This window comes from Nicotiana tabacum, chromosome 19 (assembly GCF_000715075.1).
Source record: "Nicotiana tabacum cultivar K326 chromosome 19, ASM71507v2, whole genome shotgun sequence".
Taxonomy (NCBI): domain Eukaryota; kingdom Viridiplantae; phylum Streptophyta; class Magnoliopsida; order Solanales; family Solanaceae; genus Nicotiana; species Nicotiana tabacum.
The window spans coordinates 58,090,227-58,162,157 of NC_134098.1; the positions used below are offsets into that span (position 1 = coordinate 58,090,227).

The window sequence follows — 71,931 nt, forward strand, 5'->3', positions numbered from 1 at the left end:
ACCTTTGCACTCAATTGAGCCTCCAAGTCGCGAATAAAACTGCCAAATTGGTCGATCTCTTGTCCCGATTCAACTCTTCCTTCAATAAAGTATTGTATCCCATTTGTAATTTTCTCATGGAAACCTCCATATTCCTCTAATAATTTCATGTGCATATCAAGAATACGAACATCATATTCTACATCATCCAATCTATTACTCCTGTCAAACTCACAAGAATTATTAGAATCAACATAAGAAGGGATTGGAGTAGGATAACAATACTTAGGACAATTATTCCAATTACCACCACAAATAGCACAGGATTGAGATGGTGCACACAACTCGGTCCTGGAAATATTCTTACAATATTTCCAAAAGTGGGTTCCTTTACAATATGGATAAGGATCACAAAAATAAGAATACTTACTATCCCACCGCTTTTCGTTCAAAGATGACATATAAAAAACATATATAATAGTAACTACACTAAACTAAAATTAAAACTTAAATAGATAAAAAAGTAAAAATTTAATCTTAGTAAAATAGGTAATTTCTAAGTCCCCGGCAACGGCGCCAAAAATTTATTGCTCTCAAACGCACACGCAAATATACATGGTCGACAAGTAATATAGGATTGTAAGTCCAGATACCGTACTCACAGGGACTTGTGATTAACTATCAATTAAATTAAATCAAATAATTAATCTATTCAAGCGAATCGTAAAGTATGAATATTTAACTAAAATTTAATCTAGAGTAACAAATTAAGAGATTAAAGAAAATAACGACAAGCTTAAAGACGAATTCAATGTGAGTGAATATTCTAGAGCTATGGGTTAGCTAACAATCCCGTTGAGTTTTTTACTTAAATCGTCTAATTAATTTATCTGGTTGATCGGTTGACAGGGTTAATATTACTCGTAACCTTCTCCCGAAGTACTACTCGCATATTCAAGCTAATCTAACTCCTATATTCTTATGGAATTAGAATTAACAAGAACGCATTAATAATTCCTGTATAGTAACCAAGCAAGGTGATTAGGTATATTCCTATCCTAACCGCAACCCCCCCCAGAGTTAAGATCTTGCTCTACTCAATCTTATATGCAATCTAGAATTCCCTCTCCCGAGTTCAATCCTAGATTCGTAGATAGTATTCAATTGGTGATCAAGCAATAAAATAATTAAGCGCAAGATTGAATAAATAAACCAATATGATAAACTAATAAGAACAATTCAAGTTTCAAACTACAATGTTCATGCAACACCCAAAACTCTAGAACTAATAAACTATGAGATTAAAAGAAAAGAAGAGAAGAAAAACTAGTTAGAAGCCTCCTCAAAGCGTGATGTTCTTGCCTTCGGTCGCAAAACTTCCTCTAAAATGGTGTTTAATGACTATTTATATGTGTAGGGAAAAGACCTAAACGAAATAACCAAGTCCAAAATCAAATAGGAGACAAAATAGGCTTTAAAAACCTAGAACACTCTCGCTACAGGCCTCGCCTCACGAGGCAAAATGCACGCCTCTTCTCACTTCAGGCCTCGCAGCGCAAGCTCAATCTCGAGCTAAATCTCTCGCGTCGCATGCACTAACGCGAGCAACAAGGCTCGCGTCACCCAACTTCTCCCCAAGCTTGATTCACTTTGTGCTTAGCTACTGAACTTTGCATTCATTACTTTCTCGTTCTTTTCCTTTCTATTTCAATTTCCCTTTGTCTTTCTTTTGCTTTGTTTCTTTTTATATTCTTTTGAATTGGTCTTCAATCCTTGTCTCAATTATTCTTTCTTCATCAATAATTTCCTTATTATTATATAATCCATTATTTTAGTGTATGAATTACACTTTAAATATTTACTTTGCTCCAATTTCATCTCCAATGTACCTACACATAAAATAAACTCAATTAAGCACAAATATAGTATAGTTTAGCATTAAAGCCCCAAAATATAAGGTAAGTAATGCGCTAAAAATATGGAATTATAGACAAACATCAATAATCACATTCTTGAACTCGAATTTGGCTTGACTGAATAACAATCTTGGTGAATTTAGTGGGTAATTGATACAAGTCTATGTGGGTTCGATACTCGACATATCATTTTATTACTTGTACGACCATGAATACTTGCGTGTGCGTTTGGGAGTAACAAGTTTTTGGCTCCGTTGCCGGGGACTTGAATATTGACTACTTTCTAGTTTTGGCTTTCTTTGTTTATTTCATCGAGTCTAACATTACTTGATTGTTGCTCTGATCTCAGGAACTTTAATTGAATGCGCAGGGTCAGAAGTTAGGACAGACTTAAAGGCTTTGACCCCGAACCTGAGAGAACATTTCATATGAGGTTGAGGGAAGAAAAGGATACAAATAATCTTCAGGCGCTTGTTCAATTTCCTGTGAACATGGCAGAGGAGCAACATATGGTTGTTCAGGAGGTGGCAATGCCCAGCATTGCTAATATCACTTCCAGCATTGTGAAGCCCAGGATCACTGGGCACTTTGAGCTAAAACAGAGCATGATCCAGCTACTTTATGCGAATGGGCAGTTTATGGGTCTTCCACACGAGGTTCCACAATAGCATATCCTGAATTTCTTGGAGATTAGTAATACTTATATCACTAACGGAGTCACTCCAAACTATGTGAGGCTCACATTTTTCCCATTCTCTCTGTTGGGCAAAGCAAAGCGATCGATGAAGGCAGAACCGGCTAATTCTATTACATCATGGAACGATCTGGCAAGGAAATATTTGGCAAGGTTTTTCCCTTCAGGTAAAACTGCAAAGATCAGAAGTGAGATAGTCTCCTTCAAACAGAAAATGGGGGAGTATTTATACTCAGCTTGGGAGAGGTTCAAGGGGCTGCTTAGAGACTGTCCTCATCACAATCAGACCAACAAAGTGTTAGCTCACACTTTCATAGTAGGGCTACATCCTGAGACAAAAATTGTGGTAGATGCTACAGCTGGAGGTCAAGTATTAGAGAAAAGCTTTGACGAGATATATGCATTATTGAACAAATTCTCCAAAAGAAATCCGGATTGGCAAGGAGAAATGGGCAGACACACGGTGCAAAAATCTACAGGGTTTCTCGAGTTAGATGTCATCTTGGCATTATCAGTGCAGATTTCTACACTGACCAATCAAGTCAATCGGATGACCTTGGTTATTAACAAGCAACAAGCTCAATCAGTTCAACAAGTTCAATTATTTTGTGAAGTATGTGGAGAGGGTCATACGAGAGACTTATGCCAAGTTAGTCCAAAGTCTGTCTGGGGTAATGCAAATAGGGGCCAGACAAACCAGTATGGGAACACTTACAATCCCAACTGGAGGAACCACCCAAACTTCTCTTGGGGTGAAAATCAAGGTGCTCAAAATCAATACCGACCACAAGCACCTCAATAACAATATAGACCACCTAACAACATGCAAACTCAACAAGTCACATTGAGGAAATGATGAAGAAATTGATGGCTGGCCAGCAAGCCCACACAGCAGAGATGATAAAAAAAGTGATGGATGACCAGCAGGCCCAAGCCGCAGCAATGAGAAATTTGGAGCGCCAAATGGAACAACTTGCCAGTGCCCAAAATACTCGACCAGATGGAGCTCTTCAAAGTGACACTGAAGCTAATCATATGGCATTCATTAATGTCGTGTCATTGAGGAATGGGAGACAATTAGAAGAATTCCAGTAGAAAAAGAGAAAACATGTGACTTTTAATGCGAGGCCAGCCACAATAGAATCAAAATCAGAAAAATCAAAGGAGTCAGAGAAGCCAGCTGAGGAGGCAGTAGCTGAGCAGCCCCCACCATTAGTTGCGAGGCCACCACCTCCGTTCCCTCAAAGATTGCAGAAAGTGAAGGATAATGTCGCGTACAAAACATTTCTTGATATTTTGAAGCATGTATAAATAAATATTCCATTGGTAGACATCTTGCAAAAAGTGCCCAAATATGCAAAATACATCAAGGACATAGTGGCAAATAAAAGGAGGCTGACTGAATTTGAGACTGTGGCACTCACTGAGGAATGTAGCTCGAAAATCCAAAGCAAGCTACCTCAGAAATTGAAGGATCCATGTAGTTTCACTATCCAAATATCGATTGGTAAGCATGCAGTCGGGCGAGCTTTGTGTGATCTGGGAGAGATCATCAATCTGATGTCGCTATCTATGTTCAGACAGTTGGGTTTGGTGATCCGCGCCCAACAACGGTAATCTTACAGTTGGCTGATCGCTCCCTTGCTCATCCGAAAGGAATGATTGAAGATGTGTTAGTTCAAGTGGGTTCTTTCATATTCCCTGGTGATTTCATTATCTTAGACTACGAGCCTGACCAGGAAGTCCCATTTATTTTGGGGAGTCCATTCTTAGCCACGGGCCGAGCTATTATTGATGTATGTGAAGGAAAGATGATGATGAGAGTAGGTGATCAAATGGAGGTATTTAATGTGTACAAAGCACTCAGATTGCCAGCCTACTATGAAGAGTTATCCATGATTTATGTCATGGAAAGTAATGCTACGTCATTGGTGCAGACATGTTACTCTGACCTTTCCTATGTCATCTATTGAGGAAGCTCCAAAGCTAGAATTAAAGCCTCTTCCAGCATATTTGCGTTATGATTATTTGGGGAACTCGGAAACATTTCCAGTAATTATCTCGTCCAGCCTGACTAATGTACAAGAAGAAAAATTGCTCAGAGTACTTCGCGAGCATAAAAAGGCTATAGGGTGGACAATTGTTGACATCAAAGGAATCAGTCCATCATTTTGCATGCATAAAATTTTTTTGGAAGATGGACACCGCCCCAGTGTTGAGAAGCAAAGGAGATTGAATCATATCATGAAAGAAGTTGTGAAGAAGGAAGTAATTAAGTGGCTCGATGCAGGTATCATCTTTCCGATCTCTGACATCAACTGGGTAAGCCCAGTGCAATGTGTGCCTAAAAGGGGAGGGATGATTGTGGTTGAGAATTAAAAACATGAGCTAATACCTACTCGCAATGTGACGGGGTGGAGAGTTTGCATTGATTACAGAAAGCTCAACAAAGCAACCTGCAAGGACTATTTCCCACTTCCATTCATTGACCAAATGTTGGCAGATTAGCGGAGTATGAATATTACTACTTCCTTGATGGTTATTCGGGGTATAACCAGATCATCATATGCCCCAAGGATTAGGAGAATACCATTTTTACTTGTCCTTATGGCACTTTCGCCTTCAAGCGAATGTCGTTTGGTCTTTGTAATGCACCAGCCACTTTCCAGAGATGCATGATGGCTATTTTTACTGATATGGTCGAAATATTTGTGGAAGTTTTTATGGATGATTTTTTAGTCTTTGGGTCTTCTTATGATGATTGCTTGAAGAATTTGAGCAATGTGTTGGCATGTTATGAAGAAACAAATCTGGTATTGAATTGGGAAAAGTGCCATTTTATGGTGCAGGAAGGCATCGTGTTGGGTCACAGAGTGTCTAGGAGTGGCATTGAAGTTGATAAAGCAAAGGTGGAGGAGATTGAAAAATTACCTCCACCCATTTCTGTGAAGGGTGTCCGAAGTTTCTTCGGACACGCGGGATTCTATCGGTGCTTTATTAAAGATTTTTCTAAAATTGCTACTCCTTTGTGCAGGTTGCTTGAAAAAGATGTAACTTTCAATTTTGATGACGCCTACCTGAAAGCATTTGAAGAGCTCAGAAAGAAGTTGGTGGTTGCCCCCATTATTGCGGCACCTGATTGGTCCTTACCATTTGAGCTTATGTGTGATGCAAGTGACCTTGCTATTGGGGCAGTGCTGAGCCAGAGGAAGGACAAAATATTTTATTACAACTACTATGCGAGTAAGACTCTTGATGATGCGCAACTAAATTACACCACCACTGAAAAGGAGTTGTTAGCTGTGATGTGGGCCTTTGAGAAATTTCGGGCATATTTGGTGGGAATAAAAGTCATAGTCCATACCGATCATGCAGCAATCAGGTATCTATGTACAAAAAAAAGAATCTAAGGCTATATTGATGCGCTAGGTTTTGTTGTTGCGGGAATTTGATGTGGAAATACGAGATCGAAAGGGCACAAAGAACCAAGTAGTTGACCATCTATCAAGGCTGAAAAATCACGATCACGTGGAGGAGGGTGACCAAATTAAAGAAGTATTTCCTGATGAGCAATGTTTTTCTATCACCTAAGACCCTCTCCCATGGTATGCAGACTATGTGAATTAATTGGTGAGTAGGGTATTTCCTCCTGAAATTGAATCTGAGGCTAGAAAGAGGTTTCTACATGATGTGAACTTCTACTATTGGGATGAGCCATATTTGTACAAGCAGTGTGATGATCAAATAATGAGGAGATGCATACCAAAAAAGGAGGTCGAACTAGTGTTGTACGATTGTCACGCATCACCCTATGGGGGCCATCATGGAAGCGATAAAACAGCTGCAAAGGTATTATAATCTGGGTTATTTTGGCCAACATTATTCAAGGATGCCCATGCATTTGCTAAGAAGTGTGACCAGTGTCAGAGAACAGGAACAATCACAAAGAGGTATGAGATGCCTTTGAATAACATCCTGGAGGTCGAGATTTTTGATGTATGGGGGATAGATTTTATGGGACCATTCCCATTATCCAGAGGAAACAAATACATTTTGCTTGTAGTTGACTACGTGTCAAAATGGGTAGAGGTGATCGCATTGCCAACAAATGATGCCATGGTGGTAGCTGCGTTTGTAAAAAAGAACATATTTTCAAGGTTTGGGACTCCACGTGCTTTGATAAGTGATGAAGGGACACACTTTTGCAATCGATTGTTGAATAACCTTCTAGCTAAATATGGAGTCCGCCATAGAGTTGCGATGGCATATCATCCTCAAACAAGTATACAAGCGGAGGTGTCAAACAGAGAAATAAAGCAAATCTTAGAGAAAACGGTAAGTGTGAATAGGAAGGATTGGGCTGTAAAGTTAGATGATGCCTTGTGGGCATATAGAACTGCATACAAAATGCCAATTGGGGCATCGCCTTATAAGCTTGTTTATAGGAAGGCATGTCACTTGCCTGTTGAACTTGAACACAAAGCATATTGGGCCATTAAAAAGTTGAATATGGACTTTGAAGTCGTGGGCGAGAAAAGACTCTTGTAGGTTAATGAATTAGATGAGTCCAGGCTGCACTCTTATGAAAATGCTACGTTTTACAAAGTAAAGACAAAGAGATAGCATGACAAACATATCAAGTCGCGTCAATTCGAGCCAGGCCAACAGGTATTATTGTTCAGTTCTAGGCTAAGGCTATTTCCTGGGAAGTTAAAATCGAGATGGTCAGGCCCAATTGAGGTGGTGAGAGTCACTCCTTATGGTGCAATTGAGCTGCACGTGTTAAATGGTGAGAGAAAATTTTTAGTGAATGGACACAGAGTAAAGCACTATTGGGAAGTAATAATTGATCGTGAGAAGACCAAAGTTGTACTCGCTAATGAGTAAGCGAGGCCATGCGTCGTGCCGCGACGTTAAATCAGGCGCTTGTTTGGAGGGAACCCAATTTTTATTGCTTTCATAGTTTAGCTTCTTAACTTTTTAGTTAGAGTAGAATAGAGTTTGTATTTCCTTTGTAGGCATAGAAATTATAGGTAGAATGGTGTGGGACATGTAAATTGGGTATATAAAAGGCTCGGGGGATCGGGATGTTATATTCAAAAAAACAAATAATGCCCAGGTCAGTGCCCCACGCTGCCTGCGGTGCTTAAGACAGTATGTTCGAAACCCCCAGCGACAGGCATAGCGTGGAGAGCTGAGCTGGGGGTGGTTAGGTTGCTAATGAAAGCAAGGGCAAGGGAATAGGAAAGTCCTCCACCACTGCCCCTGCGCCCAAAAAGCGCAAGCAAGGAGAAGGATCCTCGAGGCATGCTAAAGGAAAACAAGTTGCCGAGGGATCACAGCAGGCACCATTGCGACTATGGCCTCGCTTGAATTTAAGTACTGATGAGGCTATTGCATGGAATAGGGATTCCGTGCCCTCTGGGCGGTACGTTTCAAAAATGGGGATTAATGTAAAAATGTTAGAGAGAAACTTCCCGCATGTACTTGGCCGGTTGCGTGCACTGAACATGGACAAACTCATAGAATGCCACGGGCATGCAAATTTGAGCATGGTTCGGGAACTGTACGCCAACTGGGATACAAACTTGTTCAGGTCACATGTACGTGGCAAAGACGTGCCACTGGATAGGCGGTCCTTATGTGCATTTTTGGGGCTTGAGAATGCTGACCCGAGGAGGATCCAGAAGTTTGTCTGAAGCCCAAACTACACAAGGATACGTCACACTCTTTATGGTGTCGATTCAAATGCCAAGTGGACCAGAAAGCAAGGCCATATTCACCTTCATATGGTTCGTTATGATTTCAACAAGACTGCCAAAGTGTGGTAGAATTTTGTGCAAGCCAGACTCATGCCCGTGGAGAACAACAATGACTGCACTCGAGCTCGAGTGTGTGTCATATTCTTTTTGATGACTGGCATACCCATTAATGTGGGTGAGATCATGCTCGGTGAGATGGCCCGCACGCGATTTGGGCTGCAGATTAGGAGGTTCTTCTTCGGCAACTCGCTCACGCAATATATGTTTTCCCGAGGGGTGCCGGAGTACCCAGGGTATGATGAGGTGTTGGAGGCGCCTACAGGACTGTTGGACATCACATCCTTGTTGGAGATGTCGTCTAAGCTCACTCAGGCAGCACGGAATGAACGAGACGAGAACTTCTACAGTACCTCTATAACTTTTTAAATTTACTCATGAGAAGGGTTGGTATTTCAGACGAGGAGCGTATGCATTTACGCAATGACTTGTCGAGCTCATCCAAGGAGATGTTGGGGATTGCACCTGGCAACCCAGTTCACTCGTCGGAGGATGCAAACACTATCAAGGGCTCAGACACAGAGGACGAGGTGGGTGATGATGTTATGGGGCCCCTGGCTTTGGTGCCTCTAGGACCTGATGATGATGTACCCGGAGCTACGGATGGAGGGCATGCTGAGGAGGAGGACTCCGATTGACAGGGAGTTTTCTTTTCACCCTACTCTATTTTATATTTTTATATGCATTGGGGACTATGCATAATATAAGTGTAGGGTGGGAGGAATACTACTTGTGATGTACTTGTATAAATGATATCTAGTTTTAGTCTAGTTTGTTTTAGAATATATATATATATATTAGAAAAGGCTCGAACTTTTCCCGACGATGGATCTTTTGGACAATTTTCTTGAGGTATAGAGTCTGATTATAAACACCAAAAAGATTATTTTTTTTTTTTGGATAGTTAGGTAGTATCCCTTGGTTTTTCTTTGGGTGCCGGTTCTTTTCCAAGGGTGTAGCTCGAACCGGGTACTTAATTATTTTTAGAGTAGGTTAGGAAGACTACTGAGTTGCTCTGAGCTACTTAGTGACATGTTTGGTGCTGGCACATTAGGCTATGACATACATTCTATCTTTCCGTGTATTTGGTTTGAATTGTGACACCTAAGTAAAGTAAATAGCCTATTTTGTGATTTTTTTTCTCAATTATTTGACTTGTATGCCATATAGTGCATATTGATTGAATTTTCTCAATTATGTGTGCTTGCTTGACTTGAGAGTTGAACAGAACCATCTTGATTGAGTCATGTGCAATGTGTGTGGGAGGAGTTGTGATCTTCTGTGCTATCCTGTGTAGTCTAAAACTTGCCCCGTGTGTTAATAGAAGCGAAATTGTTAAGTTGTACTAATCTAGGAGATGATGTAGGTGTTTCTTTCTTGATCATAGATGTGCTTGTCACATAAAAATAAAATTTTCCATTGCTAGCCCCCTCGGGCCTATAGACCTTTCTTTTGGCACCCACATTATAAGCCTTACCCCTATTTTGTTCTTAATTTGAGATTGTTGAACCTTTACCTCCTAAGGAACTTAGTCGCTAAAAGAAGTAAAGTGAGAGATTTGGGGAGTAGCTTTCGAGTGGAACCATGGAAGGGCTCTTTGGTGCACTAAAGTTGACATCAAAAGTCACTAGCTGATGAACTTTAATGTATGGAGTGTGTGAAGAAAAAAAAAAGAGAGAGAGAAAGAAAAAGAAAAATTGCAAGAAAGGAGGGGAAAAAAAAGGATAGTCAAAGTATGTAGAAAAATATACACCTTCAAATCTTATTAATTTGTGCTAGTGGGAGTATAGAAGTGCTTAATGAAAGTAAGGGTTATGTTGTGTATGGGTTGTGGAAAGTGAATTGGTTGAGAAGAATATGTGCTCGAATTGTGAGTGTAGTGTATTAAAGTGCTTAGAAGGGTTAGTCACTATTTCTAAATGTATCATACTCGTCCCTTGGCCTACATTACAATCTTAAAGTACTAATTGATCCTAGATTTGGCTATCTTAGATTAGTAGAGATGTACACTACGGGAAAGCTTATGGTACGACCACGGGATGCATATAAATTTTTTGTGAGAATGAGCAAATTTTGTTCAATTGTGTGATGTCCTTAATTTATATTCAAAAGCATATTTGAATGAGTGGACTAGTTTATATTCACTCTTTTGTTTGTTGGTGAGGGCACATGATCTTATGAATGATTGGTAATGTTGTAAACTTTTCTTGTTGGGTGAGTGCGCGCGTTGAGGGTGCTTATTGGTAACAAGTCGATTTTTGAGGTTGGGTGGTTACAAATAGGTTGTTGGAATTGATTGAATTGACATGTTATACTTGAGTAGGATTAAAACGGGAAGAATGTGTATTTGGTATGTTCATACTTGATTGTCGGTATTGATCATAGTCAAGGGTAGAGTGTATGGTTAAAAGATGAAGTGCTCCTCTATAGTTGAGATTTGTACGTAGTTGGGGGTATATTTGATAGTCCCATTGCTCGAGGACGAGCAAGAGTTTAAGTGTGAGGTGTTGATGTTTAGCTTAAAATATACTCCCTCCGTTTCAATTTATGTGAACTTATTTCCTTTTTAGTTCGTGCTAAAAAGAATGACCTCTTTCCTTATTTGGAAATAATTTATCTTTTTGCAATGATTTATAGCCACACAAAATATATGTGCCTCGTTTTATACCACAAGTTCAAAAGTCTTCTCTTTTTTCTTAAACTCCGTGCCCAGTCAAATGGGTTCACATAAATTGAAACGGAGGGAGTATATATTTATATGTATATCGCCTCATATTTTACTCTTATTTCGTGGATTAAGGATGTAAAGTGTGTTGATTTATATTAATTCGATGTGTTTTTATGTGTAGGAATCATCTGAAAGCAATTGGGGGCAAAAGGTGCGAGATTAGAGCCAAAACGGATGAAAAAGGGGAAGGGGGCATTTCCAGCGCCCCACGCTACCTGTGGCGTCCCAGACAGAATGAGCAATTTACCAGCACCAGGGACGGCGCCTAGCGCTGGGCTGGACGCTGGTGATAGGATTTCTGTCCAACTTTTTTCGGGACAAGGTTATTTCGGCCCTAAACCTATCCAACATGTATAAAAGCAAGACTAAGCTTATTTTTAGAGAGGGGACGCCACTTTGAAGGGGGAATACACACGAGAAACATTCGGTAGCGAAGAGATTTCAGTTTTCTTCATCTTTTCTTAGTATTTTCAATTATCCAATACTTATGAAATTGTTTGCTATTATCATGAGTGGCTAAAACCCATAGTTCTGGGGTTGTGATTTAGCCATGAATATTGTTGTTTAACGTTGACTTAACCTTGATTACAATTCACTAATATATGATTGTTTTTTCAATTCTGTGATTAATTGCTTAATTGTCTGGGCAGCAGTTAGGTTCTATTTACTATCTATGCTATACTTGGGAAAGCCATGTTTAGATTAGATAAGAATTGAAGAGAGCATGATCTTAACTCTTATGAAATTATTTGCTATTATCATGAGTGGCTAAAACCCATAGTTCTGGGGTTGTGATTTAGCCATGAATATTGTTGTTTAATATTGACTTAACCTTGATTACAATTCACTAATATATGATTGTTTCTTAAATTCTGTGATTAATTGCTTAATTGTCTGGGCAGCAGTTAGATTCTATTTACTATCTATGTTATGCTTGGGAAAGCCATGTTTAGATTAGATAAGAATTGAAGAGAGCATGATCTTAACTCTTAGGGGGCGGATTTGTGGTTAGGATAGGAGTATACCTAGTCACCGTGCTTAATTAAATATTGTAATCTTAATGCGTTCTTAATAGATTGATTTCATAGGAATATAGGCATTAATCTATTTTGAATAGGCGAGTAGTACTTCGGGAGAAGGCTATGAGAGCAATTATCGATTAATTAGCAACCATGAATGAATTGTATGGAAGGGAGAGTTAACTAGAACACAATAGGATTGGTGAATCGATCACGACCCTAGAATATTTGTCTCTATTGAATACATAACAATCATTTTACTACTTGATAATTTAGTATTACTCAGAATTATAGTTTAGTATAATCACATTCTTGAACTCGAATTTGGCTTGACTGAATAACAATCTTGGTGAATTTAGTGGGTAGTTGATACAAGTCTCTGTGGGTTCGACACTCGACTTATCATTTTATTACTTGTACGACCACGTATACTTGCGTGTGCGTTTGGGAACAACAATAGTACTAGATCTCAATAATTTTGTTGAATGATAAATTTGTTCCAAATGGCAGTAGCTACCAACAAGTGATCAGTAATCTTTGAATTTTTAAGAAATGTATGGCACGGAAATTGGCCGTTAGGGTTGGCACCTTGATGGTTATGTGAAAGAGCAAGATTGATATATATATTTCCTTTATAAGATTTTGTTACAAGATGTGACTTCCTTTACAAGATTTACCTTTTCTTATTTGATCCTGCTTTTCCATCTTTGGCTCTAGTCTTACCAAAATCTAACTTGCTTTATTAATTATTAATTAGTTAAAAAAAAAACTACCCTGCTCATGAGAAAGGGGTTTTTATTTACTTACCGCCCCTTTTGCTCGCTCTTCAATCTCCATGAAATGAAAGCTAGGATAAGGAAGATGTGTTTAATTCAATAGTAATGTTTATGTATTTCTTTGTCTTAACGTGCTCTTCTTGGATCTATTACAATTTTATTCTCAAGTACTAGCAATATCATCTTTAAAATTATTGAAAGTATCAATATTAGTTTCAAATGCTATGTTGTTAATTACGTCGAGTTAGTATTAATAATCAATTCAGGATTAGTTCGAATGAGTTATTTAAGGTCCTACAGAATTAGAATCATTCCTAAAAAATTAATCAGAAAAAAAAAAGTGGTGGAGGAGAGGTTGTTATGAGACAATCATGCGCGATTGATATTTCACTTTCCTATCTTTTGCAACTGTGGTGGACCGACAATGACCACTCACATCCCTCCTTTTTCCTCGTAACCAAAAATAAATTACTTATTTCTTCTCTTGGACATAAAACAAAGGTCTATCACTTGGTGGTTCACATGTCATAAGATATTCTTTTCACTACCAAAGAATGTAGTCGAATATTGTCCGGATTGAATTATTCTTAATCAAAAGTTTCGAGTTAGATTGAAGAATTTTGAAACAGAGAATTCTTTGCTTTAGGTAACTATCTGATATGATTCTGAATTAGTTAAATTAATATGTTTTCCATTACTGAATAGCTAAACCAAAAAAGAAAAAGTTTAACAAAGAAATTAAATAATAGCATAAAGTTGGTAGACTGGATCATGAGAGGGTGGCCTACTTGCCTGGTATGAGGATAGGAACACGGCTTAGCAAACATGTGCACCTTGCTTGCAACTTAAACAATGTGAAGGCCCAATGTTACGTACTTTCTTTCACCATATGTTTCCTTATTAATTGGAAAAAAAAACGTTTGGTTCAAAATACGACTTAATTCATTTTAATTCCTTTGTTCACAGACAGATTGACACCGGGGACGGATGCACACTTAACAAAGCGGTGTCACGCGACACCGCTTCGTGAATTTTTTTTACTAAATATATATATTAATACTGTAAGGAAACAAATAAGTAGAAAATAATAACATCACTTAGACATAGATTGTGTCTTGATGTGATAGTTATGTGCTTAATTTTGCTTTAAGATGCAACAAAACCAACCCCTGATTGCCAGTGCCCTCCACTCTCCTCCTCCTTCATTCCTTTGAAAATTGATAATTGAATGTAATTTCTCTTATTTTCCAATGTAATAGGAGTAATAGAAATGAGACTCAATAACATATTTGGAAAAACAAAAGAAGACGTTGTAGTCCTATTACATATACATGAACAACAGTATCACGAGTTCATATCATTATTAATTAGCTGGTAAAAAGTTATCCGCACTTGGTATATATACCAATCTAATTAGCTTTTTTAAGCACTTCCTAGTGTAACTTTTTTACCTTTTATTTATGTGAGACAGGCATCTCTTTAATGGATTGTTACTGAAATCTCTATAAAGGTTCCAATAGATAAGGAGTTTATGAATAATCTTGGCTTTTGTTTCTTAATACAGTAAAGTTATTCATCTTCTTTTAATTACTCTTAAGGTGATCAACTTTATTTAACTATGACCTTTGCAAGATCATGTTTTCTCATTTAACTAGATGAGGACTCTATTATGCTTTCAATTTTATAAAGTAGCATGGACTAATACAGAGTGCTATACTGGTGACTTTAATCACATGGTGTAACTGCAGCAATTAATTTAGTAGAGTGCTATACTGGTGACTTTAATAGGAAAACTGTAAATAATTTTCTTTGACCTTATTTGGACTTAGCTAGTAGCTACGATCTATCAAAATTAAAAAATTCCCCAGCCTAAATTAATTGCTGCAGTTACACCATGTGATTGATTTTCGGTTAGGTACATCATATGTTTGTTAGGTAGTTTGGAGTATTACATACTAGCAAAGATCCTGTTCCGACCAAACGCACACGCAAGTATACGCGATCGTCAAGTAATAAAGTGATAAGATAGAGTGCCGAACACACGAGGACTTGTTATCAACTATTAATTAAATTAGACTATCCTAATTATCTAAACAAGAATTGAACCCAAAAGTAGTGATGCTAAAGTAATTAAACTAAAAAGAAAATAAATATAAACTCTGAACAAAGGAAGATTTTTATGTTATCAATGTAATGAAAACGATCCAGGGTTATGGGCTATCTAACATTCCTATTGTATTTTTTAATTGAATTGACTAACTAATTCATCTAGCTTATTGGTTGACAGGGTTAATATTGCTCATAATAATCTGTCGAGTTCCTACTCGCCAATTCAAGCTAACCTAACGCCTATATGTCTATGGAGTTAGAACTAGCAAGAACGCATCATGTACATCAACCAAACAAGGCAATTAGGTATATGTCTATCCTAACCGTGAATCTGTTCCCCGATGTCCAGGTTCAAGAACTTTCTCTACTCAATCCTATGTGCAACTTTCAAGTAAAATTCTAGATTCGTAGATAGTATTTAATTGGTGATCAAGCAATTAAATAATTAAGCGCAAGATTGAATAAACAAACCAATATGATAAATCAAGAAAGCAAAATCAACGTCCGAATAACAATAGTCATGAAAGAACCACAACCCTAGCACGTGAAGTTTAGCTCCACATAGACATGGTAGCCAAACAATAAATCATACAAAGAAACATAAAAATTACTAAGTTTAGTATAAGAAAGATGAATTTCGGCCTCCACGGCAGCTCTGTGTTGTCCCCTTGTCAAAAGTTACTCTCAAAAACGCTCTTCTCCCTCCAAAATAGGTTTAGGACCCCTTTTATACGAATTGGGGGTGTATAGGACCGAAATAACCAAGTCCCAGACGAAATAGGACAGGTCCCGCCTTCAGCGTCTAGGGCAGTGCGAGGTGCTGGCCCTGGCGCAGAAACCAATGCCCGTTTGGACATAAAAAAATTACTTTTTTCGAAATTTTTTTACTTTTTTTCGAAATCAGTGTTTGGCCATAAAATTTTCAATTTTCACTTAAAAATGAATTTTGGAATTTTTTGAAAATTTGAAAAACTCCAAAAAAATTGTTTTTTAAAATTTTCACTCATATCACTCACAAAACTTCAAAAACAACCCAAATATTCATGTCCAAACACAACTGTAATTTTCACATACCATTTTCACTTAGAAAATTATTTTCCCTTTTTTTTGGAAATTTTACATTTCTTATGTCCAAACGCCCTCTAAATCTTTGCCTTCAAATTCCTTTGTGTTTCGCTGCTTGAATTCATTCCTTGCCCAACTTTTCCATTCTTTGTGTACTTGTAACCAAACTTTGACGCCTTCCATTATTAAAATTTCAATTTGTCTTTTCCAATCACATTTTTAGTTTGCTTAATTTAACTCTTGTAGTGATTCTCCAATTTGAGAACAAAGGGTTCCACATTCAATTCTTCAACTAAAGTCTCCAATGCCTCAAATTTTAATTACGTTGCCATGCATAACTAACTTTTACTTCTTCATTTTTCTCCAAATTTTATCTTCAAAGTACCTACATTATCCATTAAAACTCAAATAAATATAAAACTCCATAATCAAGCTAAGTTGGGCATATTCAATATCAAATATAACCAAAAAAGGTAAAATGAGAGTAAATTAATATCGAAACATATGAAAATATGCCTAACATCAGATCCCAAGCACGATTTTCCGTTTTGTTTTCCCAAAAAGTGTCAAATGAAGGCAAAGTGAAAATAATTGTGAAAATATGAAACTCTCCTAAATTCGAAGACATTCACATGTTTATTTGATCTTATATATAACACGTACATTTATTTGTTAGTCTTATATTTTACAAGTAAAAATAATGTATAACTTGCATCGTTTCTTAATGAAGACTTTGAATGTCCAAATTTTAACTGTGCTATTCTGGTATAAAGTTAATGAACTTGTAATCAAAAGAATTCGAGTTGTCTAAGGCCGGTAGAAACTCATAACAAAACCAATTCGAGATGAGAAGAATGTTGCTCAAATTTTAGTAAAGCATAAAGAATTTTTGGACTTTGGGTATGTTTGGTACGAACGAAAATGTTTTTCATGTTAAAATACTTTCCTAAAAAATGTTATTCATGGGAAATCAGTGGTTTTATTACTTATTTTTCCTTGTTTGGTTAGTGAATGAAAAAAAAATTTCGAAAAATATTTTCTAGTGCTTGGTTAGAGAGTAGAAAATATTTTTTAGGAAAATAATTTTTTGTGCTACTCTCCTCATCTCCCATCCCCCAAGTCCTTATGTTTCATGTGCTCCCCCCCAAATACCCAATATTTTCATGACTCTATTTTCTTCAAGAATTTAATTATTATTCAAAAAATTCATACAAACTCAAAGGAACTAGCGTGTTGTTTTACTTTTTTTATGCAAAACCAACATTGAAATTTATGCTCCATGAAAATAAAGTACTCATTTTGTTGAAATGAAAGAAAATACTTTTTTCTACATCATGAAAAGAAAATACTCTTTTTGTTGCAATAAAAGAAAATACTCATTTTGTTGAATGAAAGAAAATACCTTTTTTGTTGCAATAAAAAAAAATACTTTTTACTATATCATTTTGTTGAAATGAAAGAAAATACTTTTTACTACATCATTTTATTGAAGTGAAAGAAAATATTTTTTTCTACATCATGAAAAGAAAATATTTTTTTTGTTAATACGAAAAAAATATATATACATATATCACGAAAAGAAAATACTCATTTGTTGAAATAAAAAAAAAACTCTATCTATAACATGAAAAGAAAGTACTATTAATAATATTTCTATTTAGGGTGGGGTGGGGTGTGGGGGTGGGTTCGTGGGGATGGGAAATGGGGGAAGGTTGGAAAAGAGGTTTGGAAAATATTTTTCAAATTTGAGGAAAATATTTTTCAAAATATTTAAGCCAACCAAATATGGAAAAATTAAAAAATATTTTTGAAAAAATATTTTCCACATACCAAACACACCCTTTATCTTCATTATTTGAATTAGTAAAATATTGTATATACTATTAGATCTAGTTCAATTATTTCTATACATGGATAGTGTAAATATTTCATTATTTGGAAAACTGAAACAAAAAGTTGAAAAGATAGTTGTGACTTGTGAAAAAAAAAGAAAAAAACAATGCAAAAGACTATCTGAGGAAGTCCTAGTAAACACAAAACACAAGTAAAACCTCATTTAATTATGAGCACCAAAGTGATCCATACCCTTAACTTTTACGACATCTTAAAATATATATATATTGGCTCAACTTCCCCACTCTTCTCACTCTACTCTTTAGTTTTCTTCCTTAGCCTTTCCCATTTGACCATTTCCTTCACCTCTCTCATCAACCATTCAATATGCCAAGAAATACACTTGGAACAAACCTTAATCTTTGTTTCACTAAACTCAAACGTCCATTGTCACTACAATCCCCCGACCTTAATAATGAACATCAACAAGATCATAGTACGCATTTTTGCAACTCTATCAAAAACTTTAACTCCCTTTACGACTTATCATTAGACTGCAATTCCAATCCCACATCGTCGTCTACCTATTCCACCGCTATCTCCGATGAATACGATTGTATTTCGGAATTAGCCACTGTTCCCGATTTAGCCACTGTTTATGCTTCCCAACGTTTCTTTTTTGCATCACCTGGCCATTCCAACTCTATCATTGACTCATCATCATCATCGTCCATGTCATCTTCTTTGGCATCAACTTCATCGTCGGTAGAACCGCCGGAATCCGACACCGTTATCGACGGCAGCATTGCAATTCCGACGTACTCGCCGGACCCGTATTTGGATTTCCGACGATCAATGCAAGAAATGGTGGAGGCGCGTGAGTTGAGTGATATAAGAGACAATTGGGATTCGTTACATGAGCTTCTCATGTGTTACCTTACATTAAATCCGAAGAGTACACACAAGTACATAATTGGTGCATTTGCCGACCTTATTGTCTGCCTCATGTCATCAAAATGTAATTGCCCAAAATCACATTTAGATCCATTGGCCGGCAGCACAAGTAAGTCGTCCTGTTCACAAAAATGCATTCTTGATTACAAGATTAATCCTAGTGAATAATTTATTTGAGTAATTCGATATTGTACAATGTACTCAGTAAAATAATCGAGATGTACTCTTTATAAAAAATTATTAGCAGTAAGCATTTTGCATAATTTTGGGCAGCGCAGTTGATGAACATGTACATTATGGTGGAGATATTAATTTGGTACCCTCCTAAACAGCTGTTGTCTTGAATAGTATGAATCCAAGCTTCTTTTATCATCCTTTTTCAGTATCTTGTCTCTGTTGGAGTATTTGTTTTTTCCACCTTTTCCAGATCCTAATGCAGAAGTCACTTGCAACGAAAGTACTTCCTCGAATATCCCTTACTATTTTTTTGACTATTTTGAATTTAAGTTTCATCACCTTCCATATAAAAAAAATTTGTATTATCAGATTACATTTACTTGTCGTAGCAAATAATCTACCTTGGTTTCAAGATTATCTATATTTTGTATAACTTGATAATTTCTTTACGCTAAGGGGTCGTTTTGAATGATGTATTTTTTCAACTTGTGTATTACTAATGCAAGTATTAGTTATATAACCTATTTGGTATTATCCTATGTATAACTAATACATAGAAAATTATGGTATTAGCAATACCCAAGGCTATTAATGCATGCATTAGCATGGTTAAAGATAAAATTATCCTTAAATTCCCTTAAAGTTAAAGAATATGGAGAGCATTTTTGTAAACAACTAATTTTCTTACAAACTATGCAATGCATTTTAATTTTTAATACACCATATCAAATAGTGGATAAGTAATAATTATTGCATTACTAATTTTTACATTACTAATACACTTTATTCGGTACTATTTTTATATACCCCACAAACTGTTGGATTTTGCATCTGTTTTCTAGAATAATTAGTTATTTAGTTTTAGAAGGAGTCTGCTAGAAGATTTAAAATTTTAATTATAGTAAGAATTTAGTAATTTAGTTGTAGGAGGAGTCTATTACTTTATTTATTTGGCTATTTAAAGCCATATGATTAATAAAATTTGAGAGACAGTTTTTCAATCTTATTTTCAACCTTTTTGCTGCTTGCATATTTTTTCTAAAATCTATAACAGTGGTATCAGAGTCTCCATTGATCTTGACGGATCTCTGAATTCGCTGAAAAATAATCAATTTCAACCACTTTTAAACCATACGCATTTTTACCCATACCGATTTTTAATCAAATTTTTAACAATGGCAAGCAGCGGTCTCTCTTTGAATACCCCACAAACTTTTACTGGTGAAAACTATCAGATTTGGTCAGTGAAAATGAAATCTTATCTTGAAGCTTATGATCTATGGGAAGTTGTAATGGAAGACAAACTTATACAACCACTTCCTGCAAATCCTACCCTTGCCCAAATCAAAGCTCATTCAGATGAAAAAATCAAAAAATACAAAGCCAAAACTATAATTCAAAATTCAGTTGCAGATTCAATCTTCTCTAAAATCATTGCATGTGAGACAATAAAAGAAACTTGGGAAACACTTAAACAGGAGTATCAAGGAAGTGAATGAGGTAGACAAAATCAGATTTTAAATTTGAAAAGAGATTTTGAATCTCTTAGAATGCAAGATGATGAGACCATCGCTAAGTATTCTGACCGAATTTCTTTAATTGTCAATAAAATCAAGTTACTTGACGAGGATTTCAAAGATGACAGGGTAATTGAAAAAATTCTTGTGATAATTTTCGAGAGATTTGAATCTAAAATTTCCTCTCTGGAAGAGTCTAAAGATCTCTCTATCATCTATGTTGCAGAATTAATAAGTGCTCATCAAGCACAAGAGCAAAGAAGGGCCTTCAGATAAGACAAAGTTACTGAGGATATTTTTTATGCGAAACACCAAAAAGAAAAAGTCGATTATCCTTATTGCAAATATTGTAAAAAAAAAAATACTTAGAAAAATTTTGTTGGTAGAGACCTGATGCATTATGTGGAAATTGCAAACAAAAAGATCATATTACAAAAGTGTGCAAGTTCAAAAATGTTCATGCACAAGCACTAATAGCAGAAGAAAGAATTGAGGATGACCTTCTTTAGACTGCAGCAACAGAAGCAAGGAGAAGTGTTGGATTTTGTATCTGTTACTGCTACTGTTTTCTAGAATAATTAGTTGTTTAGTTTTAGGAGGAGTCTGCTAAAAGATTCAGAATTTTAATTATAGTAAGAGTTTAGTAATTTAGTTGTAGGAGGAGTCTACTACTTTATTTATTTGGCTATTTAAAGCCTATGATTAATAAAATTTTAAAGATAATTTTTCAATCATATTTTCAACCTTGCTGCTGGCATATTTTTTCTAAAATCCATAACATAAACGACCCCTAATAATGCATATAACTTATAGTATTCTTTTTAATTTTTGAACTAGTCTTTTGGAAATGGCAGAAGCTTAGGTTCAGTAGGCTCTAGTAGGGTGGAGCTTCCTCTGCAGTGCTATATGCTTTCCTTTTAACTAGGCTTCTTTATGGCAGAGGACAGAGTCCCAAAAGCTTTCTGCTTTTCTTTTTCGGGTATTGTAATTTTGCAGTTGTAGCCCAACATGCAAAACCAAGAATTACCGACTAGTTAACCCTTAGTAATGAAGAAATTTTTCTTTCGACCTACTTTTATATTAAATGAGTCTCAGTAAGTCATACTATTAACTACAAAATGGAGTAACTAAAATTAAATATAAGATGGATTAGAAGGAGTATCTCATACTTGTGTTAGTTGCTACACCAATAAATGAAAGATGTGTTCTTCCTACAGATTTATCACTTAATCACAGTTAAAACTATGTATTTTTACCTTTAATTTACAATTATAAAGGTACAATATATTAATCTAACAAGGTAGAATGCATTATCGCTTTTAATTACTCCCTCCATTCACTTTTACTTGGCACGTTTTGATTTTTCACGCCCTTCAAGAAATAATAAATGAAGTGTAAATTTTATCATGATACTCATATTAATTTATGTATATTTTATTGAATTTGAGAAAATAATTTGAAATGAGTAATAAATTAAAAAAATTGCATTCTCTTGATATGCGTAAAGTAATAAATAAAAATAAAATTTTATTTTTAATATACATGTCAATTAAAAGTGAACGGATAGAGTATATAAGGTTAGTAACATGTAACCCCCTACAGAACTTGAAACTAGGAGCTATCTAGCTGGTTACACCTTAAACGGTCAATTAGTCTGTTGTGCTTCTTGAGATGTGTCACTTTTACAAAGAACTTAATTTCGAGATTCTAATATTTCTTCCTTTTCTTTTACGTTTCTTCTTCTTCTTTTCTTTTGTCGTGGAGTAAAGTGTTACTCCTATAAAAAGTCACATTTCTATTAAGGGATCATTTGGTTATACATGCTAGTTATGAATAATATTGCATAAGATTATTTATGCCGTAACTAATAATACAGAAATGGTTACGCGATGACTAAGAATAATGTAAGGATTGTTATGTGAAAATATTATTCTTATTCATGTAATGTTAATACATACATTCTTATCTCATAGTGTAATTAAATAACAAATTCTCGCACAACTTAGATTATTAGCAACGTGAAATTTAATGAGGTCAACAATGCTATATTAAGTTTTGCAGCATTATTTGGCGTGACCAATTAAATATTGTATATATTATGAATTATATTCTGAAATCATTTTTGTTAATAAAGGAAAACAAACGATAAAGAAACCACATCGTCTAGTCTAGGGATAATAAACCAGTACAGCACATCAGGATGGCAACAAAACCTGTGGGCACACAATTTCTTTTAGAGTTCAAAATTATCTTTATCCGTTGAAGTTTCAAAAGAAAAGAAAATCATTGAAGTTTGTCTCTGGTGCAGTGATATATAATACTTAATTTGCTATCTACAACCGTACTATATATAAATACAGTGATTATTCTGACACCATGTTATATTAACCAGATGATTGCTTCATCAGTAATTTTTATATATGCCAAAACGGTGATAAATATATGGCATGCTTTGTTTCACAGAAACTTCATGCAAGCAAATATATATATGATTACAGATGAAGCCAAACTACCTTTGAATAAACTACTTGCAGCTTTAAGACAAAAGCAGTAAATCTTTGTTTCGTTTTTCACTTTGATTTTTGCTGTTTGGGTGAAAACATTAAATAACACTGTTGCTCAGGATTCTGTCATGAGAATATATATGAGATACATCAGTAAAATGCATGTGGTATTTTAATAGTTTATTTCAGAGATGCCAATTTTGCCAGTGAAACATGACTTGGTTTCTGAACACAAGTTGGGTTATAATTGGTTTATAATTCCAATTATTAAATTGGCTTGGTGTTAGAACAGCAAGTCTCATGTGCTTCTTTTCTTTTTTTTACATTTCTTATTTTCTTCCCTCTTCTGTCTGTTATTTTATTTTCTCCTTTGTATCTTTCGAAAGAGACTACCAGAAAAATTAAAAAATGAAGCTTAGTCTTATTTGACGAAATAAATCTAATTTAATACTATAAACAAGAAATTGGTTACAAAAAAGGGGGGGAAAGACTCAAGCATGCTAAATACTTTCTTTTTAGATTCCCACTTTTTGTTCAATGATAGACCAAATAAAGTACACATCACGGCCATAATCCTTCTGGCAAGTTTCAGCGATTCATCAAATCACCTTTTAGGATTTTATTATGAAACAAACATAGAAAAGGATGATTTTGTTCCATTGCTATGGCAAAGAGGTAAAAAGGACTGATGATCTCGTCATAAGAAATTACGTTTAGAAACAAAAATGATAACTTCACTATTTATGTACGACTATATGTATGATTTCATGCAAAATAGTAGGATTAAGTGAAATAAAAAATAGGTGTATCAGTATTAACACTACTTAAATAAGAATTGCGTAAAATCAAAGTCACTTTGCATTATAGATTTTTTTTTCAAACTAAAAACTTGACCAATGTGTACTGATCAGTAATGCTAATTCTGGAATCTAATATTAGAATATCGCATCAAATCCATGTATAAATTGCCGCATGTTTGATTCATCAACAGAACCCCTTAATGTATATGTGCAACAAAATAGAATCTGTTTGAATGTAAAATTGGTCTTTCTTTTTAACCTGCCATGAATATATATATATATCTACAATTAAGCCGGAATTTATAGGACAAAATGTAGTAAAAAACTACATTAAGATTCAAAGTTTTTTTTTTCAAAAGAAGATCATAGGGCACTAGAACAGATATGTCCACCCCCTAGTGTTTTCAGTGGAAACTCTCCGCTCATGGACCAAAAGTGTAAATTTAGTTTCAAATCAAGTATATATAAACATTCGCATTATTATTGTAGAGAGTGAGAAAATTCTTTCCGAGATTGAACATTGTATGGGCCAAAAATTATCTTTGATATGATTAAAGCGAATCAGCATTAAGAGGGCATTCATGAGCTGCCATGTGTCACCGGTATGACTTTGACAAAGGCATGCCCAAGGTCGAAGTGGTCCCTTAAGATATGAAGGAGGAGCCGATGAGTTATTCAAGGTCGAGAAGTCATCGAAGATCAAGGTCCAGATCGAGCACTCACTGTAGACAGAGTAAATAACGGTTACTATTAGGGTGTTTATGTATATGTTCCCAGTAAATAGAAAAAAACATAACGATATGGAACATAAGATATTCACTTGTAAAAAAACACATTGACTCTCTATAGAATCAGGCATTATTGCAGACCTACAATATATACTTTTTTCTTAAGATTCTTGTTTAACTTCTTCACTCGATCCAAGAACAATCTAAACATTTGAAGGCTCATCAATCATTCATCATTGTCAGAAAAAACATCCACATATCTCACCCTTTTTAGGATGATTCACATGTTCTTATTTACTTAAATGCTATTTATTGTTATTTAATATTATCCCGTCATTGAATACTGCTAGTGTTGTCAACATTTATTGCTACTTGGATAATATACATATTATCTTACTACAATATTAATATTGGCTAAGATTGACTCTATTTTATTAAATCAAATTGTCTAAGCCCAGATTTAAATTTTGGGTCAAACAAACATAACAGAAGAGTTCTACATATCACAAGAATTTAGTACAGCAACCATGAGAACACCAGATATCTCGAAATAAAATGCCAATTAAGAAAAAACAACTCACTTTCAATGAAAAGCGCGTCATTTCAACTGACATCAAAACACCAAATCCTCCTACGGACGATACTGGTAACAAACTAAAATTAAGCCTTGTTGCACCAAAAGTTACTAGAAGAAACAATCTACAAAATATACACAGACGAAAGAAGATAAAAGAAACACTACATCGTCAATTCCTAATGCAGCTTCAGCGGGTCCTCTACAGTTGAGCTGATGAAAATTTGAGAATAGGATAAGAGTTAGATGATTAACCTTGATGCCATTAATAAGACCATAGTAATATTGAAGGAGGTTAAAGACAGAAAAATAAGTATGTATCAATAAAAAAAAAAAGAGAAGACGATCCAGCATTAAATAATCTAACTACATACAGCAGACGAAAAGTGAAACCTATAAACAGGGTAACAATGAGAACAAAACTCAAACATCAAATACATAGATGTTACTTAATGTAAAGCAGAAGCTTCACTGAATTATAGTTAAACTTACTAGAGACTAATTTTTAGAAACAAATATCACTTTCAATCTTCTTTTGCATCTTTCTCAACAAACATATTCTTTGGGTACTTCATTGACACCAAACTTAGAATCATCTGAGTAGGGATGCACACTAGCCAAATAGGTGCACAAGCTAGTAAATTTTGACTTGAGTTTGAGTTAAGCCCAATGATTTAGATGGCGCAGCAAGATTACAACACCATCTAGTTAATCCTTGCATTGGTACTTGTTCCAATCCTAACCAGCTGTATTGACAGTCTCAAGTAACCATGAAAAAAGGAAGCAAATCACATTTGAAGTCATCGATTTTTTACTTGTGTTCCTTCCTTCTCCAAACTTCCCAGTTCTCGCTTGTTCTCCTACCCTACTACTACTGCAGCACCACAAATATTCATTTAAACCAACCTTATCACTATCTCATGCATGAATTTTGTCAAAATGACCAATGGCAAATCTAAAACTTCTGAACTCTTCTACTCTGACACTGTTCCACTATTTCCCCGGTATGAAATTTCAAATGGAAGGACGATCCTAAAATTACTTTGGACAAATATAAATTCTATACAAGTTGTGAGTGACAGCAGAGAAAAAGGACAAAGAGATAACTTATCAAAACCAAAAAGAATAAAGGGAAAAGGTGTAATGCAATTGAAAATTATTACCATGCAAATGACATAATATACACAGCAAGAAGCCAAGGGAATGCTCTTATCGTGCAATACATTGTGCAAAAAGGTGGTTACCTAATAAATGCAACCAAAAGAGTTAAAACGACGCAAAATACATACCTCAAAACAGCTACGCCTAGATATAAACATCCCAATCCAGTCTGTCGGTCAGATTATCTTAATCAATACTCATTCTTTCGCTGCCATGTAGGAAATATCTACAACTTTCAACCAAAAAAGAGCTACTAAAAAATATAGCACCGAATATGTTTACGTCCGTAATTACGTGGAGGAATATACACTTGGCTGTGTCAGTTGCTCAATTAAAGATCAAAATTAGCATGTTACATCTTCAAAAATCTACACAACGTACCTGCAATAGAAATTGAAATTCAGAGCTCAAGTTAAAACTTCAGGAATCAACAATCTGTTGGAACAACAGACTAGGCAACCCGAAACAGAATAACCATAACACTTAAAGACTAAAAGAGCAAGTACCACAATGACATGCCACGGTCAGAAAAGCACATATTGACAATAGCCTAAATGCTAGCAGTAATATTGACGACAAGTAAAATACATCTCTCAAAATCAACTTTGGTTTTGTTTGGTCACATCATAAAAGATGATGTCTTTTATCAAACTAACTTTTCAACATTGACATAGTATTTTCTTTCACTATCACTAATATAGTAGATAAGAAATGAATATAATAAACTAAGTATCTAATCAAACACCATGATATTAACTGAGACGGTTACAGCAAAACAAGAATTCTACCAGAAAACATCCAGCTCATTATTAAAAAGAAGAAATTATTTGATAGTGTCTATCAAATTGCTTCATTCTTAAATGTTTGGGAGTTGCTTCAAGCCGATTAGTACAAAGCAACTACTACTTTTTTTGAAGAAAGTACTAAGCAACTACTTCAATGCTAGGAAACAAGAGAAGGGGCTAAAAAGAGAGATCTGAACATTGTGACCCAAGCCATCATGTGGACCACTTGGAGGGAGAGAAACTAAAGAGCCTTTCATGTCGTAAAGAGATCCTTCTAACATATTCCAGTAAATATGCCATTTGAAGTATACAGATATTCCGACAACAACAGCAACAACATACCCAGTGAAATCCCACAAGTGGGTCTAGGGAGGGTAGTATGTACACAGACCGTACCCCTACCTTGTGAAGGTAGAGAGATTGTTTTCGACAAACCCTCAGCTCAAGGAAAGCATAAACCCAGGGTTCATGAGCATGTCGGGAAGGTAGATAATTGGATCACTGCAGAAAGGAACTCATCTTTGCAGAGCTCTATGTGGTATAAACTTTGTATATGGGTCGCTAACTTGTTAAATAGCTTAAAAATCAGGAAGCACAGATTCACCGGTTAAAAAATGGCCACGAAGATCCCCTAAAACAGGAAAAGGAGAAATAGAAAAAACTAAATCAACCATACATCATTGGCTTCTTAACAAATCCAAGTGTGACTTTTTAGGGAAGGGAACAGTGCGAAGCCAATAGAAAATGAACTTACATATGGAGCACCCTTCTATTAGCACCACAGGGACATCGCAAGAACTCATACTACCTCAGGGCTCAAAATCAGACAACCCACTAGTATCAACAAGACTCCAGTTCCTCGGTGGATTTTGGGGGCAACCGAGCTACATCTTGGAGAGATTTTGAATCAAGGGACAATATATGAGCACCCACAGAAACTTCTTTATGGTCATTAAGGTTACTTCTCATGATTTCATTGGAAGTTTCTTGACTTGCCAAAGGAGAGTTCAAGGAGGACAAATCTGAGGTAGATGTTTTATCACAAATATAGCCATTAGGAACGGGTAGATCTAAACAACCCATAACATTTTCTATCTGATGAGAGTCCTTGGAAGTAGCTTTTAACGAACCAGTGGAATCACATATCAAATCAGACGTATCATTCAAGAAGCCATCAGCTACATCAAGACTTGGTTCTACACGTAAAATAGCACCTTTATCATCCTGGTTGAGTTTGACTTCAGAGAAAGCATCAGCATTGGACCCTGAAACACAATTTTTACTTTACTAATTCCAGCTCTAGAGCAAATATCGAAGCTGATTTGTTAGTTCAATGTAATAAAGCATCATGAGAAGCAAAGAACTTGAAAAGATAGATAGCATAGATAAGAAAGTGTGTGTGTGTGTGTATATATATATCAGATACCTGTTGAAGTAACTTGGCCTTCACTAAACTGATCCTTCAATAGAGGCTTCTGTAACATATCCGTACCAGGGAACACCATCATACTCATATACTTCATCTCCTGTCTCTCTGATTTTTCAAGGGGTGTAAAACCAAAAACCTTTGTCCATGTCTCAATAAGTTCTGGTATAGCAGGTATAACCAGCTTCTCAACATCAAGAGAACAAAGAGCCTGACAAGAGTAAACAAGAAAGACTTCAGAGAGGTGCTGAAGAGCAATTACAACACTTACGACTCCAGAGGACTACAAAACACGTAGATTAATCAACTCCACATTTCCATACAAACAACATAGGATTCCATGCATGTAAGTTGATAACATTTGTAACATCTTGTGGTGTCACAAATGTAGCTGCTTCACCATTGTTCCTCTACCTAATGACACCAAATCTGTATTCTGTACTCCCGATTATATTTTTGGCCTTGTTGACTAAAAGGGAAACTTGAAATCTAGTTAGAAAGAGAAGACCAAGGGAGGAAGGAGACAGATAATGTTGGTATCATGTGCATGGTACCTTCACTAAGTTCTGGAGGATCTTACAGAATGACTCAACTTTCTAGGAATCGGTTCAAATGTAGAACTCAGACTCGTACACCGGTTAAACAAGCACTGCCAATGTTCAGAAGTTCAAATTTGTAAAATCAATCAGCTTGATAGAAAAAGGTTTTGCTGCAAAGACTCATCGAAAGCTCTTAAACAGTAAAATTAATATACTCCCTCCATCACAGAAAATAAAGGTGTGTTCAAAATGCAAGGGTCGAACATATCAAATTTTCAGAGTAAAGTTGATTTCTTGGGGTGGTATTAGGTTCAAACACGATTGAGGAGGTGAAGGGGTTACCCACAATGCTTAGGTGTGTAAGAGAGTTTAGGGACAAGGTTAGTGGTCAAATATGTTTTTTTCCTTAAGATTAATATATCTATGAATCTTGAAATCACAAACAACAAAATTCAAACATAAAATGAAATAAACCCAAATCTCACATTTTCTAAGAGACTCAGGGACAAAACATCTTAGCTTCCAAAGGTATGAGCCAATACTCGTAAACGTTATACAAGAACAAGGCCCTTCTTAAAATTCTTTTACCTTTCATCTATAGATATATTTACCACCAGTAACTCAATTATGTCAGTCTATTGAAAGAATGGTAGAAGATTATACTTGTAGAGTATATAAAACCATCAAAAAATACTTCGAGTAGAGAGCACTAGAATGCAACTTGTCCTTCCTTTTTCTTTTTCTTTATTGTGATAAGGAGAACTAGAATGCAACTTTAAAAACAAGAGCATCAAACTAGCTAATACATAATCATACCGTTTCAATTGCAGTGAGAAGCCGACGGCACATTCCTTGACGACGATGCATATATCGTGTTCCAATAAATGGCATCTCAACAACCTGGTTCCCATGAATCCTATTTATAGAGTAGAATCATTTTGAGTTGGTATTATCACAATCCTTGAATACAAAAGAGAAGCAAACTCAAATAATACTAGATACCACATCTGCAAATTTTTCTATCATCAATTAAGCACATGAAGAGATGGCCACATCATCAAATGCCAAATTGGAACATGTCAAAAGCATTAGGGCCGATAATCAAAAGTTAATCACCCTTATGGATGCAGCAGAGATATACAGAATCATGATCAGCACGAGTAACAAACAATCCAACAAAGACTAAGAAACTCAACTAATATTCACCTTATGGATGCAGCAGAGATAAGTTCATCACCCTTCTCCAGAATAACAGTATAGAACCCATGGTAGTTCATTCGCCTAAAGTTTGACCTGGTATCACAAGAGAAATCAAAGATAAGTTTCTTAATCACCAGTGTACACCAAAACTGGAATCATTTAGTGTACAGTAAGAAGCTGTAACATTAAAACAAAGACAACTTTTCAGAAGAACTACAGTACAAAAAGATGATATCAAAATTTGGAATTCATTGAAAAGGAAAAAGTAGCATTTTGAGTGAATGAAACTAAAAATAATCTCTGGTATTGATGTGTTTGGATGATTTGAGAAAACAAGAAAAATATAGAAGCTTTTAGCTTAAGCAGGACGACGACTAGTTGTTTTAAAGCCATCTGGACAAGAGGACTCAGTCATCTTTTTTTTTCTTTTGATAAGGTAAAAGTTTAAGAGGCTTCTGTAATCCAATAATCGGCAAACACTTCATATCTGGAACTAAATGAAAATAACAAACTCTATACGGAATTCTTTAAATGACATTACTCCAACATACAAAGCATGCATAGACAGCAATTATGCCTTCGCTTATAAAAAATCATCAGAACATTATGTCATCACAGCTTCAAAGATTCTCACCCACAGCTATAAACAACGCTCTGAATTATATTGATTTTACTTCGCTGGTCAACAATGGGCACAAAACACTCATCCATAATGGAGAAAGCAACAGCTAACTTGCAATTGCACTCAATTTCAACTGGATCATCACTCAAATTTATATCCCTGCCAAAATCATGATTTCGAAGAAGTGTCCAACAAAATCCTTCATCCATGTCATGCCTTACACCAAGAAGCATCTGCAGGCCCTCAAAAATCTGTTGAAGAACGTGTGAGATTATTTCACTGCATAGAAACTCATGTGTATGTGTATGAATAAATTGTACAGATATAGTTTAATATTAGGTCGGAGGAAGAAAGTTCTAGATAACATTCCAGCTTATGGCATGGTCTTGGATCAAGTGAGACCTCACCACTAGCTGTGAGATAAACATTATCTTAGTTGTAATGTACTCCACATAATAATTATACACCAGAGAATGGAGTTGATTTGGCAACTTCTCTCTTCTGTTTTCACCAGATTACATTATAGCATGTGACAGATAAATGGAACTGAAAAACCTCTTCACGGCTAATTAATAATAATGTGATCTTGAAGTTGCAGAAACTGCAATGTATTTAAGTGGACAAGTGCAATACCTTCTGGCATCCCTTTCCGCAAAATGTTAGATCTTTAGAATCAAAATCCAGAGCATCGTCACCAGGGACACAAGGCAAATGGACTGCAAAAGTCAAAGCCAATATGTTCATATATTTCATCCAATACATTCTACAAATTTAGGGCAAAATATAACTAGAAAAAAGGGATTTGGAAACATACATTTTCCCTCACACAAATGGCATGTCAACAACTCAGAGACCAGCATGTCGTCCTGAACATCATTCTCTGAGGATTTTCTGACAAATGTCCCACAGAATTTGCATGAACAATAAACACATCGCCAATCTCCAGAAGGCAACTTCTGCAACACATTCAAAGATAGTAAGACATACTTCTGCTCAACGATTTTAGGAGTTAGTCGGGAGAGTTTATGAAAGCACCAGAGTTGCAACGTGTCTAGACTGACTATTGCTTTACCCAGTTGTCAAATAGGTGGTCCAGAAACTTCTGTAACCTCATTCTGACAAACATCATCCACTACTTAATTATACCGCCTAATTGAGGCAATACTATTTTTTTTATAGACCCAGATTGTGGCTGCGGAACAAAAAGTAAAGCCATATATCGGCTATCAAAGTTACAACTATCTTCTAGAACAAACAAAAGAATATGCAATATATTCCCATGGGCAGACCTCAACCTCTCTACCTATCCAAGAGCCAAACAGTGGTCATGACTCATTTCCCACCTTGCTCCATTGGTGAATCAAACCTCCAACCTCATGGAGGAAGGTGTAGGGTCCTTGTCACCAAGCTATCTCTCTGTGACTTCTAACTGCTTACACTTTGACAGAAGTGTACAACAAGTAGCAAAAAGACAGATTTGCAATAACTTCTTGATGCCACAGGCTTTTGGCAGCTGGGATAATAAAGTCAAACTCTGAACCAACTTACTGGCTGCCAGATTTGTAGCTACTGTATCTGCCAGAATGGTGAATATTCTACCATAGGAAAGGTAACTTTTTTTATCGTTTGGTGTGGTGTGAAATGATTCCATTAAATGCCCATTACCAAATGGTTTTGACGAATAAACATACTTTTTGCTTTGGCATGTGTAAGGAATACATGATAAAGAATAATTTTGAAAAGAAAAAGATATCATGGATATATGATGTATTATATTCTAAAGAACTCGACAAGAGCACCTTTTTCCTCCAACCTTGAGGTTGTGGGATCGAGTCACCAGGGGAGCAAGATAGGGGAGTTCCTAGGAGGGGTAAAAAAAATGAAAAATAAAATACAAATTCCAAAGCACTCCAAAATAAAGAAATTTACAGGTTCACATAAAGTTTATTAGTCTCAGAAATAATGAAATTTAGACACAAAAAATTCAAACAATCTGTTTATGGTACTAGTAAATTCCAACTGCTTTATTTTCAATTGAAATTTGTCTGATTTTCCTGAATTTTTCAGCATTTTCAATAGTGCATTTGAGGTGCATTTAAACCTTGAAGTGAGGCACAATGTTGATTGGTGCTTCCTCTCTTCAACAGAAACCAGCCAACCAGATGATTTTCCAAGTTAGGTTAATTAATTAAGCCTGTGGATAACCTATCCGACAAAGTAAAGCTTGCAAATTTTGTCTTGAGATAGGGTGACACTAAATGATAAATATAGCCAGCAGAACTATATATTGATTGTTACGGAAATTCTATGGATGAATACATTAGTCAAAATTACAAATTTTAGTTCAAGAAAAGTAGTAAATTAATTTGTATCAAAATGGAAGTGGCAATTGAATTTTATTTTTTAAAAAGCATATTATCTTACAATACCTTGGTGAATAACAATGAAGTATAAAGGGCAACTCGTGCACAAAGCATCATGCGCTCATGCAGCATTAGTGGCGGCTTCCATAACTTGAACCCGTGACCTAGACAGTTTACCCTAATGCAAGCATTAGTGGCGGCTTCCATAACTTGAACCCGTGACCTAGACAGTTTACCCTAATGCAAGCATTAGTGGCGGCTTCCATAGCTTGAACCCGTGACCTATAGGTCACACGGAGACAACTTTACCGTTGCTCCAAGGCTCCCCTTCGAATAACAATGAAGCATATTATCTTAAAATTCATTGGTGAATAACAATGTGAATACACCATATCAGCAACACCATTGGCAATAACTCATGCACCTCAATAAGACTCAATAAGACTGAACAAAATGCACCTCAAAAGTCATTGTTTTTCCTCATACGAGTTTTGCCAACTGTCCCGCTAGGTGAGTCATACAGTTGCTGGTTAATTTTTGCAAAAACTCGCAAGACTCAACTCCAAATGAATAGATTAAACAGAATTCTTAGCCATGTATTCTGTATACAACAATACTTCAGGAGGGCACAATATAATCTCCATCATACAAATAAAACGAGCAGTCCTACTAGAGCTTTGGTATACTTCCATTAACAAGTTTTACACCATATCCCACCTAAGTAAAAAACATGCTAATGTTATGCCAAAATGCAAAGCTCTACATTTTGGGCAAAAATGAGCAGGCAATAAGGGGATTTTGCTATGCATATTGATTAGAAGGCGCTAGAAGGTTTTCTATTTCCTTTTAAACCTAATCGAACCTTGAAGTGGAATGGCACAACCTAGACAAAATCTCAACTAGAAAACCAATTAGTAGAGTGATCCTAAATATATGACTTAAAACTTAAAAGTCTCTAAAAGTATTTAAGAAGAAAAAAAGCACTATACTTGACTCTTTTCAGACTAACAGACGTGACAAGAGAATTTATCAGATTCTTTCAACATAGATTGAAGTAAACTAAGCCAATGCAAAAGGGAAAAAAGCACGGGAATAAAAAGGTGGAAGAAGACGGGTCTTACTTGAATATCTAAGCAGCTTTGGTGGAAAGTTGAGGGGCAACTATCACAACATATCAAGTCACCCCCATCACCACAAATGTTGCATGTATCATCGTTTGGGTCATCACCAACAATATTCACAGAATGAAAACCAATACGGTCAATTTCATTCTGTTTATTCCATGAGTCCACCAGACATTGCAAAAGAGACTGTCCTGACTGCAGAAACACATTCTGAAATGGCCGACCCAGCTCGCTTCCAGCATGGGATTCAAAATCAGCAAGCTTAAGTGTCTCACCACAACAGCCACAACAAATTCCATCTCCTGTGATCTTTCCTTCTTGCTTCACTTTTTCCCTTCCACCATAAATGTAGTGCACCTGCGCATTAGATTGAATAACCCCTAAATCAATCATCCACGCTAAAAGAGTTCGCTTCCCATCATACAGTATAAACTCATCACCATCTGAATCGACCCTCTAATGTGAAATTCCGTGCCAATAGAGCACAGGGCTTTCTGCGTTTTCCATCTTCTGTATTTGCTCCCAACTTTTTCCTCCTTACTGCCACACTTAAGCTGTTTCCTGTTTTAGTTCTAACACTTAAGTTGCCTTTGGCAGATTGCTTCTTTTTGGTCATTTTCTTGCTTGTTTTACATCCAACATCCTTTTGCTTCTTCTTTCCCTTGTTCTCTTTTTCTTTCCTACCTCTGAATAGTGTGCTGAATACATCCTCCGGTATAGGAGTAAATGCAGACCTGGTCTTATCATCAGCAGCTCCAGCTTCAACTCTCTCTTTGAGCCTCTTGTATGCCAAAGTGACTGACCAATGTTGCCTTCCTTCCGGATCATACCAGATTGCATCCTTATAATCTTTCGTTAACCTGGGCCTGTACTCAACAGTCCAACCTGACTTCATAAGCATATCGATTATCTGCTCTCTAACTGCCTGCTTTTGTTCCCTAACACCAAATTCCTTCACCTCAGTCTTGCTTCCTTTCAATTTACTCTGCTTATCATGATATGGATCACTGCTGAGCCTTTTGTTTCCATCATTTCCAGGACCCTCGTTATTAACTTCAGCATTTGCTTGTTCAGTGCCTTCCTCATACCCAAGAGCCTCTTCGACGTCATTTGTCTGATTCACCTTGAGATGCTTTGAGCCCTTAACAAGACCATCGGCCTTTTCATCGTTCATGCTTCTCTTGGGACCCCTCAATTTGTCTTTTTGGCTACTGGTCAGACTGGTCCCTTGCATCTTTGGAGGTCTTCCACGACGGCCCTTCGGCTTTTGCTTTCCCCTCTCTATCAGTCTTGCATTACCATCATTCCTTGCCTTGAGTATTTTCTTGTCAGACGGATCAATGTTGTTCTCTGTTTTTGAACTGGACACACCTGCATCCTTTACTCCAAAAACATGCTTCTTACCATCAATAACTGCTACCGTACCTGACCTCAAGACCCTTTTAAACTGACCCATAGAAAGCACTGTGTTCACCTTCTGTCTTTTGACTTGATCATCAGCAGGACGCTCAACATCCTCCGCATCCTTTCTTTTCCTCCCTCTACCTCTCTTGCGTACCTTAATCTTGGATCCATCACTACTGGCATCAACTTGTTCACCGGCAGTGACATCGTTATCGTGACATTCAGAAGCCTCAGCTGCAGTTCTTTTCCTTCCTCTGCCTCTCTTGCCAGGCTTCTTCTCGCTTTTATCATTGCTTTTATCAACTTGCACTTGGCTAATGTCATCAATGCTATTCTCCGAAATCTTTGTTATTTCTCCACTTTCAAAACCCACAAAATCATGAATACCCTGCTCAATTTGTCTTCCAGGTGAAGAAACACCTGACTCTCCCTTAAGAGATACCAAGCCATTACAAATCAGTCCTCTTTCAAGGAAATCACCATCATGAGAAACATCATCCTTTCTTGAATCCTTAACCTCCTTCTTTTTCCTCCCCCTCCGCCCTCTGCCCTTACTGGCATCAACCTTGCCATGCGGCTCATCATTACCATCACAAACTACATTAATTTTAATTACTTCGCCATTTTCAACAGCAGTTCCCTCCTCACATTTTCTTTCTTCCGAAGGCCTCAACGCGCCCGACATCAAAGATAAACCCTTATTTTCAAGCTCCACCTGACAGGAAGTTTTATCCTCCGTTGAATCCTTCACCTTCTTTTTTCTCCCTCGCCGCCTCCCAACAACAATGTCCACTCGATTCTTCTCCGGAAGCTTCACTTGCATCAGCGGGTCTTCCTCCCCGACTTCACCAACAATTCCCTCAGCCTTCTCAGAGTCAACATCAGCAATGACACATTTAGGGACATCACACTCATCATCATTTTCACAAACTTCTGTGATAGACTCATTTAAATCAAGATCTTGCTTAGAAACTGAGTCAGTCAAAGTCAAAGCAGGCTCCGTTTGCTCAAACGGATCCCTATTCAAATCCAACTCATGTTTCATTGTACTACACATGGAACTTCCTTTCAACCCCTCTTCCATCTTGAATTTTTTTTTTTTTTTTTTTGTGGTTGCTAAAATTAGGTTTTACTTACAAAACCCATGAAATCAATAACTAAAACAAACCCTACAATTAAAACCAGAAATTAGAAAAAAGTAATACTAACAAATACCAAATGATTTAAAAATGCAAAAGAAATTAAGTCTTACCAAGAAAGTTTAGTTTTATGAAATCTGTGGACCAGTAACATCACACAGGACAAGTATTACTGTACTTCCATTTTGAGAGTTAAAATCAGCTGAGAATATAGTGTGTGATTAGGGCGATTTGGGTTTTTACTGAGAGGAGTCGGGTTGGGGATTTAGGAGTTGGAGGGTTGTATTTACTTTTTCGGACCTTTTTGTTTTTCGTTTCCGAGGTAAGGACGAGGAGGAGGACCAATTGTAATTTTGGAGGGAGATTCATTTATTTTGGATTTATTTTCCATTTTCCCTCCATTGCGTGTTTCCCAAAAATTGAAGATCCTTTTGTGATGCCAATGAAGCTTAGGCTTAAACGAATGGTAGTTTAAGGGGTCGTTTGGTAGGGCGTATAAGAAAAGATGTATAAATAATGTTAAGATTAGTAAAGTTGAGATTATTTATTTGGTTTGGTGTATTAAGGTTTTGAAATGATAATTCTATCTTTATATATATTTATTCATGTACTAAAAATCATGGTATTGCTAATGTTATGATTTGCTAAGTATAAATGTGTATAACTAATACTACATAGGTTGAAAAATGCTATTAAACAATAAATTAATAATATCAAAGCTATATATATATATATATATATATATATATATATATATATATAATTTTACCTAATACATCCTACCAAACGATCCCTAGTGTAAGCGGAGTCTTGGAAATATGGTTTACCTTCAACTTGACTTGTCATTTATATACATATACATTATTTAATTTAAGTTAAAAACTGAATGGAAGTTGAAACTGAGAAACAATATTCGAATTAGTTGTGTTTGGATATTAATTTTACTTCGGGAAAAAAGTAAGGATTTATGTAAGAAAAAAATTATTTTCCTTAAAATACATTTCAAACAAGTTTTATATACGGTTTATTTTATTCCCAAAAGAATAGATGTCCAAATTCTTATTAAAACTTTAATTAGAACACAAGCGATATTCTTAGTAATTGTGTACTGTACTAGTAGTATTATGCTTAATTTAGATTTTCTATATGGTGTATTCTTTATTAGTCGTAATGAATTGCCTCTGATATGCACGCTTTACTAATAAGAATAAGAGGGAAATTTTTTGAATGTTTTCAATAGTTGTTTTTTAATTTATAAAGAGGCAAAAGGAATGTGCGGCAAAATGTTGACTTCGTAGTGTTATCACAAAATATAGAAGATAGTTGGAGGTTTAAATATAAAAAAAAACTCTTATAAGTCGATCATGTGCTACTTTTTACGAATTTAAAAATTATAATTTTGTGGGATAAATATTGCTATCTCGAGAGATACAATAAATGTAAATGCTTAATTTAAATTGAAGGAACGAATCGGAAGCCAGTGGAGGGGTCAAACCGTAGTTGCTAGCTCCTGAGCTAATTATTGACTTTGTGACAAAATAATCTTTGCCGTCCCAATAGTTCCAATTCTCAAAGTTTTCTGATAGTGAAAGTTATCCTATATTCATACGTTAGTTTTCTTACATCTTCTTTGCCACAAAAAAAGAAACTAGTACATGTTTCTCCTGACTTTTTACTAGTATACTATATTTTGATACATTTCCTCAAAATCAGCTCTCGCACATTCAGATGTTTTCCTTCTGAGCATTTGTTTTCAACAAATGACTACAACACATCAGGAAAATATGTGTTTTTTCCATGTCTATTTTGACTCTTCCTAGTAAAATAGGAGGAAGTGCTTCGTGTTAATTTGCTAGATGACAACCCACGAAGATATGAAGTTTCTTTTGAACAATCACCAGCTGCAAAGCACCTCTACGTATATTGCTGTACATTTTTGCATACGACACCCTCAAGTGCAGTGGCGAAGCCTTTAAAGGTGTTCAAATTTTAAAAAAGTGAAAAAAAAATTACGACAAAGTGTGTTCAATATGTGTTATATACCTCTAAAACGTAATATTTTACCTACGTACACAATGCAATTTTTCGACGAAGGGTGGTCAGATAACCACGTGGTTTCGCCACTGCTCAGGTGCCTAGTTAATGCTACTATTGATGTGTTTTAAGGAATCTTGGTTGGAAACTAGATTCATACAGCGGACTAAAATAGCGTTAAATGTGAAGTTCGGAATACCTATATATCTAATCAAATAATCAACTCATTTCTTTTTCCCCGCATCCATTTTTCAGAACGATAACCATAAAGATGCAAACAGAAATAAATTGAAAATTCCACTTCATAATTTCCAAGCCCGTTGGCCATAACCTAGAACTAGCTTACATAAACATGATTATTAAGATGATTGATATTTTTGTTCAAGGACTCGACATATATTATAGAGGCAGTTTGGACATTGGACCCTTGCACAACTTCAGAAAATTATTTATGTATTCATTCACTAATATCTACGGTTGAAACAAAGACAAAACTTTCACTAATATTAAGGTTCTATGCACGTAAACCTGAGTACTATAGATGAATTACTGAAGCCAAATTTCACATTGTACAATTAGAGTAAAACTTATGTATAATGCGAGAACTCGCTCATTTTGATCCTTTTATTGTTGGGCAAGCAAAGTCGAAACACCATCTTATCCCCACGAAAAACTGAACTTATAACATAGTTATGAGGACATTGGCAATCCCATTGAAAACTTAGGCTTAAACCTCCAAGTTAATGTCATCTGGAAGATATTTAAGTATATTCATGTACTCTGTACGAATATTTTAGGACAATAGTAGTATTTTGGTAACGATGGAAGAGAAGAATATTTTAAACATCCACTCAATTTTGATGATCTAGTACTTGAACATGCAAAATATATTGGAGTAACCCAAGCAAAATTGAAAAGAGCCTATAAAAAGGTCCCCACATAAACACAAATGATAAGGCATGTCTAGGCAAAACATTTTTCCCGCTTTGTCTACAATTAGTAATAGATCACTTCTTCTTAGCGTCTCCAGCCTTGGTCTGCAGGTTTCATGGAACAATACAGTTAGCATGAGAAGAATGAAAACATGAACCAAAAACCAAAACAACAGAGCAATTATCTCCTGGTCATAGCAGCAGACCATAAGAGAGAACAATCTTTACCTTCTTGACACCACGAACTTTCTTGGCTCTGTTCTTGCGCTCCTTCATTTGCTTCCTGGACTTCTCCACCTTGGTGTCTAATCCATTCTGCGAAAGATGTTCAATGGTGAAAATGATTAGCAGTGGTAATAGACTAATCCAATCATGAAGAAGCTTCAAAATATAGTACTCAATATTTCAAAATGATCCTGGATTGTGATAGTACTTCGTCACATAGAAGGGCATATTTATCACTTGAGGAGAACTTAAGATGAGTAATGTTAACTTTAACAAACCCTTCATTAACTTGTTGGCTACTTTGCCGGAGGAATAGTTTCTCAAAAGAATATAAAAAGTGAAAGAATTTCTCCTGTCTTCATGAAAGGTTCAAATACAACTAACAATTTCATGAAAATGCTGAAAGCAGCTCAACACGATGTTTTTGTGGGGATAAATTTAACTCGACAAGCTACACTTTCAATAAAGCAACACTTTCAAATGCAAATTGGAACCAAAAACTACTGAATAAAGAAGATAGGGTTAGAGTTAGAGTTAGAGGAAAGAGAAAAAAATAACTCAAAGCACGTGATTATAGTCCGAATAGCTTTATACTACATTGCTCAAACAAATGCAATCCTACAGGCTGCAATTGGTTTTGGATAGCAGATGAGCAAAAGTTACAACAATAGACATCTCATGAATAAATTTATGGTGAAAATATAAGACTCTGACAAAATATAAGACGATAAACTTCTGCAAAGTTAGAAACTGTACGTGCCTATTTCAAATGGTGATTCTATAACATCATCCACAATTATTAGGATAGGGTAAGGCATACACGAGAACAAAATTATCTGACAAAAATACTAAGACTCTTGAATGGGCATACAGCATGTAATGAACCTTGACTACCACATTCTATTCTCCCAGCTTCACCAGTTGCAACACTTACGGTTCTGTGTGAACAAGCAACCGTATGCAATCTACTAAACTAGATTATAATTGGACACACCTAAAACCTTATGGAAAACAAACATAAAGTCTATGAAACACAAACAATGTTTCCCTTAGAGTTTTTTTAAATCTTAAAATCTATGTTCATGAGTTGAAAACAATAGAGTATGTGCTTATTCTAGAGCTTACATTCACTAAACAAGACAATCCTGCTCATATATTACAAGGAAAAAAGAAAAACAATGCACAGGTTTTGGAAGCACATAAACTAGCACGCATGTATAAATAATATGATGCTTACCCTGATCAACCTGTACTTGGGCTCATACTTCTTTGCGTTTTCAACAGAGTCATAGATCAAACCAAATCCAGTAGATTTGCCTCCTCCAAAGTGGGTCCTGAACTTGAACACGAAGATGGCATTTGGGTCTTTCACTTCATACATCCTTGCCAATTTCTCTTTCAACTCAGCCTACAATATCAGATGAACAATGAAAAGCCACAAAATCACAAGTAAATAAGGGATAACCCAAAATATTAACAGGTTAAAAATTGAGCATATTCAGATAAGAGTCAAAGTAATGAAAAAATGACTTTTAACCGTGAAGCTATTAGACATAAGTTATCATGTACGGTGTATTACAAAATAACCAAAAGCAAAGCAATAGTGCCGAGATGCGAGGGAAAACTTTTCTTCAACATTTCTTAAGAAACACCACCTAAGGTTCAGGACAAAATCATAAATAAGCTCGTTAGGTATTTCACTTGGCAAGAAATTGACATATGTGATCAACTCGGTCTCAATCCCAACCCAGTGGCTCAATTGAATCCCAATATTGCAAAATCAATTTTTTCATATTTACAAATACTTTTTAATCCCCTTGACTAAAAGGGAAGTTTCCATAATAGCGGCAAAGGCAGTTAAGGTTGGTTTTTATTAATGTCCCTAACTAGTTGAGGTAAGCTATATGAATCCCTATATTCATTTTGCTTTATTCCAGCACACGAATGAACATTAAAAGAAAGATAACCAAAGCCCATCATGTTAGCTAAAGAGTTATTGGATCTCTCCCTCCTAAAACGTGAAAATCTCCAAAGCATGTAATAAATAAGCACATAAGGAAATTTATTAGTGAAAATAGAACAGCCGAAAATAGTTCTAACCTTGGAAACATTGGCTCTTCCAGGATGCAAGACATCAATAATCTGTAAAAATCGTGACACCCATTTGAGTTTTTAAATAGATCAAAGGATCTTTACAAAGACAAGCTTTGTTTCAATGCGAAAAAGGTCAACATTTTTAAGAACGTACGAATTGTTTCCTTGCAAGAAGCCTATTGGTCATGAACTTCCTAGTTCTAATAGTCACTGCCTTGTCCGCCATTTTTTCCCTGTAAGCAATGAATGAATCTTTTAATATAGTCTACTATATACACATTTACTAACTGAAGTATAGCAAAATAAACAGTGTTGAGAATAATACTTTTGTTTCTCGGGTTGCTGCACCGGCGACTCTATCTCTCTCTCTCAAGCTCTGTGCTGCGCCTCCGTTCTAAGTTCTGTGTTAATATTGCTCGCTGGGTTTTAGGGTTTTCTTAAAAGGCCTCGCTAATTCTTGGGTGCCTTTTGGGCCATGGGCCTTGGCTTCGGGCTGGACCTCTTTTCCAACAATACAATATTGGATGAATTTTCAGAAATCATTATTGTTTAGTGGCTAATAACTTCATATAGCTATCGTATATATAATTACTTTTTATAACTACTATTTAGTTGTTACGCGACTGTATTCGCGCTGTTGTATTCATGAATACATTAGCAGAATTTGCCTAAAAAATTGGGGAGTCCAATTGTGCGACTGTATTCGCGCTACATTCATGAATACAGTAGCGGAATTCGCCTAAAAAATAGGAGAGTCCATTTGTTTAATAACGAAAAGAGAATCAATTAGCATATATCGCTCCTAATTCAACTCAATAAAATTAATTCTACATAAAATTCGTTGTTGCGCGACTGTATTCGATGTATTTGCGCTATTGTATTTATGAATACAGTAATAGGGGAGTTCAGTTGTGCGACTGTATTCGTTGTATTCGTGCTACTGTATTCATGAATATAGTTGTAAAATTCGCCTAAACAATAGGTAAGTCCAATTGTTTAATAACAGAAAGAGGATCGATTAGCGTGTATCACTCTTAATTTAACTCAACAAAATCAATTCTACATAAATTTCGATGTTATTGTGTTGTATTTCATATATGCGCGCGACTGTATAAATACAGTGAGGTAATCAAAAAATAAGATGTATATCATTCTATTCAATTCGACTATATACATTATATTCAATTCACAAATATTTAATATTTATTATTATACATTATATTCAATTCACCGTATTCAATTCGACTGTATTCAAATAATAAAAAAATTATAAAACACAGTGATATTCAATTATAATAAAAAAAAATACAGACCTTCATAATACATAAATACATGCGAAAAATAATATATTTATACAAAAAATATAATGTATTTGAGTGTATTTGTACAAAATATAATGTATTTATGTCACTGTATGTGACTAAAATAGCAAAGAATAGAAGAAAGTTTGTGGGAGATGGCTTTTCTTGCCAAGCAAAATACTATATACATTGTATTAAAGTAAAAATGAAGACGAACAAAAATCCGGCCCTCAAATCTTTTTCGGCGTAGCCATGGCCAGATCTGTTCGTCTGAGATGATGAACCAATAGTGGATGATGACGCCGACGATAAAAATTGAGTGCTTTAGTGGGTATAACTCGTGCAATACTCTTCGGAGTTGTTGAATCAACCACTGAAGACAAAATTTAAAGTTTCTTCCTCAAAACCTAGCAATGGCGAAAATTTTAAAAAAATATTGAAGAGAAAAAGAAGAATGACGGAGTAATTTGGTGTGAACCGGCCAAAAGCTTTACCAATTACCACGAACTTTTGGAGCAAAATTGTTGAGGATCAATTCCGAGAATTTGTTTCCTACGATCTTGTTGAGAGAGAGAGAGAGAGAGAGAGAGATCGTGTAGAGAGAAAGAAGAATAATCTTGTTGCGATGTGAGGGAGAACGTGTGTTAACTTAAAGAAAGAGATTAGAAAAAATATAAAGTGTATACAATAAATACCTATAAAATATAAAAGGTAGCTATAGATAATAATATTTTAAAATGGTTTTCGTCCATAATAAATAAGGTGTGACAGTTTGCTATAAGAGGTAAAAATTTCTACAATCTTCCCTGGTCATGTGACACAACGCCCTTGTGGCCTTCGCTACTTTTTTAGTTTTTGGTCTTGGGCTTTTTTAGGGAGAATTACGCGACACATCAAACATTTACATTATATTTATCATTCGTAGCGATACTTTCAATAAATTTACCATTCATAGCTATATTTGAATTTTATAGCAAATCCATGTAATAAGAGATTAATTGTTTTGAATTGAAATAATGTTGTATCCTGCTTAGAGCGCCTGCTTAGCTAGCAAAGGTCTTGAGTTCGAATCTCAACATGAACATTTTATTTATCTGTATTCTGTATTTTGCCTTAGTTGTAATCGTTGCGCAAACAAATACAGTCGATACATGTTGTATCATTTGTATATACACTTATATACAATTAATATAAGTTGTATCATTTGTATATACCTTTGTATTTCATCTTGGTTAAAGTTGATACATATAATATTAGTTGCACGAACGAATATAATTGCGCAAAGGAATACTTTGATGAATGGAAATAGCAATGGAAATATATTGGTGGAAAGAAGAAGCAGTGGAAATATATGACTAAGCTGCAGGGTAATCTCGTCTTTTTGATTGGGCGCGAACTTAACAGATTCTCGATGCAAGCTGAACTGAAAATCTCTCTTCATTATAACTGCTCCGTCAACCGTCTTTCCCTTCACATATCCCCAAAACACACACTTTCTCTCTTTAAGCAAACAAACAAAGAGCTTCTTCAAGAATTCATCAATGGCGTCCACTGCTAAGCTCTTCATCTTCCTCATCTCCATTTTCATCTGCATTTCACACACCACCGCCGCAAACCCTTTGTTCCGTTCAACGTCAGAATCTCGTCGTCACCTTCTCCTAACTCCATCACCATCTCAATCTTCATCTCCGTTGGCCGCCATCCTCTACAATCTCGGTTTTCAAGATCTGGCCAACGCATCTCTTAACGCCAACATCTCCACCATTAATTTCCCATTTACCATTTTCGCCCCTACTGATTCCTCCCTCCTCACTTGCCCTTCTTGTTCCCTTCCCCTGATTCTTCAAGAACACTCTGTTCTTGGTCTCTACTCTTTCCACTTCCTCCGTAACCTAGCTTTTGGTACAAAGATTGAAACTTTAGCCCCAACTCGCTGTCTTACTATAACCCCATCTCGTATTAACAACTCCTCGAGGTCTGTTTTTGTAAACGGGGTTGAAATTACCAAGCCGGACATTTACAATAGTGGGTTCATCATTGTTCATGGTATACAGGGGTATATGGCTCATCTTTCTCCAATTTCTTGCAGAATTGAGAGCATGACTACTTTATCATTCCCGTTTATTCCACCGCCCACGGCGGCGTTTGCTGCCACGCGCTTGATGTTAAAAGATGTTATGGCTCATCTGCGTACTGGTGGTTATAGTATAGTGGCACTTGCTATGAGAGTGAAGTACCCTGAGTTAGCTGACTTGAAATCCATGACTATTTTTGCAATTGATGATTTGTCCATTTTTGATGGTGGGAATGGGCATGAGTATGTGGCAAATCTTGGGTTTCATATTGTGCCTAATAGGCTGTTAATGGCCTCTGAGTTGGTTAAATTGCCTCATGATACAGAGCTGCTGACAATGGATAGGGGGGAGAAATTGGTTGTGACTACTGCGGGAGGCAATGGTCCTTTGGTTCCAATGAGGATTAATTACGTTAAAGTCAATAATTTGGATCTTGTTTACAATAATAGGATTGTGGTTCATGGACTTTCAACGCCATTCCCACGTATTCGCCGTCATCAAAATGATGGTACACAGGAATTTCAAGACATAATGGGGACTGTGATATAATGGACATAAATGTCAAGGATTAAAGACTACTACTTTTGTAGTTTTGTGTAAGGCTCTGATTCGTAATACAAAACTGAGAATAATACTTTACTCTTCTTTGTAGTAGCATACTAATTCTTGAGGCATGTAATGTGTAGAAAAGAGAGGAGGAAGCATATTATAGAGTTTTACTGGGTTTTTAGAGAACTACGTATAATGCAAATTTCTTCTTCTTGTTTTATCTGATCTGTCGCCTCCTTTTTAATTTCTTTTCTTGTTGTTGATTGTTAGTTCATTCTGACTTTTACTTCTTTAATTGCATGAAATTTTTTACTTGTATCTTTTGTGATTAAGCCAAACTGTATGGGATTGAATCTATTGAATTTGGTCTACGATCGTCCGTTTGAAAACCATATCTGTGAGTGCAGCACCACATAAGTGATCATATCAAAATTTTCTTTTTCTTAGGGAAAGGTGTAATTAGGAGGACAAAATTGCTTTTCAACTTAGCTGCACTATTTTATAAACTGAAAAAAGAAAAGAAAAGAAATTAGTTGCACTCTGATTGTGAAAATTTGGCTTACATGAAATTGACTGGATAGACTAGGATGTATAACGTTAGACAATAGTTCATTCATTCACTGTTAACATTTAATAAATCAATACACTAGGATCTCCAAAATTCGCACTCCATACTTAGCTAAAATCCATTGTTTTAGCCAATATCCATTGTTTCCATTTGAAAAGACAGGGTTTCAGGATCATACTCCTCGTACACCTTGCAGAGAACCCAATCATCGAGCTGAAGTTTTGAACAATTAGAAGAAGCGAATTAATAAAATTAAAGATTAACTCTAGAATAATTAACCAACAAAACTTACCCTCCTATGACACCAAATATATTGAGTAATTCTTACAGAAGCAAATACTTGCTAAATTTTCTCTATTTAAAATAAATGTAAAAAGGATCTTACTATATTACACTAATAGTGTAATAAAACTTTACTTGCATGTCATTTAAAAGTTATTTAAGGTTACCAATAAATATTTATTAAATAAAATTATCTGTAATTATTTTTTAAATAATCTGATTGTATAAGTAGTATTTTTTGGTATGTCGGTTCACCGAACTTTTAAGCCGCCCATCTAAAACGATGATGTCCAAAATTTGACCATTAGTTCTCTAAGAGGGTTGATATTTGGCACTTACCCTTCCGATATTGTGATCACAAGTGATTGAACAGCAGTGCTGCCTTAGCTTATACTCAATCATACACCAGTGAGTTTTGCGCGCTTGTTTGGGGTCACCTTCAAAGAACAAAAGCTTCTGCTTCATCCCAACAGTCCCGTCTGTTCCAAGGATATTATCATCTATACATTTCAATAACTTCCAGTAGCCATTTCTGGCTCGTCGATCAGGTCGAGGCATTATTCCGTAAAGTCGACGCCTCGGTGTCAATACATAGCATTCCTTTATTCCACCACCATTTATTTCCCCTGCATGCAACCATAAAAAACAACTAGCTCAATCAGGCTGAAGCTCTCAAATTAGGTAAATGAGTGTAATTAAGTAGATTTGGATTTGGAAGAAGGTTTTCTATGAAGGAAAAATATTACTAACTTTTATACATTTCCCTTCCCATTAATTAAGTTACGTGGTGCTTGAGTGCAAAATAATACTTATTCCTAATATCATACACTTTTTCTGTGATTTTGAGCAGAATAACATACTAATCCCGTCTATCTCATTTTATTTAAAACAGTTTTTTCTTTGACTAGATTTTATCAAACTCGTTTGTCTATATTTTAAATTATTAATTATGTTGACTTATCAAATCTTTTTGTGTAGGTTTTAAATAAGTAACTTTAATTTACAACACTAGAAGATTATATGCCTAAATTCACACAAAAAAATTAGGCACTTTGACCCAGCTTTACGGGGACAAAGCTATGTCTGTCCAAGGGTAGTAAAGTACTGTTGCCAAAAAATTTACTGTGCACGTATTTGCTATTAATAAAAAAAAATAGATTTTTAATATCCATGCATAGTTCACTCGCAAAGAGTATTCGAACTTTGTTGGTTTCGGCTTTATGCCAAATTTGGCATAGAGTTAGATGGAAGATGTAGTACCTTGAAAGAAATCTTGAGGACTAAAATCATTGATATTTGCAAAGATCAATCTGTCTATTGACAGTGGCTGGTTCTTGAATTTGTTGTTCAGCTGTTGAATAAGGAACCTGTCCATATCCATTAGTACTATTTGTCAAAACCCCGCCGCTAAACTAGCCTAACTGAGAAAGTAGACCCAGGAAAAAGATTTAGGGTTTAAGCAAAAAAAGAAAACCTTAGTAGCTTGCAAATTTTAACCACAGTTTCGGAAAGAAGCCTCAAACGAGATGGAAGAACTGAAGAAAGTTCAAAGTCGAAATATGAAGAACAGCACCGCGGAGGACAAGTTACTCCAATTATGTATCAACTTAAATATGTATATTCTCAATATTTGAGTTGGCTATGGCTTCTCATGAATTACATAGGATACCTAAACCGTCTCTAATTTGGTTTATTGTCTTATAGTCTTAAACTTCCCATGTTAAGCGTTATTAATATATCTTGAGTACAACACAATTAATGGCTTATAATCTATCAGGCCTATTCTTTTACTATAAAATGTTTAAATAATCAAAGAAATAGGTTCAGGGCAATTAGGCTTAATTTATCCTTGTGGTGACCCTTATTTTTTGTCAAAAAGCTTCATAATAATCGGCATATTCATATTTTAATTTCATACCTTTAATAACTACTTAGAATATTATGTGGCATCAGATATCGTTTTATTTGAAAACAAAGATTCTTTTGCGTATTTAGACAAATTTTGACTTGAATAATTTTAGAAAATAACCTACATAATGATTGATTAATTCATGTGTACTGCCTGTTATTATTCAAGGTTAGCACTAATACCTCTTGTGAGACAAATTAAAGTCATGTTTCTTAAAGAAAAACCAGCACGGTAAATCATAAATCAACTTAAGCTCTGTTACCTAACTAGTTACTATTTGCGACAGATATCTTGAAACTAGATTTCCCCCCTTTAAATCAATCCATTGTATGCAAATGTATATTACGGACAAGGCGAATCCAATTGCAAAAGGGGGCAAATGTTGACCAATTTACTGACGCGTCAATTGATTTTAAAATCTAACACTCCCTCATTTTACTATTGTAATGCACATCAAAGTATGCAGTTCCCATATTCCATTAGCGAGACATTCACGTGCCGCCATGTATCGAAGTGGTCCACGAAACAATGAAGGTTGCGGTCGAAGAGTCAGCAAGGATTAAGATCGAGGAGTCATCAAAGATCGAGGTCGAGATCGAACACCCTTGACAGAGTTATAACAGCTAGTTTCAAGATAGGACATTAAAGAGAATATTCTAGTGGATATTCTCTTGTACTATAAGGTTTCTAGTAACATGTTCCCTATAAATAGAAAGAGACATAATGATAGGGGACATGAGATATTTTTTTTGTAAAGAACACATTGACTTTGTAAGGGAGAATCTGATCTTATCGCATATATACAAAAATAACCTTTTTACCGAGATTCTTGTCTAGCATTTCTATCAGATCCAAGTATTCAAAGGCTTATCAATCATTCATCATTGTTAGAAGGAATAATTACCGATCTCATCTCTTTTCGAGTAACTAACACGTTTTATTTACCTAAATATCATTTATTGCTATTTATTACTATTTAATGCCATATTTCATCTTTTTGGATCATTGAATATTACCATCATTGCTCATATTCACTACCATCCGGATAGAATATGCCAGTTATTTGGTTTTGACACACGTAACTTTATCTTTTGGATATTATTTTTAATTAAGATGAACTCTTCTTTATACAAATCTAATTGGTTGAGCCAAAATCAATAATTTTTGGTTAGACAGTTTGGCGCCGTCTGTGAGAATTTCTTAGTTAGTTTTTAAGTTTCCTTTAGATCTACAACTCACGTGATTCACTAACCTCACAAACCCCAAGATTTCCTCCTTTCTTTTCTCGTACAAATACCTACATGGCAGGTAACCAAGGAGAAAGGATAAAGTAACATGTGATTTCCCTAACAATCTCATGAATACTATCAACGACAGCTGCAAAACACTAGGCGAGGACATGACGTCCACTGCCTCCCCTAGGCGCGAGAGGTCACCTCCTCCCCATTATAATATAACAAAACCCAATGGAAAAGGGGCCTCCACGTCCACAGAAGAAGAGGCGCCACCGGCCGTGAAAAAGCTCCCCGAAGCATGGCTAACAGATACACTAGTAAGCATGCTCAACAAGCTCACTCCATGTACAACTATAAAGACTGCAAGAGCTTGTGCAGTATAACGAGCAAACGAACAAAGCAACCGACTAGACCCTCAGACACCATGTATAACTCACAATATTACTAGCAGTGCAGGTGATAATGCCCTCACCGTTGTTCTAAAAAGGATGGAGGAAATGGAGAATAAAAATAAAGTACTCAGTGACCAAATGAAAGAACACCAAGAACGAGTCGACAAGATACCGGGCGTTCCTAAACTATTGCCAAAGAGGGACGCCGGCAAGTTCATAGAACAATCGTACATTGAAGAAGCAGCCCCACATGCCATACCAAAGCCCTTCAAAATGCTGCCCTACCTCAGGATATACGACGAAACGACCGATCCAGAAGACCATGTGACTCATTACGCCACCGCCGTGAAAGGCAATAACCTCACCAAGGAACAAGTCCTCTATTTTGCTGAAGAAGTTTGGCAAAACCCTCACAGGAGGGGTATTAACATGGTACTCATAACTACCAGCCCGCTCTATAGAAACTTTCAAGGAAATGGCCAATAAGTTCGTAACGACACATGCCAGAGCCAAGAAAACCGAAACAAGGGTAAATGATATATTCTCCATCAAGCAGTCCTTGGGAGAAGGACTGAGCGACTTCCTCGCCCGATTCAATAGGGTAAGGATGACTTTGCCAAACATGTCTGAGGGGATGGCGGTCGCGGCCTTTCAGAACGGGTTGAGTAGAGATGATTCGAGAATAACTAGAAAATTGTTGAGCCGATTGATGAAATATCCTCCAATAACTAGGGACGAGATCCATAATGCTTACTCTACTGAAGTCCGAGCAGTTGAGGATGACCTGTAACGACCCGACCGATCGCTTTAAGAGTAATAGCCTCGATCCCCTATTTACTACTTCTCCCATATCTATTTCTACTATTGTGACTTGTCGGGAGGTTTCGGTTTTGTTTTTGAAGTGATTTGAGACACTTAGTCCTTAAACGAAAGCTTAAGTCTTAGGATTTTGACTGTAGTCGGAACTGTGTGAAGACGACTCCAGAATGGAATTTTGTCTATTCTGTTAGCTCTGTTGGGTGATTTTGGACTTAGGAGCGTGTCTGTATTGTGTTTTGGAGGTCCGTAGCTTATTTAGGCTTGAAATGGCGAAAGTCAAATTTTTGGAGATTTGGACCGGTAGTGGAAATATTGATATCGTGGTTGGATTCCGATTCTGGAAGTTGAAGCAGGTCCGTAATGTCGAATAAGACTTGTGTGCAAAATTTGGGGTCAATCGGACGTGGTTTGATTGGCTTCGGCATCGGTTGTCGAATTTGAAAGTTTCAAGTTCTTTAAGTTTTAATCGGAGGATTATTTGTGATTTTAGCGTTGTTTGATGAGGTTTGAGGGTTCGACTAAGTTCGTATAGTGTTTTAGGATTGGTTGGTATGTTTGGTCGAGGTCCCGGGGGCCTCGGGTGAGTTTCGGGTACTTAACGGATTGAGTTTGGGACTTATGCAATTGCTGGATCTGTTGACCTGGTGTAATCGTACCTGCACACTTTGGGCCGCAGGTGCGGCGCCGCAGAAGCGGCTATGGAGCCGCAGAAGTGGTTTTGACCCTGTCCAGCTGGGACCGCATGTGCGGCCAAAGATCCGCAGAAACGGACGTGCAGAAGCGGAAGAGAAGCACAAATGCGGGCTCGCAGAAGCGACCCTTGTTTGCAGATGCAGACTCAGCCTCCCTTAAGTGATTTTCACATCTGCGATGGAATTTACGCAGGTGCGGTACCGCAGGTGCGGTTGAAGGCTTGCAAGTGCGAGATGTCTGGACATAACACTTAAATGCAAATGTTCGCAATTTTTGCTCATTTTCAATATTTTGAGCTCGGGTTTGGCGATTTCTTGAGAGCATTTTTGAGTGGTCTATTGAGGTAAGTCCCTTGTGCTTATTTTTGAACAATAATCTTGCTCCCCCATATATTTTTCCACCTAGTTAGTGTGTATTTAAGGTGAAAATTTGAAATTTGAGGCTAGGGATTTGGAAGTTTGATTTGTGGATTTTGAGGACCATTTGGTGTCGGAATTTAGTAAATTTGATATGGTTAGACTCGTGAGTGAATGGGCTTTCGTATTTTATGACTTTTACCTGATTCTGAGAAGTGGTCCTAATTGGAGATTTTTTAGTTAATTTCGGAATTTTTGTTAAAGTGTTGATTTCGTTAATTAGATGAGACTATTATTGTTGTATTTATGATATGTAATTGTGTTTGGCTAGATTTGGGCCAATCAGAGTCGGATAATCGAGGAAAGGGCATTCTTACGGATTGATTGAGCTTGACTTGAGGTAAGTGGCTTCCCTAACATTGTGTGGGGGAAATCCCATTAAGATTTGAAACTATTGTGATATGTGAGCGCCGTGTACGTGAGGTGATGAATACGTACACGGGCTAGTTGTGGAAAAATCGTATTTTTCTTACTGAGCAACAACCTGTTTTCCTTTTATTTTGAGTTATACCTTTTTAATGAGTATTAATCTATTTTCATTATTTATTGAGTTATTCCAATATGTGTAGCTATCCTCTGTAGTCTAATACAACATGTCTACGTGTCTTAATTGCTTATGTGAACTCTGTGCAACATGCTTAGTGAATTTCCTGCTTCTTCCTTGACTGGTACTTAGTCTAAATTGTAAGATTTTGTGATGTACTAGTATTTCTATCATTTTCACTACATATTTACTTTGGGACTACGAAACGGTATTCCGGGAGATCCCCCTATACTGCATATTTACTTTGGGACTACGGAACAGTATTCCGGGAGATCCCCCTGTACTGTATATTTACTTTAGGACTACAGAACGGTATTCCGGGAGATCCCCATGTACTGCATATTTACTTTGGGACTACGAAACGGTATTTCGGGAGATCCCCATATACTGCATATTTACTTTGGGACTACAGAACGGTATTCCGGGAGATCCACCTTGTCTTGCATATTTACTTTGGGACTACGGAACGGTATTCCGGGAGATCCTCTGTTGTATTTCTGTGTATTGAGCTGTTACCTTCTATGAATTCTTTCTTGTTAAATTTCAGTCTTTATTTTACTGCGATATTTTATTCTTGCCTAGCTTTATCATCATATTCCAGTAGGTCCCGGACCTGACCTTATTACCACTATATCGAGGTTAGGCTTGGCACTTACTGGGTACCGTTTGTGGTGTACTCATGCTACTATTCTGCACATGTTTTTCGTGTGCAGATCCAGGTACTCCTTATCAGCCGCACTATCATTGAGCCGGGACAGCTTTGGAGACTTCTAGGTATATCTGTCGCGTCCGCAGACCTCGGAGTCCCCTTCTACTCTTCCCCATGTCCATTATTTTCTGTATTTTATTTTGATAGACTCTGATGTATAGAGACACTAGATTTTTCTCCTATAGTTTATGATTCACGATGTTCCGAGTTTTGGGATTGTTGTGTATTTTTGAATAGTTAGTTAAACATATATTTTTATTTCATTATTTCGCAAAATGTTAGGCTTACCTAGTTGCAGAGACTAGGTGTCATCACGACGTCACACGGAGGGGAAATTGGGCCGTGACAAGGGTATCATAGCTCTAGGTTCGTAGGTGTCGTGAGTCACAAGCCGGTTCATTAGTATCTCGCAGATCGGTACAGAGACGTCTGTACTTATCTTCGGGAGACTATGGAACTGTTAGGAAAATTTCACTACTTTGATTCCTTGTCGTGTGAAAATTGTTGACTTCAAAAATTCTAAACTTATGTATTCTATTCTCTTATATATGGTGAGGACACGTACAATCGGATCTGATGACTAGGCACTTGCGCCCCCTACTAGAGCCGCGAGAGGCCGAGGATGTCCACGCGGGGCAACCAGAGCACCCGCATGAGCTGCTACAGAGGAGCCCCCAGTAGCTCCAGCTGGAGGGCAGACACCTAAGGCACCTGTTCCTGCACTAGCCCTCCAGGAGACTCTAGCCTAGTTTCTGAGCATGTCCAGCACCTTAGCTCAGGCTGGATTTATTCCACTTGCTCCTGCCACATCTCAAGCCGGGGAAGGAGCACAGACTCCCGTCGCCGGTACTCCAGAGCAATGGGTTCAGGTCGACCAGGTTCCAGAGATTGTACCAATGTAGCCGGTAGCTCCAGCTCAGCTCGAGGTTAGGGCAGCAGCTTCTGAGGTGGAGCAGCTCAGACTTGAGAGGTATAAGAAGTACCACCCACCTACCTTCAGCGGATTGGCTACAGATGATGCTCAAGGTTTTCTGGAGGAGTGCCATCGTATTCTCCGTAGTATGGGCGTAGCAAAAACGAGCGGGGTTTCTTTTACTGCATTCCAGCTTAGAGGAGCAGCCTATCAGTGGTGGCGTGCTTATGAGTTGAGTAGTCCGGCCGAGGCAGCTTCACTTACATGGATTCAGTTCTCGAACATGTTTTTGAGAGAGTATGTCCCTCAGAGCCCCAGGGACGCATGGCACGCGGAGTTTGAGCAGTTGCGCCAGGATGTTATGACTGTGTTAGAGTATGCAGTCCATTTCAGTGATTTGGCCCGACATGCACCGACCTTAGTTTCCACAGTTCGAGAGAGGGTTCGACGGTTTATTGAGGGACTCCATCCCAGCATCCGGAGTAGTATGGCCAGGGAGTTGGAGATGGATATTTCTTATTAGCAGGTTGTGAGTATTTCCAGGAGATTTGAGGGCATGTTTGCCTGGGATAGAGAGAAGAGGGAGGCCAAGAGGTCTCGAGAGGCTGGTTATTATTCTGCAGCGCGTGCCCCAGCAGCTCGCCATGGTAGGGGCTATGTGAGCCTCCCCGCTCATTCAGCTCTTCCAACCGCCAGCGGTGTTCCAGCTCCTCCTAGGCCCCAGGAGACTTATTATGCACCACCAGTATCTAGTGTGCCTCCTGCACGGGGTGTTCCTAGTGGCCAGTCCAGCAGACCTGGCCTGAGCCAGTCACACTAGCCACGCCCTCCCAGAGCTTATTTTAAGTGTGGTGACACTCGCCATGTGGTGAGGGATTGCCCCAGTATTAGGAGGGGTGCACCTCCACAGACTTCTCAGCCACAACGTGCTCCACCGGGTCCTCAGGCTATGATTACAGCACCAGCTGCCACCCCATCTGCTCATCCAGCTCGAGGTGGAGGCTGGGGAGGTAGAGGTCGCCCTAGAGGGGGAGGCCAGGCCAGATATTATGCACTTCTTTCTCGTATAGAGGCAATTGCTTCTGATTCTGTCATTACAGGTATTGTTCCGGTCTGTCATAGAGATGCGTCAGTATTATTTGACCCAGGCTCTACATATTCTTATGTGTCCTCTTATTTTGCCCCGTATTTGGGTGTATCTCGGGATTCTGTGAGTTCCCCTATTTATGTGTCTACTCCCGTGGGAGATTCTCTTGTTGTGGACCGCGTGTATCGGTCGTGTTTGATTGCTCTTAGTGATTTTGAGACCAGGGCCGATTTATTATTACTCAACATATTGGACTTTGATATTATTTTGGGCATGGACTGGTTGTCACCCCATTATGTTATTCTTGATGGTCACGCTAAGACCGTGACGCTGGCTATGCCAGGTTTACCACAGTTAGAGTGGAGAGGTACCTTAGAGTATACTCCCAGCAGAGTTATTTCATTTCTTAAAGCTCAACGAATGGTTGAGAAGGGGTGTGACGCGTATCTAGCTTATGTGAGAGATATCAGTATTGATACCCCTACAGTAGAGTCAGTTCCAGTAGTGAGGGACTTTCCAGATGTGTTTCCAGTTGATCTTCCGGGCATGCGATAGAGATATTGATTTTGGCATTAATTTATTGCCGGGCACTCAGCCCATCTCTATTCCTCTATATCGTATGGCTCCTCCTGAGTTAAAGGAGTTGAAGGAGCAGTTACAGGAATTGCTTGATAAGGGCTTCATTTGGCCCAGTGTGTCACCTTGGGGTGCTCCTGTCTTATTTGTGAAGAAGAAAGATGGTTTTATGCGGATGTGTATTGATTACCGCCAGTTGAACAAAGTCACAGTGAAGAACATGTATCCATTGCCTCGTATTGATGACTTATTTGATCAATTACAGGGTGCCAGAGTGTTTTCCAAGATTGACTTACGTTCAGGTTATCATTAGTTGAAGATTCGGGAGCCAGATATCCCGAAGACTGCTTTCAGGACCAGATATGATCACTATGAGTTTCTTGTTATGTCTTTTGGGATGACCAATGCCCCAGCAACTTTTATGCACTTGATGCACAGTGTGTTCTGGCCTTATCTTGACTCATTCTTCATTGTGTTTATTGATGACATTCTGGTATACTCCCGGAGTCGGGAGGGTCATGAGCAGCACCTGAGGACTACACTTCAGACCTTGAGAGGAAAGAAGTTATATGCAAAATTTTCAAAGTGTGAGTTTTGGCTAGACTCAGTGGCATTCTTGGGTCATATAGTATCGAGTGAGGGGATCCAGGTGGATCCAAAGAAGATTGAAGCAGTGCAGAGTTGGCCCGGACCGTCCTCAGCTACAGAAATCAGGAGTTTTCTTGGTTTGGCGGGGTATTACCATCGATTTGTAGAAGGTTTCTCGTCTATTGCAGCACCTATGACCAGGCTGACCCAGAAGGGTGCTCCGTTCAGGTGGACAGAGGAATGTGAGGAGAGCTTTCAGAAGCTTAAGACAGCTTTGACTACAATCCCAGTATTGGTATTGCCTACAGGTTCGGGGTCTTATACTGTATATTATGATGCATCGCGGATTGGTCTCGACGCGGTGTTGATGAAGGACGGTAGGGTGATTGCCTACGCGTCCAGACAACTGAAGGTGAATGAAAAGAACTATCATGTCCACAACTTTGAGTTAGCAGCTATTGTTCATGCCTTGAAGATATGGTGGCATTATTTGTACAATGTTCCTTGTGAGATTTACACCGATCAACGGAGTTTGCCGCATCTGTTTAAGCAGAAGTATCTTAACTTACGTCAACGGAGGTGGTTGGAGCTACTTAAGGATTATGATATCACTATTTTGTACCACCTTGGGAAGGCCAATTTGGTGGTCGATGCTTTGAGTTGCCGGGCAGAGAGTTTGGGGAGTTTAATATATCTACCAGTAGCAGAGAGGCCATTGACGTTGGATGCTCAGGCCTTAGCCAGCCAGTTTGTGAGATTGGATATTTCAGAGCCGAGTCGAGTATTGGCTTGTGTGGTCTCTCGGTCTTCTCTTTGTGATCGTATCAGGGAGCGTCAGTATGATGATCCCCATCTGCTTGTCCTTAAGGACACGATCCAACACGATGATGCTAAAGAGGTCACTATTAGAGATGATAGTGCTTTGAGGATACAGGGCAGACTATGTGTGCCTAATGTAGATGGTTTGCGTGAGTTGATTCTCCAGGAGGCTCATAGTTCATTGTACTCTATTCATCCGGGTGCCGCAAAGATGTATCAGGACTTGAAACAATATTACTGGTGGAGGATAATGGAGAAGAACATAGTAGAGTATGTGGATCGATGTCTGAATTGCCAGCAGGTAAAATATGAACATCAACGACTAGGTGGGTTGCTTCAGAAGTTAGAGATTCCGGAGTGGAAATGGGAGCGGATCACTATGGATTTCGTTGTTGGACTCCCACGGACTCAGCGGAGGTTTGATGCAGTTTGGGTGATTGTGGATAGGCTGACCAAGTCGGCTCATTTCATTCCTGTGATGACTACCTATTCTTCCGAGCAGCTAGCTCGAATCTACATCCGTGAGATTGTCAGGCTTCATTGCGTACCAGTATCTATTATCTCTGACCGGGGTACATAGTTTACATCATGGTTCTGGAGAGATGTACAACATGAGTTGGGTACTCGGGTTGAGTTGAGCATAACTTTTCACCCTCAGACGGATAGGCATTCCGAGAGCACTATTCAGATATTAAAGGATATGCTCCGTGCGTGTGTGATAGATTTTGGGGGTGCTTGGGACCAGTTCTTGCCACTTACAGAGTTTTCTTACAACAACACTTATCATTCTAGCATTCAGATGGCAGCGTATGAGGCTCTGTATGGTAGGCGGTGTCGGTCCCCAGTGGGTTGGTTCGAACCCGGCGAGGCCAGATTATTGGGTACGGACTTGGTTCGAACCCAACGAGGCCAGATTATTGGGTACGGACTTGGTTCCCCAGTGGGTTGGTTCCCACTGGGTTGGTTCAAACCCAGTGGGATGCCTTGGAAAAGGTGAAGGTCATTCAGGATAGACTTCGCACAGCCTAGTCCAGACAGAAGAGTTATGCGGACCGAAAGGTTCGCTATGTGGCATTCATGGTTGGAGAGCGAGTCTTTCTCCGGGTTTTGCCTATGATGGGCGTTATGAGGTTTGGAAAGAAGGGCAAGTTGAGCGCAAGGTTCATTGGTCCATTTGAGGCATTGCGTCGAGTTGGGGAGATTGCTTATGAGCTTGCCTTGTCTCCCAGTCTAGTAGGAGTTCATCCGATATTCCATGTGTCTATGCTCTGGAAGTATCACGACGATCTGTCTCATGTGTTGTATTTCAGTTCAGTCTAGTTGGACAAGGATCTATCTTATGTTGAGGAGCCAGTGGCTATTTTAGGCAGGCAGGTCAAAAGCTAAGGTCAAAGAACATTGCTTTTGTGAAGGTTCAATGGAGGCGATAGCCGGTCGAGGAGGCGACTTGGGAGACCGAGCATGTTATGCGCAGTCGTTACCCTCACCTTTTCACCACTTCAGGTATGTCTTTATGCTCGTTCTAGGACGAATGATTATTTTTAGAGGGGAAGGATGTTACGACCCGGTCGATCATTTTGGGAGTAATAGCCCCGATCCCTTATTTACTGCTTCTCCCATATCTATTTCTCCTATTGTGACTTGTCGGGAGGTTTTGTTTTGGTTTTTGGAGTGATTTGGGACACTTAGTCCCTAAACGAAAGTTTAAGTCTTAGGATTTTGACAGTAGTTGGAACTGTGTGAAGACGACTTCGGAATGGAATTTCGTCGGTTCCGTTAGCTCCGTTGGGTGATTTTGGACTTAGGAGTGTGTCTGGATTGTGCTTTGGAGGTCCGTAGCTTATTTAGGCTTGAAATGGCGAAAGTCAAATTTATGGAGATTTGGACCGGTATTGGAAATTTTGATATCTGGGTCGGATTCTGATTTCGGAAGTTGGAGTAGGTCCATAATGTCGAATAAGAATTATGTGCAAAATTTGGGGTCAATCGGACGTGGTTTTATTGGTTTCGGCATCGGTTGTCGAATTTGGAAGTTTCAAGTTCTTTAAGTTTGAATCGGAGGATGATTTGTGATTTTAGCATTGTTTGATGCGGTTTGAGGGCTCGACTAAGTTCGTATAGTATTTTAGGATTGGTTTGTATGTTTGATCGAGGTCCCGTGGGCCTCGGGTGAGTTTGGGTGCTTAACGGGTTGTGTTTGGGACTTATGCAATTGCTGGAGCTGCTGCACCTGGTGTAATCGCACCTGCGCACTTTGGGCCGCAGGTGCGGAGCTGCAGAAAAGGTTTTGACCCTTTCCAGCTGGGACTGCAGGTGCGACCAAAGATTCACAGAAGCGGAAGCGAAGTGCAGATGCGGGCTCGCAGAAGCGGCCCTTGTTCGCAGATGCGGACTCAGCCCCCCTTAAGTGATTTTCACACATGCGATGGAATTTCCGCATGTGCGGTTGAAGGCTCGCAGGTGCGAGATGTCTGGACAGAACACTTAAATGCAAGTGTTCGCGATTTTTGCTCATTTTCAACATTTTGAGCTTGGGTTTGGCGATTTCTTGAGAGCATTTTTGAGGGGTCTCTTGAGGTAAGTCCCTTGTGCTTATTTTTGACCAATAATCTTGCTTCCCCGTGTATTTTCCCACCTAGTTAGTGTGTATTTAAGGTAAAAATTTTGAATTTGAGGCTAGGGATTTGGAAGTTTGATTTGTGGATTTGGAGGACCATTTGGTGTCGGATTTTAGTAAATTTGATATGGTTAGACTCGTGAGTGAATGGGCTTTCGTATTTTATGACTTTTACCTGATTCCGAGAAGTGGGACTCACAGGCGATTTTTAAGTTAATTTCGGAATTTTCGTTAAAGTGTTGATTTCGTTAATTAGATGAGTCTATTATTGTTGTATTTATAATATGCAATTGTGTTTGGCTAGAATTGGGCCATTTAGAGTCGGATAATCGAGGAAAGGGAATACGGATTGATTGAGCTTGACTCGAGGTAAGTGACTTGCCTAACTTTGTGTGGGAAAATCCCCTTAAGATTTGGAACTATTGTGATATGTGAGCGTCGTGTACGTGAGGTGATGAGTACGTACACGGGCTAGTTGTGGAAAAATCCAATTTTTCTTACTGAGCAGCAACCTATTTTCCTTTTATTTTGAGTTATACCTTTTTAATGAGTATTAATCTATTTTCATTATTTAATTGAGTTATTCCAATATATGTAGCTATCTTGTTTAGTCTAATACATCATGTCTACGTGTCTTAATTGCTTATGTGAACTCTGTGCAACATGCTTAGTGAATTTCCTGCTTCTTCCTTGACTGGTACTTAGTCTAAATTGTAAGATTTCATGATGTAGTGGTATTTTTATCGTTTGTGCTGCATATTTACTTTGGGACTACGAACCGGTATTTTGGGAGATCCCCCTGTACTGCATATTTATTTTGGGACTACGGAACGGTATTCCCAGAGATCCCCTTGTACTGTATATTTACTTTGGGACTACGGAACGGTATTCCGGGAGATCCCCCTATACTGCATATTTACTTTGGGACTACAGAACGGTATTCCGGGAGATCCCCATGTACTGCATATTTACTTTGGGACTACGAAATGGTATTCCGGGAGATTCCCCCTGTCTTGCATATTTACTTTGGGACTACAAAACGGTATTCCGGGAGATCCCCCGTTGTATTTCTGTGTATTGAGCTGTTACTTTCTATGAATTCTTTCTTGTTAAATTTCAGTCTTTATTTTACTGCAATATTTCATTCTTGCCTGACTTTATTATCATATTCCAGTAGGGCCCGGACCTGACCTCGTCACTACTCTACCGAGGTTAGGCTTGGCACTTACTGGGTACCGATTGTGGTGTACTCATGCTACTCTTATGCACATGTTTTTCGTGTGCAGATCCAGGTACTCCTTATCAGCCGCACTATTAGTGAGCTGAGACAACTTTGGAGACTTCAAGGTATATCTGCCGCATCCGCAGACCTCGGAGTCCCCTTCTACTCTTCCCCATGTCCATTATCTTATGTATTTTCTTTTGATAGACTCTGATGTATAGACTATAGAGAGACTAGATTTTTCTCCTGTAGTTTATGATTCACGATGTTCTAGATTTTGGGATTGTTGTGTATTTTTGAATAGTTGGTTAAACTTATATTTTTATTTCATTATTCCACAAAATGTTAGGCTTACCTAGTTGTAGATACTAGGTGCCGTCACAACATCACACGGAGGGGAAATTGGGTCGTGAAACGACCTCAATGGACCAACCTATCAGCTCATCTCGGTACAAGCCGAGTCCAAAAAATAATGAAGAGACAACATCATAAGGGATCACCCGGTCTCACAACCTAACAAGGAACGACACCAGCCATATGTCAGGGCCCATGCCCCACCTTTCCCCCGCTACGAAGAAGGCCCATCCAGGCCGAGGACAGGCACCGGAACGAGAGGTATGCCCCTCATTATATGCTCACAAGTTTTGCGTATCACAAACAGAAATAGTCTATGCTCTAGAGAAACTCCGAACGAAAGTAAAGTGGCCGCCAAAGATGAGGTTCAATCCGAGCACCAGAAAATCTGACGCCCTCTGTAAGTTTCACCAGGAATGTGGGCACAAAATAGAAGATTGCATTTCCCTCAGGCAAGAAGTTGTAAACATGTTGCGGCAGGGACACCTCAAAGAGCTGCTAAGCGACAAGGGGAGAAATAACTTCGCTAGAGGACGTGAATACCAAGGTCCTCCAAAGCCGCCATCACCAGCTCTTACTATCATCATGATCATCGACGATGCCTCTATCAACGACGTTAAATTCACCACCACTCACAAGCTCAAGCAATCCATCACCCGCGAACGATATGATGGACTCGAAAAAAGTATCATCTTCAATGAGTCAGACTCCGACAATTTGAATTTTCCTCATAATGATGCCCTTGTCATTACTTTACGCATTTTAGATACTGATGTCATATGTATCATGGTGGACAATGGAAGCGGAGCGTGCATTATCCATCCCCGAGTCCTCACCCAAATGAGACTCGAGGACAAGATAGTGCTGCGCTGCATTACGCTAATCGAATTTAATAATGCAGTTGAGTGGCCATCGTGAGAAATTACACTCCCCATCTTGGTTGGCGGCGCGATGTTGGAGACGATATTCCACATCATGGACTAGGCCACCGCGTACAACGCCATAGTTGGATAACCATGGATACATCCCATGAGAGCCATCCCCTCCAGCCTATACCAAGTAATCAAATTCCCAACACCTTGGAGGATATTTAGCATATGCGTGGAACAACGTACATCCCAAGAGTGCTACCGCATTGCCTTAGACAACACGATAACCCAACAGAAAAATGATAAGGAAAAAGAGGCATAACAATCAATAGGGCTGAGGTCGACACAAAAAGAGACCAGGGACATCATCATAGATCCCGAAATGGTCGAAGCCACAGAATAAACTGTAGAGGACTCCGGCCCCATTCAATTAGACCCCACCGATAATAAAAAAAAAGGCCTACATCGGCTGTAAACTCCGAGAACCAGGTAAATTCAGTCAATTCTTAATAGCTAATGCAGATTTGTTTGCCTTCAACCATGCAGCTATGTCGGGCATCCCCATGGAGATTACTACACACAAGTTAAGCGTTGACCCATTCTACCCCACAATAATGCAGGTTAGGCATAAATTCAACCCCGCCATCAACGATGTCGTCCGCAAGAAGGTGGAAAAACTATTAGAAAATGGCTCCATCAGGGAGTCGAAGTACCCCAAATGGGTCGCCAACGTAGTGATATTCAAAAAGAAAAATGGAAAATGGTGAATGTGCGTGGATTTCACAGACTTGAATAAAGCATGTCCGAAGGATTCGTTCCCATTACCACATATCGACCAATTCATCGACGCAATGGCCGGGCACGAGTTATTAAGTTTCTTGGACGCGTACTCAGGCTATAACCAGATACTTATGGAAGAAGAGTACCAAGAGAAAACCACGTTCATCACTCACCAAGGAACGTATTGTTATAGGGTCATGCTATTTCGGTTGAAGAACGCGGGGGATACATATCAAAGGTTGGTCATGAGAATGTTCAAAGATCTGCTCGACAAGACCATGAAGGTCTATATCAATGACATGTTAGTCAAGTCTGCAAAGGCAGAGGACCATATTGACTATTTAAAGGAAGCTTTCGACATACTGAGGCAGTACAAAATGAAACTAAACCCGGAGAAATGCGCGTTTGGCGTGGCTTCTGGGAAGTTCTTGGGCTTTTTAGTGTCATAACGGGGGATCAAGTCAACCCAGACCAAATCAAAGCTATCGAAGGGATACCGGAGCTCCTGACTACCAAGAAGCAAGTCCAAAGGTTGACTGGTCGAATCGCCGCCTTATAGAGGTTCATCTCGCGGTCGTTCGATAGATGTCACAAAATTTTTGGCGTGCTCAAAAAGGACAATGGCCTCGAGTGGACACCCGAGTGCGTACAAGCTTTGTGAGAACTGAAGGCATATCTGTCATCACCACCCCTACTTTCAAAGCCTGAACTCGGAGAGCATCTTCTCGTCTACCTGGCCGTCTCTAAAGTAGCATAAAGTGCGATCCTAATATGAGAAAACAAAGGTACACAATCTCCCATCTATTACATTAGCAAAACACTAGTCGACACCGAGACGAGGTACTAGCTCCTCGAGAAACTGGCGTTAGCACTAGTCATAGCTTCACGAAATCTTATACTCTATTTCCAGTGCCACCCTATCTCGGTCGTTACCATCTTCCCCCCTAAGAGGCATTTTGCATAAACCCGAGCTATCGGGGAGGCTGGCCAAATGGGCCATCAAGCTAAGAGAGCATGATATCACATATCAGCTGCAAACGGTGATAAAGTCGCAAGTGCTTGCTGACCTTGTCGCAGACTTCAGTGCAAAGATAATTCCAAAAGTCGAGAAGGAAGCCGTCCAAGTTTCTCTCCAAACACAAGATCTCTGGGTCCTATATACCGAAAGTGCATCTAACATTTCCGGATCAGGATTGGGACTCGTGCTCGAAGTCCCTACAGGCAAAGTAATTCGCCAGTCCATAAGATTCCTAGATGTGACTAACAACAAGGCCGGGGTTGAAGCTGTAATTTCAGGATTGAGGCTAGCACTCAAGTACGGGGCCAAACGGTTGAAACTCCGTTGTGATTCTTAACTCGTGATCAACCAAGTTACAGGGACTTTCCAAATCAAATAACAAGATTCTAGAAATATCATGCTGAGATCTGTAAGTTGCTACCCAAGCTCGATGAATACCATCTCGACCAGATCTCGCGGGTGCAGAATGCTAAAGCAGACGACCTTACCAAATTGGCCACAGCTACCAAAACATCACGATCGGAGGTAAACGTGTAGTCCACCTCCTCAACTCATCACTAGACCAAATCGAGGTAAGATCTGTAAGCTTAATTTGGGATTGGCACAATCGTATTATCGCCTATTTGCAGGATGTCACACTCCCAAACAACAATCGAGCACTCGTCAGATGCCTCATATGGGCAATATACTATTGGCCTACCATGAAAAAGGATGCCTTAGAATTTGTGAAGAGATGCAAACAATTCTAGAAGTACGCCCCAATGATTCACCAAGCAGGCAAACATCTCCACCCAGTCACCTCTCCTTGGCTGTTCATCTAATGGGGAATGGACATAGTGAGCCCTCTCCCAGCAGGGCGAGGTAATGTATGATTCCTTTTGGTTTTAACTGACTATTTCTCCAAATGGGTGGAAGCAGGAGTGTTCGCCCAAATACACGAACAAGAGGTAATTACCTTAATATGGAGAAACATCATCTGCCGATTCGGCTTACCTAAGGAGATCAGCTGCGACAACGGACCGTAGTTCACAAAAAAAACATCGAATTCTTCGAGAAATGGCATATTAAAAGAATACTCTCAACACCGTATCACTCAGCGAGTAATAGGCTAGATGAATCCTCCAATAAGTCTATATTAAACATCATGAAGAAAAAGCTTGAAGACGCCAAAGGAATGTGGCAGGAGATACTGCCAGAAGTATTATGGGCGTATAGAACTACCCCGAAGACGAGAACATGAGAGATGCCTTACTCTTTGGTCTATGGGACCGAGGTAGTTATACTGGTCGAAGTCGGAGAGCCCAGCCTAAGATATTCCCACGAAAGCGGTACTAGTAATGATGGGAGTAGAATGTAGTAACTTGATGAAATCTATGAACGAAGAGATATATCGTACATAAGGATGGTCGCCCAAAAGCAGCATGCGGAACGTTATTACAACCATAAAGCAAAGGTTCGGCCGCTCAAAGTCGGGGACTACGTACTCAAAGCCAAAATTTAAGCAAGCAAAGACCCACGAGAAGGCAAGCTGGGAATAAACTGGGACGACCGATACAAAATTACAACCAAAGTGAACAAGGGTTCATTCCAATTAGAGACTATGGAAGGAAAGCAACTACCGAACAATTGGAACATCAACTACCTCAAAATACTTCAACTTCTAAGGGAAGAAAAGTCCCCAAGTCGTGCTCTTTTTTCCTTACTTGAGTTTTGTCCCATTAGGGCTTTCTTAGGGAGATTTTTAACGAGGCGACATGGGAACACTTTGGATAAAAGTATGCGAGGGAGGGACTATTTTTTCTCTTTCATTGACCGACTCCTCAATACTCTCCAAGTCAAGCAATGAAGGGACTAGATAGACTGGGACTGGGGACTGGAACGCTAGCCAATGCCCAAATATTTTTTAAGTCTCTCCAATCATGTAATCGGAGCAACAACATCAAAGTAATAAGAAACTTATGTTCATCATAAATGCTTATCGGCCCTCGGCCACGACTAACAAAAGGTTATGTTCGACCTCACTTGAACAACACCTATCGGCCCTCGGTCACAACTAACAAAAGGTTATGTTTGACCCTGCTCGAACAACACCGATCAACCCTGGGGCACGACTAAGAAAAGGATATGTTCGACCCCGCTCGAACAACATCTATCGTCCCTCGGCCACGACTAAGATAAGGTCATGTTCGACCCCGATCGAACAACACCTATCGGCCCTCGACCACGACTAAAGGTTATGTTCGACCCCGCTCGAACAACACCTATCGGCCCTCGACCGCGATTAACAAAAGGTAATGTTCGACCCCGCTCAAATAATATCTATCGACCCTCAACCACGATAAACATAAAGATAAGTTCGACCAAGTGCGAACAACATCTACCGGCACTTGGCCGCGATTTAAAGAGGTAAGAATTAGACCAAGATCGAATAAAGCCTATTGGCAGTCGGTCATGTTCCAATAAACTTTGATATATATGAGGACAACGACAAAAACATAAAGGAGCAAAACACGCAAAGCACAGAAACAAACCACATCAAATAAGAAAGGTGCAAATAAAAGCAAAAACTAGCTCTGATATTTATAAACAAAGGTTTCTTACAAAGGCTCTTGAAGACACTAGCAAAAATACACAAAGATCTCAGAAAAAGCAAAAAGAACTACTGCTGACCACTCCCATCACGACTCGTGACACCCTCATTGGCCTGACCCTCAACACCCTCTCCATCCTCGCCCCGAAGGTATATGGAATCATACTAGGCCTCGTCGTCAAGGTGATCTATAGCATCCCCACCTTCCTTATCTTCATCTCCAGGATGAGGCATAGTCGGATCATAGCCACAAGCAATCCGAGCCTCGCGAGTCTTGACACGAGCATCCTTGAAGTCTATGGTAGGAATAGAGTCTGCCACATGCAATTCACGAAGCACATCCAATCAGACCTCAGCATGAATCCGCTCTTCGTATAACTCGCAAGGAACATTGGGCAAGCCAGAAGCCGCAGATGAAGAAGGTTGTTCAAGAAGTTTGGCCTTCTCAGCCTCCAGAGAAGCAACCCGATCATAAAGTTCAGAGGTCTCTTTCTCCAACTCCCAATCCTTTTATCAAACCGCTCTTATTTAAGACTTGCCGATGACAAGTCATTTTCTAGCTCAGAACGAAGAGTTCGGATCGCCACTTCAAGGGAATCTGCCCTCCTCAGAGCTTCCGACCGAGCGGACTCCGCATTCTCTGGCTCCCCCTTCTTCTCGGTGGCCTCGCCAATAAGAGCCTTCGCCCTCAATTGACACTCTTCGAGTTGGCCTCGTAGTAGGACCACTTGGGCTTAGAGATCACTACATTGGGCTTCCACTCCCCTGCTAAGCTCAAGATCCTCCTCTTTGCCCCTCAACGTCCCTTCCAAAACGTTGCATTTCTCTACAACCCGCATCAGCTCCTCGTCCATCTCCTTCAAGTCCTCCCTCAACTGGCGCACATCGCCATCCTCGCGGAGCCGACACCGAAGCTCCCAATACTTTGCAAGACATTTAAAATACTTTCCTTTTTACTTCACGTAAATATCTTTACATTTTTGCTCCCGGCGAGCACTCTCGATCTCCAGAATAATCGTCTGCAAAATGAAGAAAAGAAATTACAGCTTACGAAAGAAAATAAAATATAAGGAAAAAACGGACAATAGTTGTACTTACTCGGAGAGCAAGGCCAACGATGTTATTCGACAAAGTGCTGTCATCTATCATCTCGAGGGTTGTACTCTCAATTTCAGAACAAAGAGGACCGAGGACAGGGACTATTTCCCCGGTGTTTACAAGTAGATTACGACCCATTGGGATCGCAATAGTCTTAGAACCCTTTTCCAACCTCACTTCGAGTTGAGTGAGTCCCTCATCGATCATCCTCAACTTGTCCATTCCCATGTCAGAGTCAGATCCAATGTCCTCCTCAGCGATGACCTTCCCTCTATCTTCATTCGCAGAAAGGACGTCCACCGCGACCTAAGAAGACGAGGCCTCTTCGTGCCTCGGAAGTGCAAGGCTGTCATTATGTACCTGCCCTGGACTGTGTCCATCACAGGACGCATGCTCATTTCCTCCAAATATAAGGCCTTGGGACTTGCCTCGGGGCTCTCTCCAATGTGCACTGTGGCCGTCTCCCAAAAAACAAAGCCACATGCTCCCAGATCGACGGCTGCCGGTCTCTCTCTCCCCGTATCCACAACTCTCCTCTTACAAGGCATTAGACCGTTGTTATCAGGAGAGTCATCGTCCTCATCAACCAGTGAAAGGAACTGAGGAGCAGAAGCAGCAGATGGAACGGAGACGGGCTCTCGAACTACGGGGGCTGAGGTTGAGACCGGTACGGAATACGTAGTAGTCGCAACTAGAGTAGAAGACGTAAACGCAGAAGTTGTCCTTCGGAAAGAGGGCACTAGTACCCGGCTCCTCCGAAAAGATCCCCTGCCTGAGAAAAAGACAACATCAAGTTAGCAAAACGAATCCATACACAATGGGAAGTGGAACGGCCATGATCAAAGAAAAGAAATTACCTGTCGAAGGAAGAGCAGGTTTGAATCTCTTGAAAATAGTCGGCCAATCACGCATCCCTACGATATGGGGAAGGAGTTGCTCGACCCAGTTAGAGATGTGAGCGACCAAAGCAGGAGGATGGCTATTGGCTGCAAAAGAGGAAAGAGAAAAAATATCAAAGTTCGGAACCAAAAACGAACGCAGAAAGCGACAAGGCACTCACGAGTGTAGTTCCAAGCTTCAGGAAAGCTGTTGACTTGGCCACGACGTCCTTGGTCCTGACAAAGAAGAAGTTAAGCCAGAATAGACATTTGGCTTTGTCTTCCATATTTACCACCAAACATTTGCCTCCTCGGTGGAGAAGGTTCAACATCGTCCCCCTATAGAAACCAGGGAAGAATAGATGTATTAAGTGCCGCAGCGTTAGCTCGACCCTGGCCAGCTTGATGAACTTTGTCCATATCTTGATCACCTTGTAGACGTACAGTGCAAGATGAGTATGGCAGATGCCGTAGTGTTGGCCCAAGTGAAGTTTTGTTTTGATGATTGACAAAGGAACTTGTGCATGAACCAGGTCCATACACAGTGTACACAAACACAGGCAAATTCGAGCATAAGGGATGCACGTGAAGGAGATAAGTTTAAGTTGTTATATCTAATATCTCATGATCGAAAAGGTTGCATATATGATAAGGAGATGGACTCCTTACTCGAAGAGAACTTTATCCAAGATAAGGGAGGAGCTAGAAGTTGAAGATAACTAGAACTCTTCCACTAAGGAAGAGTAGTATTAAAACTCTAGTTATTTCTTATTCTACTAACTCTATATATTGCAGGAAGTTTTCATTCTACAGGTACGCACAAACGTTGAAGTTAAACATGAGTTGAGAGAATAATAGCAAGGCATTTTGCAAGAAATTCTTATGTGATTCAAGTGTGCGAACCTGAAACTACATGAACCAGATAGAAGAACCAGTTCTAAGCGTCTGTCTTTTATTCTAGTTCAATTGTAGTATGTGTTTTCAGGTTGTACCTTTTAACTTTATCTAGAAGCATTTGTATTAGGTACTCTGAGTATTCAAGTTAGAGTTAACTTGAAGTTGCCACAACAGTTAGAGGCTGGTAGCCACAAACGGGATTAGAGTTAATCCTTAGGTTTACAAGGAGTTTTGTAAATGCTATTTTGGCTCAGTGATTTAGTGAAGTGTTGGGAAAAATCCTACTAAGTAGTAGGTTGTGATTTTTTCACCTTTTGAGCCGGGTGTTTTCCACGTAAAAATATTTATGTTCTTCACTTTCCACATTTAATATTTCTGCAACAGTAGTATAAGGAACACTTAGATGAACCAGGTCCCTCTAGAGTCAGTGCACACGAAATTTGGACACCACACAAATCACCCCCATCTTATGTGGTATTGAAGTATAAAATATCAATTGGTATCAGAGTAGGTTCTCCTTGTAGAGGCTTACACCTTAGGAGAAGATCAACATGAGTGCACCACCTGGAAACTGGGAAGGGCAATCTACTGCTAGGCCATCACTCTTTAACATCCAGTACTACTCTTGGTGGAAAAACAGGATGGGAGATCACATTATAGGAGAGGACTATCAGCTATGGGACATTGTCACCGATGGTCCACTGGCTACTTTGAAGATAAATGCTGAAGGAGTAGAAGTGCCAAAGACAAGAGCGGATTGCACTACTAAAGACTTGAAGAAATGGGAGAAGAATGCTAAAGCCAAGAAATGGTTGTTTTGTGGACTTGGTCCAGATGAGTACAGCAGAATGAAGGATCTTAGGACTCAGAATCACTGAAGGTTCTGATCTAGAAGATGATGAAATGGATATGATCCACGAGGACTTCAAGAAGTACCTGAGGAGAGGAAAAGGTTCTTCAAGAAGTGGAAGCTATAGCAAGTTAAAAGCTCCTGAGAAGCAAACGAATGATGGTTACTACAAGTTTGGAAAGACTGATCACCACATCAAGAACTGTGCTTTATGGGAGATTGAATGGAAGAAAGAAAGAGCTGAAAGAAAGAACAGGAAGAAGGAACATGTTCAACCCAAGAAAAGCAACAACAAAGGATATGGTCGCTGCTTGGGGAGAAAGCTCAGATGAGAGCTCAGATGATGATGATGATGAACATCACTTATGGCCATTGGAGAATCTGAAGAAGAAACTGAGGTAAGTGTAATTCATCTCAAAGACAAAATTAAATTGTTGTCTAAAGTAAGGTTGTCTGAGTTATTCTAGAATTAATTGATGAATCTGAGGATGTAAACAATGAAAAAGAATAGTTGTCTAAAGAATGTGTGATTTTGAAGGCTAAGTGCAAAAACCTGAAACATAGGGTTAGTGAAACTGTAAGTGAAAACACTGTATTGAAGAACCAGGTTCATGCACTTGACTCAACTGTCCTAGAGCTTAGATCTGAAAATCTAAAACTAAATTTAGGAACAGGTAAAAAGATAGTCGATCATACACAACTCACTCTAGAAGCAAACGTAGGAAAAATAAAAGATGAGTTGTATAAAAAGGATGAGCAGGTAAGAATCCTAAAGAAGGATCTAAGCAAGGTCAAGCATGAGCTAGACAAAACTTGTAAATGGAACAGGTCCTCCGATGCACTTTTATGGCTACAAGAACACCATAGTAGCAATAGAAGAGGACTTGGCTTTGGAAACCTGGCACCTAAGTGGGATCCCAAAAGCAAGTACCTCACACTTCCTGAGAACAAGATTTGCATACACTGTGGTAAAACAGGTCATTATAAAAGTGAATGCACTGCAAAAGAAAAGTCAAAAGACCAAAGAGTTTGTTCAAGGGAAG

The 71,931-nt window shown here is 38.3% G+C and overlaps 5 protein-coding genes and 1 non-coding gene across 8 annotated transcripts; 2 read left to right on the plus strand and 4 right to left on the minus strand.

The window, feature by feature from the left end:
• Positions 1-2,767: 2,767 nt before the first annotated feature.
• LOC142173953 (small nucleolar RNA R71) lies at positions 2,768-2,872 on the minus strand. Its single transcript, XR_012703318.1, has one exon. It is a non-coding gene; the product is annotated as a small nucleolar RNA R71 (small nucleolar RNA).
• Positions 2,873-18,240: 15,368 nt separating this feature from the next.
• On the plus strand, positions 18,241-21,317 carry LOC107822864 (transcription repressor OFP16-like). Its single transcript, XM_016649439.2, has 2 exons — positions 18,241-19,001; positions 20,813-21,317. Exons 1-2 carry the CDS (start codon positions 18,326-18,328, stop codon positions 20,860-20,862), a joined length of 726 nt encoding a protein of 241 aa, XP_016504925.1. The 5' UTR covers positions 18,241-18,325; the 3' UTR covers positions 20,863-21,317.
• Positions 21,318-25,171: 3,854 nt separating this feature from the next.
• On the minus strand, positions 25,172-37,274 carry LOC107822865 (increased DNA methylation 1). 3 transcript variants are annotated; one of them, XM_075237783.1, is made up of 12 exons: positions 37,069-37,274; positions 34,410-36,985; positions 31,740-31,881; positions 31,559-31,641; positions 30,938-31,176; positions 30,310-30,396; positions 29,920-30,019; positions 28,565-28,775; positions 28,269-28,403; positions 27,893-28,160; positions 26,482-26,734; positions 25,172-25,405 (listed from the first exon to the last, which is right to left on the minus strand). In XM_075237783.1, exons 2-10 carry the CDS (start codon positions 34,803-34,805, stop codon positions 27,979-27,981), a joined length of 1,575 nt encoding a protein of 524 aa, XP_075093884.1. In that variant the 5' UTR covers positions 34,806-36,985; positions 37,069-37,274; the 3' UTR covers positions 25,172-25,405; positions 26,482-26,734; positions 27,893-27,978. The 3 variants fall into 3 exon arrangements, with proteins under 3 accessions (XP_075093884.1, XP_075093883.1, XP_075093882.1); XM_075237782.1 differs by having other exon boundaries at positions 27,893-28,403; XM_075237781.1 differs by lacking the exons at positions 25,172-25,405; positions 26,482-26,734; positions 27,893-28,160; ... (5 more) ...; positions 31,559-31,641; positions 31,740-31,881 and having other exon boundaries at positions 34,723-36,985.
• A 2,506-nt stretch (positions 37,275-39,780) lies between these two features.
• Positions 39,781-42,700, minus strand: LOC107791538 (small ribosomal subunit protein eS24z). The gene is made up of 6 exons (XM_016613626.2): positions 42,566-42,700; positions 42,395-42,473; positions 42,247-42,288; positions 41,384-41,554; positions 40,150-40,236; positions 39,781-40,026 (listed from the first exon to the last, which is right to left on the minus strand). Exons 2-6 carry the CDS (start codon positions 42,464-42,466, stop codon positions 39,997-39,999), a joined length of 402 nt encoding a protein of 133 aa, XP_016469112.1. The 5' UTR covers positions 42,467-42,473; positions 42,566-42,700; the 3' UTR covers positions 39,781-39,996.
• Positions 42,701-45,082: 2,382 nt separating this feature from the next.
• On the plus strand, positions 45,083-46,165 carry LOC107791537 (fasciclin-like arabinogalactan protein 21). The gene has a single exon (XM_016613625.1). It carries the CDS (start codon positions 45,083-45,085, stop codon positions 46,163-46,165), a length of 1,083 nt encoding a protein of 360 aa, XP_016469111.1.
• A 694-nt stretch (positions 46,166-46,859) lies between these two features.
• On the minus strand, positions 46,860-48,396 carry LOC107791535 (NAC domain-containing protein 72-like). The gene is made up of 3 exons (XM_016613624.2): positions 48,276-48,396; positions 47,355-47,641; positions 46,860-46,946 (listed from the first exon to the last, which is right to left on the minus strand). The coding sequence occupies exons 1-3, from the start codon at positions 48,394-48,396 to the stop codon at positions 46,860-46,862; spliced, it is 495 nt and encodes a 164-aa protein (XP_016469110.1).
• Between the last annotated feature and the right edge of the window lie 23,535 nt (positions 48,397-71,931).

What these genes read in the sequence shown, in the direction of transcription:
- LOC107791538 (XM_016613626.2), bottom strand. Translation starts at nt 42,466, where the DNA reads ATGGCGGACAAGGCAGTGACTATTAGAACTAGGAAGTTCATGACCAAT. An exon ending in CCAAGTACAGGTTGATCAGG is followed by an intron (nt 40,237 to 41,383) that starts GTAAGCATCATA and finishes CATCTTTCGCAG; the next exon opens with AATGGATTAGACACCAAGGT. An exon ending in AAGTTCGTGGTGTCAAGAAG is followed by an intron (nt 40,027 to 40,149) that starts GTAAAGATTGTT and finishes TGAAACCTGCAG; the next exon opens with ACCAAGGCTGGAGACGCTAA.
- LOC107791537 (XM_016613625.1), top strand. Translation starts at nt 45,083, where the DNA reads ATGGCGTCCACTGCTAAGCTCTTCATCTTCCTCATCTCCATTTTCATC.
- LOC107791535 (XM_016613624.2), bottom strand. Translation starts at nt 48,396, where the DNA reads ATGGATATGGACAGGTTCCTTATTCAACAGCTGAACAACAAATTCAAG. An exon ending in TCCTCAAGATTTCTTTCAAG is followed by an intron (nt 47,642 to 48,275) that starts GTACTACATCTT and finishes GGTTGCATGCAG; the next exon opens with GGGAAATAAATGGTGGTGGA. An exon ending in GTGATCACAATATCGGAAGG is followed by an intron (nt 46,947 to 47,354) that starts GTAAGTGCCAAA and finishes TCAAAACTTCAG; the next exon opens with CTCGATGATTGGGTTCTCTG.
- LOC107822865 (XM_075237781.1), bottom strand. Translation starts at nt 36,900, where the DNA reads ATGGAAGAGGGGTTGAAAGGAAGTTCCATGTGTAGTACAATGAAACAT.
- LOC107822864 (XM_016649439.2), top strand. Translation starts at nt 18,326, where the DNA reads ATGCCAAGAAATACACTTGGAACAAACCTTAATCTTTGTTTCACTAAA. An exon ending in TCCATTGGCCGGCAGCACAA is followed by an intron (nt 19,002 to 20,812) that starts GTAAGTCGTCCT and finishes TCTATGTTGCAG; the next exon opens with AATTAATAAGTGCTCATCAA.